The sequence below is a fragment of the Lithobates pipiens genome, unplaced genomic scaffold (genome assembly GCF_037356315.1).
Source record: "Lithobates pipiens isolate NorthernLeopardFrog02 unplaced genomic scaffold, aLitPip1_a1.2 Scaffold_16, whole genome shotgun sequence".
NCBI classification, from domain to species: domain Eukaryota; kingdom Metazoa; phylum Chordata; class Amphibia; order Anura; family Ranidae; genus Lithobates; species Lithobates pipiens.
The window spans coordinates 613,241,922-613,314,010 of record NW_027507748.1 but is presented as its reverse complement, the minus strand read 5'-3'; the positions used below and the strand labels follow the sequence as shown (position 1 = coordinate 613,314,010).

General features: G+C 45.4%; 1 protein-coding gene across 2 annotated transcripts; it reads right to left on the bottom strand.

Moving 5' to 3' along the window:
• Positions 1 to 17,754: 17,754 nt before the first annotated feature.
• Positions 17,755 to 33,136, bottom strand: GTF3A (general transcription factor IIIA). Of its 2 annotated transcripts, none has more exons than XM_077484066.1 (9): positions 32,907 to 33,136; positions 29,689 to 29,789; positions 27,490 to 27,586; positions 25,162 to 25,250; positions 24,519 to 24,592; positions 24,230 to 24,316; positions 22,812 to 23,053; positions 22,236 to 22,286; positions 17,755 to 18,137 (listed from the first exon to the last, which is right to left on the bottom strand). In XM_077484066.1, exons 1-9 carry the CDS (start codon positions 33,099 to 33,101, stop codon positions 17,979 to 17,981), a joined length of 1,095 nt encoding a protein of 364 aa, XP_077340192.1. In that variant the 5' UTR covers positions 33,102 to 33,136; the 3' UTR covers positions 17,755 to 17,978. The 2 variants fall into 2 exon arrangements, with proteins under 2 accessions (XP_077340192.1, XP_077340193.1); XM_077484067.1 differs by having other exon boundaries at positions 22,812 to 23,041; positions 32,907 to 33,135.
• Positions 33,137 to 72,089: the final 38,953 nt, after the last annotated feature.

Genomic DNA, 72,089 nt, shown 5'->3' with positions numbered 1-72,089 from the left:
GTTGCTGCCCCAATTCGTGGTGCTAAAGTTTTGCCCACTCAGTCAGTGTCTGCGACACAAGTGCGGATGCCAGTACAGATCACATAGCTGACCCCACAACTGTAAACAAGGAACAAGCCACCGCCTCGGCCTTCCTGTCTGTGGGATCCTAGAATGCAGGAGTCCCCTCAACCGGGATCGTGGTTACTTTATTTAACCTGGATACTGGGGGGTCCACGACCAGAGGAGCCGATCATTTTTTGAGAAGGCTTTCCTCAAAGGGGTAATGCACCGCCATGTATTTGAGGACCAAAAAGGTCCGTTGCGGGCGACCCCATTGCTTGTAAATTAACTTGTCAAAATAAGTCACATACGGGAACACCTTAGATGAATGTTCTGGCTTGAGGGACCCAAAAGGGACCGGTATATCAGCAGAGGGATCCGTTGGCTCCTGAATCTTCAGGGAATCACGCACAGCTGTGGTAAGTGCTCCAACAAGCGCTTTGTCACACCCGGATCCGGACGGGGACTCATCCTCACTATCCGAACGGTCCTGGTCAGTGCCGTCTGACAAGACAGAGCAGGGGTCACCAGCGTCAGCAGGACCAGAGTCTGTGTCAGAGCTCTCCCCAGAGGACGGGGGATGGGGGGGGAGGGCGTTTTTTAGCACCTTTCTTACCATGTATCACCTCTTATCTTGGCAACGAACAAATTGAGGACCGTCAATAGGGTGTCCATGGGAACTGCGCAGTCCGTAGGTGACCCGGTTGCAATTGCCTGGATTTCGGGGGAAGAAACACCAGTTTCTGAAGCCATGCTGACCCTACCCTGTCTGCCACCCGAAGGGGACTTAGGACAGTGACAGTCTCACCCTCCTTGCTGCCGCTGACTGAGGGGCTCTAACCCGCTGGATTCACCACCCGGAGGAGTTCTGCGCTGTTCACAAGTAGTGCCTGTAGACCCCTAGTGCTCCCAGGTGCAGAGGAAACCAAACCTGTGTCGGTGGCAGTTTGCCAGAATGACCGCTAAACGATCTGAAAAACGTGCTCAGGCTACAATAAAATGGCCGCCCAGCTTCAAGTAAACACACAGGAAACTGAGAGCACATGCAGCTGCTGCTGGAGAACGCTGAAAACGTGCTCAGGCTTCCAGAAAATGGCCGCCAGTGTCCTGAATAGGAGAGCACTGGGAAAATGGCCACTTGAAGCCCAGAATGACATGCTGCCTCGCCCACACCTAAAATGGCCGCCGGCCAGCTTCCATGAGGGACAGAGACAGAATGTGACAGAGACACAGTGCTGCACCGAAAACACAGCCAGACCCTCACAGGCACCCCCGGGAGCTTAACATCCAGGACACCACCAGCCAGCCAGTCCCCTATTCCAGGTGAGAGCCCTCAGGGATCTTACACACACACACCGCTCAGCACCACATGCAGCATCCCCCCCGTGAGGGGGAGGGGAGGGAAGATAGGGATGTGAGGGACCTCCGAATTGACCTCCCAGGGAATGCCCAGCTGCTCAGGCCCGCCGGGGCAGGGAGAGCTGTATACCAGTCCTGAAGAGTTAGGAGACATTCCATTGTAGATCTACTCCTGATCAGTACAGGGTAGCTACTGGCCTCAGCATACTGTGACGCAGACATCAGTAGCCCGGTCATATGTATGCCCCGGAGCATAAAAGCTCACGACCACCTCTGGAGCTGAGGTATGTCGTGGCCTGCTGAGCCGTAGCTGCGACCCGCACACGCTCGATGGCCGGACTGGGGAGACTACAAGGATAAGGGTGTCCAGCCTGTCACCCAGCCAGCTGTTGATAGTAGATCACAGGATCATTCATCTTGCGCAAAAACCCAAGCTTCTGCATAAAAAAAAAAGCACGGACTGATGGGCCCGCAGGGTTCCTAGGTCCTTCTCCTTTACTAGGCAAAATAAAACTGATGCTGCTTTGCAGGGTAGTAACCTGAGGGACCGCCCCCCCCTGGGCGGAACTAAGAGTTGTGAGTGTTGTGTTACAACTTTGCCTAGTATTCTCCTAGTGATAAGGCTAACAATCCATTTGTTACAGAGAGGAGATGTGTCGGTCGGTAAATATAAGAGAAAAAGGAATTTGTATAGATTCCTCATTCATTCATAAAATGAGTCTGGTACATAGAAACACTCACGGTTTACTATGTATCAGCTGCCTATGTCCACTGTACTACAGGGACAGGGCTGGTAAAACACATTAAATCAGGCCCCAACTTTATTCCCACCTGCACCGCTCCCCCCACACTCCCCAGCCAGACAGCTCGCCGGAGATCAATGCAGCCAACGGGAGGGGTAGGAGGAATGTTTATTTTTATTTTTTTTATAGTCTGGGTTTAATGACAGCTACTTTAAAGGCCAGTTTGGGAAAGTCTTTGTGCAAGTTTCCTGCACTTCCAAATACACTGCATTTTCACTCTGCTGTGGGTGCCATTACAATGTTTGTTCTGTGTTTTGTTTATTAGGTTTTTCATATCGAAAACCAAAGAAGAAAAGAAAAAAAGAAAAGAAAAAAAAAATGTAGAAAATTGTGTGCCTAATGATAAATAAACAGGATACAAGACATATATTGCCAGACAGTACCCCAAAACTACTCCACAGGTAGAGGGGAACTGTCAGATTAGTAAAACATATACAACTACAAGTACGAAACTGAGTCTGGCATCATCACGCTAAAGGCACCTTCTATCCACCTCACCTAGACTTTATCAAATTCTCTGATACATCTCCTATTAGCATAGGTGCCCTTATATAAAAGGCACACCAGTTTTTACCAGTTGTTGCCAAAATTGAACAGTAGGTGGAGATGTTTTTTTCCAACACAGAGTTATAACCTTTCTGGCTTAGTATAGTAGGAGCATGAGGAGTGTTCTCACTGCTGTGGTGGGGACTAGGTCCTCGAGACAAGTCTCAGTAAACATATTTTTGGGGAGGGAGGAAAAGAAGCAGGCAATCATGTTTAAATCAGAGGGGTGGCACCTCTCCAGTATTTCAAGATGGCAGAAGGGAGGGTGTCAATACATTGCAATCTGCATTTGGGAAGCTATTAACAAATGCAGTGCAATTTTCAAAGTAATGCATACACTACTTTGTGTGATCTGGTGCAATTTGTAGCCTATTCAATTTAATAAGCAAAAATTGCATTGCAGGGAAATGTACAGGAACACAGACAGTGGTCCTGTGCAATTCTGGTGTAAACCAGACCCTAGACCAGTGATGGCGAACCTTGGCACCCCAGATGTTTTGGAACTACATTTTCCATGATGCTTTACTACACTGCAGAGTGCATGAGTATCATGGGAAATGTAGTTCCAAAACATCTGGGGTGCCATGGTTCGCCATCACTGCCCTAGACTGACAATACCTCAATCTTAGCTATCCTAGTCACAAAGAGGGAAAAAAAATTACCAGTTACACTAACCGGTAATGGGTTTTCTGGGAAATCTTCCAGGATGGCACACCTGAGAGATGACTGGTCTTACCTGACAGGAAACACAATCAACAACAGAGTTTAAAGGTACCTGCCCCTCCCTCAGTTAGGACAAAGTATAGGCCCACACCAGTTTCAGAGAGAACATTCTGTGAAGAATGAAAACATCACCAACATTTAAGGGTAGGGATTTCCCAGAAAACCAGTTACCGGTAAGTGTAACTGGTAATTTTCTCCAGTCATCTTCCAGGACGGCACACCTGAGAGGATGAGCAAGTTCAGGCATATCTTAGGGTGAGACCACCGCCTGTAGGACCTTCCTGCCAAATGCCAAGTCCTGACGGGACAACAGCTCCACTCTGTAGTGCCTCAGAAACGTCTTATGGCTCGTCCATGTTGCTGCCTTGCAGATTTGATCAATTGAAGCTCCTGCTCTCTCTGCCCAGGAGGTCACCAGAGATCTAGTTGAGTGTGCCTTAAGGTGGACTGGGACCGGTTTACCCGAGTTTCTATAAGCTATCGCTATAGTCTGTTTGATCCACCAGGCTATTGTTGGTTTGGAGGCCTGTAAACATTTTCTTTGGCCACAAAAGGTGTTCAGTAGATGGTTTGATCTTCTAAATTCTCTCACTCTCTCTAGATAGGCTAGGAGACAGGGCCTAACGTCTAAGAGGTGTAACCTTACTTCCCTCTCATTTTTAGGACTTTGGCAAAAAAATGGAAGAATAATCTCCTGTGACCTATGAAACCCAGAAGTCACTTTTGGTAAATATAATGGATCCTGTGAGGATTACCCTATCCTCCAGGATTAGCAAACACAGCTCTTTAATAGTCAGAGCTTGTAGGTCGCCAATCCTTCTGGCTGTGGTGATGGCCGAAGGAAGGCCATCTTAAGTGGAAGAAATTTAAATGAAACTTGAGCCACCGGCTCAAAAGGCCCTTTTGTTAGGGCATCCAATACCAGGGCTAAATCCCACGGTGGGAACCTGATTATCCTTACCGGGGCTAGCCTCTCTCACAACAAAAATCTTTTTACAAGGGGGTCTCGAGCAAGACTACTGTTGAAAAATACCGACAGGGCCACTACCTCAACCCTATGGGTGCTAACCGCTAACCCCTGGTCCTCCCCATCCTGAAGAAAATCTAAAACGGTTGGAACCGTTTGGAGAGCTCCCTCCTTTTCTTGAACCCAGTGGGAGAAGACCTTGCAGACCTTAACGTATATCTGTCTGGTGACCTTCTTTCTACTAAGCAAAAGTGTATCAATCACTTTCTCCGAACATCCCCTATTCCTGAGGATTTCCCTCTCAAAAGCCAGGCCATCAGAGAGAGAAACCCTGGATCAGGATGTACAACTGGGGCCTGGCAAAGGAGATCCCGCTGAACCAGGAGACGCAGCGGAGGAGCACCTCTTCGGCCACGAGGGTGCAATCAGAATGAGGTCTCCCCTCGACTGCGATAACTTCTGTAACACCCGGGGTATGAGCATTAGTAGAGGGAATGCTTATGCCAGAGCGAAATCCCAGCTCTGAGCGAAGGCATTGACCCCCAAGGACCCCTGTTCCCTGGTGAGAGACAAGAACCTCCGAACTTTCGTGTTCTTCTGGCAGGCAAACAAATCTATCTCTGGCTTGCTGAAATGATGGCTTACCAGAGAGAAAACATCCTTGTTCAGCTCCCACTCTCCTTGATGAATGGGCTGTCTGCTGAGAAAGTCTGCCTGAAGTAGGCTAGTGCAATTCGTTTCGTAACGAATCGAAATTCGGCCGAATTTTGCATCTTTCCGACATTCGGATGCATCCGAATGTCCGAGTAGAAAAATAACGAATAACAATGAATACGAAAGAATTATAACGAATGGATTCGAATGAATTCGAATGGATTCGAATGGATTCGACATGATTTGGTAATTCTTTAAAGATCTAATGAAACAAAAGGTCAGCTTATCTTATAGTCCAATCAGCTAATTAATTTTGTGCCGGAGGATGGATTACTGGCAAAGTGAATTCCTGAGAACCGAGTTAGAAGGGTGTTGTATTGTATTTGAGCAGAGGAGAAAAGACGTTGTCATTGTGTGTGTTAAAAGATTCAATAAACAAACGACTTTACAAACTACGAATCATTATCACGAATGTCTATACATACATAAATAGCGAATTTCAATGAATACGAACGAATGAATTCGATACTCTATGAATAATAACGAATTAACTGAAAACTTATTAACGTAACATAACGAATATAACAGAACGAAATTATGTATTTTACGAATGACAACGAATCGAAACTAAACAAAATTTTCCGTTGTGCACAAGTCTAGCCTGAAGGTTGAGTGACCTTTTTATGTGGACTGCTGAAAGAGAGAGAATATTCTCTTCTGCTTCCCCGAGGATTTCCTGAGTCAGTCTCCATAGCCTGCCTGACCTTGTTCCCCCCGGTGTTTCAGGTAGGACACTGCTACCACGTTGTCTGAGAAGATTTGTACTTCCCTCCTTCGGACCTAGTCCTTGAAAAAAAAACTTAGCGCCTTCCCAACTGCCAGGAGTTCCCTGAAGTTGGAGAAAGTACTGCTCTAGCTGTGGTTCCATGGCCCCTGGGCGTAACGGTCTCCCAGGTGAGCACCCCAACCCCAGTTGCTTTTGTCCGTAGTTATGGCTATTGGATCCAATTGTGACCAAGTTCGGCCTTCCAAGCCGCACTTTTTCCTCCAGGGATTCTCTTCGCCTGCCCCAAGCGGAGAGAAGAAATGCCTGGAGCTCCCGCGAATAGAGCTGGGCCCAGGGAATGGCTGGGATACAAGTAGTCATGAGCCCCAGTACCCTCATGATGTTCCTTAACAAGGCTTCTCCAGTCTCAAGGAGAGCTGCCACTGCTCCCTGAACCTTTGAAATTTTTTCTGGAGGAAGAAATATTCTTTGGGCCACCAAATCTAACTGGTTCCCTAAGTACACCTTGGACTGTGATGGGTCCAGGGAGGACTTCTCCGGTTGACCATTTAACCCAATGAATCCAGGGTGTCCCGGTCTATCAGAAGCTGTTCTCGGGCCGGGCTTTAGATCAGCATATCGTCTAAGTATGGTATCAGTGCTATCCCCTGGAGATGTAGAAAAGATACCACTTCGGCGAGAACCTTGGTGAAGATCCTCGGACTGGCCACAAGGCCGAAGGGGAGAGCCTTGAACTGCCAATGCTGTAACCACCATTCTGTGCGTACTGCAAAACGCAGGTACTTCTGATGTTCCGGGGCAATGGACACATGTAAATACGCATCTCTCAGATCTAGCGTGATCATGAAGACACCCTTCTAGAGATGTTTTCTGACCGAATAAATACTCTCCATCTGGAACTTCTTGTATAGCAAGTACCGGTTCAGCTTCTGCAAATTTATAATTAACTGAAACTTGCCCGATGGCTTCTGGACCAAGAAAATGTGGGAATAAAACCCCAGAGCCATCTGACTCACTGGAACAGGCATAATTACCTCCTGCTCTGCGAGTTCTCGGACACTGCCCAAAAGGCCCCTCGCTTTGAGTGGGTCTTTGGAAAGACAGGTAACAAGAAAATTTTGAGGGGGGTTCGCCCGAAATTCCAACCTGTTACGAGCTTTAGGATATAGGGGCTCTGTGTGATCTTCTCCCATTGAGGGAGGAACCACAAGAGCCTTGCGCCAACCTTTATGTTGGCGTCATTTGGTTTCTTTGTTGGAAGGTCCAGAGCCGGAAAAAAGGATCCCACTTTTTTTTCTTGCCCTACCGAGCCCCCACTTTTTTCTCTGGTCACTCTTAGACTGACCTTTTGCCGAGGGGCCTCAAAAAACTTTTTTCCCTTTGGCTTTTTAGGGAATCTCTTACCCCTTTCTGTGGATCGGGAAAGCACTTGCTCAAGTCCTGAACCAAACAGCAGGGAGCCTTCAAAGGGAATACCACAGTCGGGACTTATGGGTAAAAACATGGGATTTTGATTTTACCTCTAAGGCCCTCCTAGCAGAGTTCAGTAGTGCCACTGACTTAGCAGTCGTTCTCACTGTTCCCACCCCCGCATCTGCCAAAAAGCCTACCGCTCTCCCAATTATTTCCAAGGAGTCAACCACTTCCTTGGATTCTTTTTTTACGTGAGATGTGTCCATCAACCTGTTGAGCCAAGCGTCTTCGTTTCTGGCCACACAGGCTGAGGCTAATGCTGGACCCATAGCTGCAGCATTGGCCTCACAGGCTCTACGCAACAAGGTCTCAGATTTTTTTTTTATCCATCTGATCATGAATGTAGCCCAAGTGCTCAAAAGGACAGGTCCGACCTCTTGGACACCTGCGCTAAAGATGCATCCAAGCGAGGGACCTTAAAGAGTTTCTCTTCCTCCTTAAAGGGGCATCTACGCTTCCAGGTCTTAAGTTTTAGAAGCTTACGCTCAGGCTCTTTCCATTCCCTTAAAATTATATCTTTAAGGGACTGGTGTACTAGGAAGGATCTAGCTTGCAGCTTACTCAACCCTCTATACACCCTATCCTGAGTAAATACCTGGACGGAGGGCATCTGAATGTCCTCCGACGTATAAATGGCTTTAAGAAGACCTTCCATGTCCTCAGCTGAAAAAGGTGACCCCAGGTCTAGCCTCCACCTGACTGTCATGATCGGAGTCTTCCCCCTCCTCTCGGGAGCTTATCGCTGAGGCCTGACCCTCCTCTTCATCTGAGTGGGAGGGGGCAGGTTCCTGGGACCCTCCCGTATAACTGGACACGTCCTCCTGTGGGGGGGGGCCTTTCTCTCCCTGATGGGTTATCAATCTGGCGTTTCTCAAACCTTGTCCTAAAGGACTGTAGGGTTGCTAGCATCTGACTGTAGCGCTCGGCCTTCCTTCACAACCTGTGCTGTCTCCTTGCCTGCAAGCTTAACCACTTGCTTACTGGGCACTTAAACCCCCCCTCCTGCCCAGACCAATTTTCAGCTTTCAGCGCTAACGCATTTTGAATCACAATTGTGCGGCCATACAACACTATACCCAAATTACATTTTTATCATTTTTTTTCTACCCACAAATGGAGCTTTGTTTTGGTGGTATTTAATTACAGCTGGGAGTTTTATTTTTTGCTAAACAAACAAAAAAAAGATGCAAAAAAAACAAAAAAAAACAAAAACAAATCATGTTTAATAGTTTGTTATAAAAAAAAAATAATAATTCTCCTACATTGAAATGCGCTGATGAGGCGGCACTGGTGGGCACTGATAGGCACAGTTAAGGTGGCACTGATGGGCAAAGATCAGATGGCACTAATAGGTACCACTGATAGATGGGACTGATGGGCACGGATATGTGGCACTGAGGTGCAGTACTGTTGAGGCAGATTGTGGGCACTGATGGGTGGCACTAATGGGTGGCACTTTTGCCTTTCCTTAGGTGGCACTGGCAGGTGGGCACTGATGAGCTGGCGCCAGCTCGCCGTGAGCGGGACTGAAGTCCCTCTCATGGCCGCCAGTAATCGGCTTTTTTTTTTCTCCTCGCGAGGAAAAATAGCCGATTGCTGGCTGTTGTCATCACATGATCAGCTGTCATTGGCTGACAGCTGATCATGTGGTAAGGGGTCAGGATCGACACCTTACTCTGATCTGTGATCAGGCGAGTCTCAGACTCGCTGATCACAGAGCGCGCCCCTCAGGGGGCGCACAGGCTGCTCATGCACGGGCCGACGTCAATAGACGTCGTCCCGGCAAAGCAGGTGCGCGCTGTAGCCGTCATTCGGCTATAGCGCAGATCTCTAGTGGTTAAAGATGCATTTGTCACAAAAAGGCCTGCTGTGGTTTTGTGAGAGCTTAGCGTTACAGTACCCACAGCGCCTATACTTAGAAGTGGCTTTGGGTTTTCAGTACCTATGAAAAACACAAAAGCCGTTAAGCTACCCTGTGTCCCATGGGGGGGAGAGGGAAATAACTTACCAGGCATTGAACCACAAGATTCTGCACATTGATTGGAATGGGAGCAATTTTGATGATAGGCATGACCTAGGGCACCAAAAGGTAGAATGCAGTTTCTGCAAGTACTCCACCAAGGTGTGATCAGTGACAGTATTCTACTTTCTCATTGTTATAGTCCACTTAGCTGTGGTCGGACAAGCAGAAATTGGAAGAAGCTGAGCCTTCAAGAATAAAGCAAGCCTTTCAAAGTGGCTCAAATGTTCTGTCTGCAGAATCATCTATAGTTAACCACCTCCCACCCGGCCAATGCACATATACGGCCGGGTGGGAGCCGCCTACTCCTGATATGACGTTCAGGAACGTCATTCAGGAGTAGCGGGATCGCGCGCGCGCGCCCGCGCAGCGGCGCGATCCCGATGCGCCCGTGTCACCCGGACACGGCGCATCTCAGATCGGCAGGAGGGCTCTGTGATTGGCCCTCCTGATCACATGACGGCCGTGTCCAATCACGGCCGTCATGTGATGTAAACAAACAGCCGGTTGCTAGGCAATCGGCTCCTCCTCTCCTCACACAGAAGTCATCGCTGTGGAGAGGAGAGCAGATCGCTGCAGCCGGCTGCTGATCAGTGAGTATGAGCTGCTTTTTACAGCTTTTTACTCACTGATCACCAGTCTAGTGTACACAGTAAACACACCACACAGTAAACACATCACACAGTATAAACACAATGTCCCCACACATGTCCCCAAAACATACATGTCCCCAAATAATAAAAACACATGTCCCTAATAATAAAAACATGTCCCCCACATATGTCCCACTAAAATCACATGTCCCAATGATTATCTGCACACATATGTACGTGATCACCTGCACACATATGTACATGATCATTTGCGTACATATGTCCGTGATCACACAAACCAATTATTATACACTTAACGGATTTTTTTTTACCAAAAACATGTAGCAGAATACATTTTGGCTTAAATTTATGACAAAATTTGATTTTATTGGATTTTTATTGAAGTAGAAAAAAGAAAATATTGTTATTTTTTTCCAAATTTCCGCTTTTTTGCGCTTATATCGCAAAAAATAAAAAACGGAGTCGTGAATAAATACCACCAAAATAAAGCTCTATTTGTGCGAACAAAATGATAAAAATTTCATTTGGGTACAGTGTAGCATGACCGCGCAATTGTCACTGAAAGCGCTAGAGCGCTGAAAGCTGAAAATTGGGCTGGGAAGGAAGGGGGCGAAAGTGCCCTGTATTGAAGTGGTTAAGGCTTACACTGGCGGACTCCACCAGTGGAGGGGATCTCTCCACTGAGCAGGTCAACTTTTCATGGACTTTTTGCACTGGATAGCATTTGGAAAGGATTTTTCCAGTGTTGAAAAATATGTCAAGTCAGTGAGCCATCTTCCAATCTCCTCTTTGATGTGCATCCTTTGCATTTCACTTTCCAACTACAGCAAACGCTTGGCACCTTTATGTCTCAACAGTGATGCCTTAAAGCCATTCTTTGTCCAGAAAGTCAGGGATAGGTGCAGAAAAATAGGATTTTTAAAACAGCTTACCTGTAAAAGCCTTTTCTTGGAGTACATCATAGGACAGAGTCTCAAGTAATTACTTGATGGGTTATAGGCCTACCTTCAGGTGTTGACACTGGTATAACCAATACAGGAAGTTGTCTCCCCTATATAACCCCTCCTCCTTCCAGGAGCACTCAGTTTTTGCAGCCAAGCAATATACTCTCACCCAATAAAACAGAGGGGCGGGAGCTCTGTGTCCTATGATACACTCCAAGAAAAGGATTTTACAGGTAAGCGGTTTTAAAAATCCTATTTTCTTTATTGTACATCATAGGACACAGTCTCAAGTAATTACTTGGTGGGATGTCCCATAGCAATGCTACTTGAGGGGAGAGAGACACAACCTGTAGGGTAAGCCCCAGACCTGAGGACTTATACTGCTGCCTGCCGCAAACTGCACCTGAAGGCGATATCCTCATTCCATCTTACATGCACTTGATACAATTTTGCAAATGTATGTACTGAAGGCCAAGTGGCGGCCTTGCAGATTTGAGACCTGGAGACGCACTGCCCAAGAAGCACCAACCGCTCTGGTAGAGTGCGCCTTAACTTGAAAAGGGGGAATCTTTCCCTTTAAAAGCATAGGTTTGAATTATAACTTGCCAAATGCACTTAGCGACAGTGGATTTTGACGCTGCCTGTCTCTTAGGACCCTCTGGCAGAAGAAATAAGACATCAGTCTTACGAATCGGAGCAGGTTTTCTTAAATACATTTTCAATGCTCTCACTACATCAAGACAATGTAGTGACCTTTCTTCCCTGGAACAAGGTCTTGGGGGGGGAAAAAAAAAAAAACCCCGGCGGGACAAATATCTTCATTCAGATGAAAGCCTGAAACCACTTTTGGCAAAAAGCCTGGACGAGGGAGTAACACCACTCTGTCCTCATGAATAATCAAATATGACTCCTTACAAGAAAGAGCAGCCAATTCTGAAATCCTCCTTGCTGAGGATACAGCAAACGAAAATATCAGCTTCCTAGTCAGAAGGACTAAGGGAACATGCTGCAACAGTTCGAATGGCTGTTTTTGTAACACTGACAAAACTAAATTTAAGTCCCAAGGGCTTAAGAGTGATTTAACTGGCGGATTAACCCACAGCACTCCTTGCATGAAACCCTGGACTAAAGAATGCATAGCAAGCAGTCTTTGAAATAAAAATGTATAAGGCTGAGACTTGGCCCTTAATAGTACTCAGGGCCAACTTAATCTCTACGCTTAATTGTAGAAAGGTAAGAATTCTGCCTACGATATATCTCTGAGGGTACCAACCCTTGGACTCACACCAGGAAACATAAGCTTTCCGGGCTCTACAATATATAGCTCTAGAAGCTGGCTTCCTAGCATTAATCAAAGTAGCGATAACTGACCTGGAAAGCCCACATTTATTCAGAATGTGGGTCTCAATAGCCAAGCCGTTAAATTTAGCGTCCGTAAAGTAGGATGGCATATCGGCCCCTAAGATAGCAGGTCTGGCCTTAGTGGAAAGAGCCCTGGGCCCTCCACTGCCATCCTTACAATCTCTGCGTAACATAACCTTCTGGGCCATGTTGGTGCTACCAGTATTACCGTTTTTTTTTCCAGCTTGAGCCTGCAAAGAACTTGAGGTAGCAACTGAATCAGGGAAAAAGTGCATAGATCAGTAAAAACTGATCCCACGGGGCCACCAACACATCTGTTCTGTATGCGAGTGGGTCCCCTGTCCTGGATGCAAAGTTGACTAGTTTAATGTTGACTCTGGACGCTAGAAGGTCTACGTCCGGAGTCCCCCATATTTGGCAAACAGCCTGAAACACCTTGGGGTGAAGAGACCATTCTCCTGGGAATAACTGCCGGCGACTTAGATAGTCCACCTGCCAATTCTCTACTCCCGGAACGAAAACTGCCAATAGCTCAGAGAGAGGTGAACCAGATTCTAACTTGAACAGAAGAGAATGTCCCATGCCTGAGAGACTCTTGGTGACCCCTTGTGATCGACAATGCCACGGCTGTGGCATACATCAAACTGGATCCTGGCAGAACACTTCTTTAACCTGGAGGTCCAGGTTTCTAGAGCCAGATACACTGCTGGAATCTCTAGGATGTCGATGGGCAATACTCCCCAGCCTGAAAAGGCTAGCATCTGTCGTTACTACCTTCCAGATAATTGATCTGAAGGACTTTCCCTTCAGCAGGTTCCAAGATAGTAACCACCAACTGAGGATTTGGGACACTCATGGGGACAGCCACATTGGCAAGTCCAAAGCTTGAATCGTTTTGTTCCAAGCAGACAGAATACTGCTTTCAGTTTCGAATGGAATTGAGCATAGGGAACTGCTTCGAATGAAGCTACCATCTTCCCCAACAACCTCATGCAAAAGGTGAATTGAGGGATTTCTCTTCAACCTGATCATCCTCACCAGCTCCTGTATGGAGCTGATCCTTGCAGAAGGCAAGAACACCCCTTTTCTGGGCTGTGTCTATGATCAGGCCCAGATACTCCAGCCTTCTTAGTGACTGAGGATTTCTTTAGGTTGAGAATCCAACCCAAACCTTCCAGGTAACTGCTTGTGATGGCTACACCTTGCTTCAAGCAAGCCACTGACTAGAGGTGGGGCCAATACCTTAGTGAATACCCGAGGTGCTGTAGCAAGCCCGAAGGGCAAGGCTATTAACTGAAAATGCTTCTGTTCTACTTTGAACCGCAGAAACCTCTGGTGGAGGAAGAAATATGGACATGCAGCTATGCATCGCCGATGTCGATGGACGCCAGAAGTTTTTCTCCTTGCAGGATGGAAAGGACTGACTTGATTGACTGCATGCAAATGGAGCGGATTTTCAGGAACAGATTTAGATTACGTAGATCTAGACTTGGTCTGATATCCCCATTTGGCACCGTAATTAGGTTTGAGTAAAACCTCAAACCTTGCTCTTGTTTGGGAATCTGTCTGATCACCCCTTGAGCCAATAATCAGTCTAATGCTTGCAACAGGGATGGCCTTTTCCCTGGATCCTTGGGAACATTTGATCTTAGAAAACGAGATGGTAGAAACTCTCAAAGCTCTAGCTTGTATCCTAGAGACACTGGAGAGAGTCCATTTGTCCTGAATCTCCCTTTACCAGACTTCTGAGTACATTAGAAGTCTTCCACCCCACCCCCACCTTAGTGAGGGGAGATGCCTCTTCATAAGGAGGTCTTGTATTCTGCTTTGCAGACTTGTAGCCCCAGGTCTTCCTTTATGCCTGGTCTGATGGCAGAGGCCAAACAGTTTAAATGAAAGACTTATATTTTCTTTTGACTGGCAAAAGAGTACAATTTCTGCTGGAAATTGTTTGAATGTATTTATCCAAACTATCAAATAATCGTTCCCCCTTAAAGGGGAAACTAGTTAGAAGGTTCTTACAAGGAGTCTCAGCTTACCAATCCTTTAACCAAAGGGTCCTTCGTGTATGTACAAGTACAAATGCAAGGTGTGATGCCTGGTGAATAGAATCCTTCATAGCATCTACAGCAAAGCATAATGCTAAGCTTAGGTAGCTGGGCCAGTTCCTGTGCTTGTTGTGCAGGAAGCTCATCTGAGAGCATCTGTGAACTGGTCCTTTAAGGACTGACAGATGCCTATAGCTGCAATTGCAGGCTGAGCAACAGTACCTGCTAAGTTAAAAAGGATTTTAACAGACCTGCCAACTTCTTATCTGTTGGATCTTTAAGCACAAGTGCATTGTCCACCGAAAAAAAAAAAAAAACATTTCCATTGGAAATCGCAGCGTCAACTGCTGGAACTTTCCATCTTTTAGTGAATCTTTCTTCCATAGGATAGAGCTTTGCGAGTCTCCTTGGAAGGGAAAAATGCTTATCTGGATGATCCCATTCGGTATAAATAAGCTTTTTAGTAATGCATGGATGGGAAACGCATGCAGAGGCTGTAAAGAACCCAAGGAAGAAATCGGCCCTTCAGCCAACTCTGTTAGGGGGTAGCATGCAAGTAGAGCAAACCATCTTTGCAAACCTCTGTACTTCAGATTGTGACGTAGGGATCCTTGGGAACTTCAAGTATGGTTTCCTCCGCACAGAAATAAATCATATGTCTTTCCTCCAATACCCCATCCTGTCCCCATAATTCTCTTGGACCCTCCACTGACTGTAAAGAGTCTAAGGTGGGGGAGGGGGGGGGGGGGGGGGGGATCTAGGACACTTCCTATACACTGGATGGAGGATGCAATTAAAGCCGCTAATCTTCCTTCTAAGCTTTGCAAGGCAGAGGAAAATGCAAATTCAGTCACCTCTACAGGTGCTGAAGTGTGTGAAGCAGTTGCACCACCGCTAGCTTCCAATGACTCACCCTGGCTTGCCATATCTGATCTCTCCGAAGAGGAAGACAGTATGGAGGCATAACTGGGATTCCCAGTGCCTTAGGTACCTTTACGGTAGGTCTGGAAGACATAGTGCAAAGCACAAGCAGAGGTACACACAAAACAGTTCTTTTGCTACCAACTAACAGTCTGGAAATGCCTGTTTACACCCTTACGTGCCCAGCGCTCTGGTGTCTTAGTGTGACAAACAGCCTCTTTTCAGTTAAAAAGTCTCTGACATGAGAGTGTCTGATATAAAGCCTCAGGTGAAACCCGATTGGCATCCTCAGCGCTTCCCCTCAGCCATGCGGCGAGTGCTGTGTGTGGACGTTACATCCATACACAGCCACGTGACCTTGCGGACATGCCCCTCTGCCTTCTCAGGCCCTGCTAGGGACCCGGATGGCCAACACAAAGTAAGGTGAGTGTACTATACACCTCTACAAGGGGGGGTTCCATCAGCAGATTTAGTCTTTTTAAAACCACAGAAGCATAGGGCGTTTCCCAATGTTACTAGGTGGAAGTGCTGGGTTGTAATTAAACTATGCAGCTGCAACTGCTGCATTAGCAACTGCTGCATTAGCAACTGCTGCATTAGCAACTGCTGCATTAGCAACTGCTGCATTAGCAACTGCTGCATTAGCAACTGCTGCATTAGCAACTGCTGCATTAGCAACTGCTGCATTAGCAACTGCTGCATTAGCAACTGCTGCATTAGCAACTGCTGCATTAGCAACTGCTGCATTAGCAACTGCTGCATTAGCAACTGCTGCATTAGCAACTGCTGCATTAGCAACTGCTGCATTAGCAACTGCTGCATTAGCAACTGCTGCATTAGCAACTGCTGCATTAGCAACTGCTGCATTAGCAACTGCTGCATTAGCAACTGCTGCATTAGCAACTGCTGCATTAGCAACTGCTGCATTAGCAACTGCTGCATTAGCAACTGCTGCATTAGCAACTGCTGCATTAGCAACTGCTGCATTAGCAACTGCTGCATTAGCAACTGCTGCATTAGCAACTGCTGCATTAGCAACTGCTGCATTAGCAACTGCTGCATTAGCAACTGCTGCATTAGCAACTGCTGCATTAGCAACTGCTGCATTAGCAACTGCTGCATTAGCAACTGCTGCATTAGCAACTGCTGCATTAGCAACTGCTGCATTAGCAACTGCTGCATTAGCAACTGCTGCATTAGCAACTGCTGCATTAGCAACTGCTGCATTTTTTTACCAAATCCCACAAGATCTATAGTAAGAACCCCCTCTGCTGCTGGGACCACATGTTCTGAGACAGAGGTGCACTAAGACACATCATAGGTAGTGCAAGTTACTCCTTATAGAGGAGACATTTATAAGGCATATAAAGGTATAGTGAAGGAAAAAGCTGGTCCTCGCTGCAGGATACTGCCGATTTGACAGATCCAACTTTCACCCATCACGGCGGGCTGCGTTTAAACATGCTCAAAGACTGGGGCCCTTTGAAAAGGGGTTCCTCTCCTTTGGGCCTTGTATAGCACACCTCAGGACAACTTTAGGAAATGTAGCAAGACCAAAAAGCGTCCTGGTTCCTAGGGTCCAGCTCTCAAAGCATTACAGGCAAAACCTCATTCTTGCAGCGAGGTCCAGGTACCATCCTATGGCCTCAGTGCGAGGATGGATCTGATTGTGGAGGTTTCTTTAAATCCAGCATGGATCCCTCCTGGAGTTCCGCAGAGCACATCTTCACTCGTGACCAACACCTTAGATACTGGCGGAAAAAAAAAAAAAAAAAAAAAAACTGAGTGCTCCTGGAAGGAGGGGGTTATATAGGGGAGTCAACTTCCTGTATTGGTTATACTAGTGTCAACACCTGAAGGTAGGCCTATAACCCACCAAGTAATTACTTGAGACTGTCCTATGATGTATGATAAAGAAATTTGCATTAGTCAGACTGCAACACAGAGACCAGTGTTAAATAAAGAGTCCTGTTCCAGTGCAAGGGACTCCCAATCACTGAAGAGTAGACATTTTGCAGGCTATCAGCAGAGTACATGTTTTGTTCAACTTTGCCAGTTACCTTTCAGCTGGTTTCTGCCACTGCTATCAAATGTGAGTATTCCTCTATGGAGGTACTGATGGAGCAGAGTGCGTCTGAAACGAATACACTGCAACCAGGGTATAGACAGTCTGGTAGAAGAGTCCTCAGTGCAAAAATAACTATAGGAAGTGGTGCAGTACCTTATAAAGGGCACTGGGTGGAACCTAGTCACAGCTGTACCTGCCATCTGATGCAATATTCAGTCATGCACCCAAGACTATGCTCTGAATTGTGGCATTTTAACAATTGTAAAGTTGAATACTACTGTGGGGTGGAGAAAAAAATAAAAATAAAAACCTCATGGAAGGGCCCAGCCTATAAATATCCAGCCTGTGTACTGTATGATTAAGAAATTCCTTTGAATTGCAACTTTTACACTTCTCAAAACAAATAGGATAACCAAGCCTGCGAACTGCTTTTCCTCCTTTAATTGTTGCAAAGACATTCAACATTTATAGTACCAAACAGGCAGGAACAGTACAATTATAAATGAAACAGATAAGAGAAAAATAAATACCCTGACTCAGGAACGGAAACCATTAGAAACCCTCACAGCAAAAACTCCCATAAAATGGGTTACTTCTCGAGGTAAATTTTAACATAAAATATAAACTGCTTTACAGGTGCTACCATGTTATTTAATGCTGAGATTCTGCATTGCTGTAGCAGTATCTGGAGGACCATCTGGAGGCAGTTTTCCCAATTCAGATGCAGACTTTGGTGTTTTAGACAATTTCTTTGGATTGTATCCAGAGAGGCGGGAGGCAAGACTTTTCTTTGGACGTGGCTTCTTCTGCAGGAGGGAGAAACAAGTCAGTAAATTATTATGCATGATTTATATAGCGTCAACAGTTTACACAGCACTTTACAATGTATAGGGGGACAACACAATTACAGTTCAATACAAAAGTTACAGGAGGGCCCTGCTTGTAGAGCTTACATTCTAAAGTGAGGGGGGGGGGGGTGGTACAAAAGGTAATCGCTGCAGAGAATGATTTGATGGTGGTGGCTCGGGGACAGTTGGGTCAGTGTGGGATAGACTTCCCTGAATAAATTAGTTTTCAGGGATCTCCTAAAGGTGGACAGGATAGGGGCTGATCAGATATATTAGGGCTGGGAGAGGCTCTGGAGAAGTCTTGAAGGCAAGCATGGGAGGATTTAACAAGGGAGCATAGAGAGCAGGAGGTTCTGGGAGGAGCGGAGGGGACAATTTGGGTGATATCTGCAGATGAGGTTGGCGATTTAGATGGGGGTGAGGTTGTGAATTGCCTTTTATGTTATGGTTAGCAATTTGAATTTTATACGGTGGGGTAGGGGAAGCCAGTGAAGGGATTGGAAGAGAGGAGCAGCAGTCACAGATCGGTTAGTGAGGTGTATTAGTCTAGCAGCAGAATTCATAATAGGCTGAAGGGACAAGCCTGCTTAAGGGTAGGCCATTAAGGAGAGAGTTGCAGTAGTCAAGGTGGGAAATTAAGGAGTGAATAAGTTGCTTTGTGGCGTCAGTCAGGAAGGGTCGAATTCTGGAGATGTTGGAGGTTAAGGCGGCAGGATTTAGCTTGTGATTGGATATGGGGGGCTGAAGGTCAGAGTCAAGGATTACACTCAGGACCCTGGCATGTGTGGAGGGAACAACGGTTGTGTCGTTGATATTAATGGTGAAGTCACAGGGGAGGTGCCTTGAAGGAGGAAAGATAAGCTCAGTTTTAGAAAGATTGAGTTTGAGGAAGTGGTGTGACATCCCTATAGCGATATGTCATTCAGTAAGCTTGAGATCCGTGAGGAGATCAAGGTGGTAAGTTGGAGTGGAGCAATAGATCTGGGTGTTGTTGGCATAGGTGACATACTGCAGATAAGCACCTATGAAGAACACACCACTGAGCATTAACATTACAGCATTAAGCACTCTTTAGAAAAACCAATGCTCTGGGACAGCGATTATGGGTGCACAGGCCATTTTTCCTATTTACCAGTTAAAATCCATGGCTTCCCCTCAAGTAATGCACAAATATGGGAGCAACAATTGCTGATTGGAACACTCCAGGAAAGGATTATACCTCCTTATACAAAAGGATGATCAGGCATTCAAAGCTGCATGTGGCAGGGCTGGAGGCAGCCAATCACTAGGCTAGAAATCTCCCTCCCCCCCCAATGTCCTCCATCCAGGTAAGCGCTGACACTAGAATGCACACATGCAGCAGGGAGACAGCAAGCCACCATGGTAGTGCACATGTACCCTGCTTGGGACCCCTGGTTCAGTTCACACCAGAACACGCAAACAGCCTAAAAGTTCAAGCAAACCCTATTAAAATCTATGGGAACCAAACTTGAAAAATCAAAAGTGCTAGTTTTAAAGGCTTGGATGCAAGTTAATGACATAAGTGTATGGGGACCCAGGTACATGCCATCAATGCAAAAAAATAAAAAAAATTTAACACAACCGCTTTCAGGAGCAGCGATTTTAATAATGCTTAAAGTGAAATAAAAAATTAAATTTTTAAATATCATGCCTGGGGGCCCCCTTAGTCTGCTGTAAAGCTGCGCATCTGTGATGTGTAGGACAGTACCAAAGCAAAATTACATTTCTAAAGAGAAAAAAAAATAAAATAAATGAAATATAAACTTGCAGCTGTAATGTATTGCTGGCTCCCAGCAATATAGATATATATAAAAAAAAAAAAAAAAAAAAAAAAAAAAAAAGAAGTGTGGGGTTCTCACCCTCTTACCAGGCCTGGTATGGATTTTAAGGGGAACTCCATGCCAAAATGAAACAAATTGGCATGGTTCCCCCCAAAATACATACCAGACCTTTATCTGAGTATGTAGCCTGGAGGACGGGATAAGTGGGCCCAGAGTGCTGGGATCTGGGCCCCCTTGTTAGAGGGGGGCTTCCAGATTCTGAAAAGCCCCCATCCGCAAAGGGAGAAAGGAAGTATCACTGCTCCAGGTGACAAAAGTAAACCTCCACCAGTTTAGAAGCCACAGTTGCTGGCAATTATAGCCATGGTTAAAGGGGTTGCAAAGGTAAATGTTTTTTCACCTTAATGCATTAAGGTGAAAAAACATCTCAAACTGCCTGCACCCCCAGCCCCCCAACCCCCATTTTACTTTCCTGACCCCTCAAGTCCCACGCTCGCCCCCGCCGTCCTCTTCGCCACTCAGCCTGACCGCTGATTGGCTGGAGTGGATGGCTTGAAAGCAGCGCAGCCATTGGCTCACGCTGCTGTCAATCACATCCAATGACGTGGTGCGCCGGGGGGCGGGGTCGTGCTACAGCGAGCAGCTATAGCCGCCGGCTGCATCACGGGAGCACGCCTGTAGGCGTTTCTCACCATGCGAGGGAGCTCGCATGAACATGAGAAGTACCTGCGGGAGGAAGCAGAGACAGCCGCTCAGGGACCCCAGAAGAGCAGGTTCGGGGCCACTGTGCAAAACGAGCTGCACAGTGGAAGTAGAACATGTTTTACTTTACAATCCCTTTAAGCACTGTTAGTGTGAAATGAGTCAGCTCTTCTGTCTGTTCTGCTATGGCATGCATCTTTGATCCTGTATTTTGAATAAAAGGCAATTTTTTCAGCGTGTGGCTGTCCAGAACTACTTCCCATCTAAGCCCCCGTTCGCAGACACCAATGGCCAGGGTTGTCAGAAGCAGCTCTTGTCCAACATGGGACAAGGTGCTGGGGGACCCCAAAGCACCCTCTATGTTGAGGGCAAGTGGCCTGGTATGATGATTCGGGGGGGGGGGGGGCACTCGCTCATCCCCCCTTTCCTGGCCTGCCAGCTCGGATAAGGGTCTGGCATGGATTTTGGGGGGACCCCCATGACAGACATCTTTATCAACACATACTAAACTGGCTGCAGAATGTATATAGGTACATTCACATACTTAACTGCCTGCACACCACTAACTAATCTAGCCCAAGGTATCTCAAAGTCCTCCACATATCACACATATGGCCGCTGTATAAGCAGCCTTATATTATGTGGGGTGTGGACTTAGCCCCCTGAGCCTCTGGCCAATCATGGCTCACAGCAGATTGTGCTGTATTTGGCCAAAACATGCAGTTTAGGTGCATGCTTTGGCCAATCAGCAGCTGTCAATGCACTGCAATCTCACAGTGCATTATGAGGTGCTCTGCAGCTCAAATTTGCTGCAAACACCCCATACGTTCAGTTCGTTTTTTGTGAACAAACATCAGGACCATGCCTACTTGAAAGCTGGCCATCAGGAGTCAGGCAGGCAGTAGTGTGTACACAGGTTTACATCAACAAGGAATTGCCGTTTCAGTTATGCTGGTCGGAAATTTAAGTCGACTAGGTAGTAAAGTTATCAGGATGACAGCTCCAAAAAACCCACTCTAAATATGCCAGTTAGCAGCTCACCAAGCTTTCACAAAGTAAAAAATATCCAATGCAAATATATACAATTTCATTTAAATTCAAGATTGTAACTTTTGGCTAGACTACCAAGTTTTCAGTTTAATCTGAAGAACAACCCAGCAACTGTCAAGGTAGTCTAGTGGTTAAAGATCGCACTGCTCATTCAGTACCATTTGGTCAACCTAAAACCTATTCACCAAAAATACCAAGAATTCCAGTACAGTAAGCAAACTCATGGGCTCTTTAACTTTAGGTGTTACCATAAAGCAGCCCAATGTGTGGAAACAGACCCATCTCGATACCCCCAACACACCATGACACAGAAAACATGTTAGTGCACAGAGAAGGGAGTTGCAACACTAGTGTGGATCACTGCAAGCTGACAGTGTGAAGGTGTTAAGATCCATTACTTGATAAACTAGAATTCACATTACTAAAACCAAACAAGTACAAGAATGCTGGTTGGTTGTTATGACTACTGCACTTATTAAAAATGGGAAGAGGAATGGCTCACCATCTTTTTCTTCTCTGGGTCATGGGTATTTGCATGTCTATCAAGACTTTGCTGTAAACAGAAAAGAATGATGTTTGAGCATTTTTTTGACAGACTTTAGAAAAATTATTTTCAAAGTATAAAGACATTAGCAAAAATTGTTAGTTAAAACATTGCTGTACAACAAAATGGACTAAAGTGAGATTATGAAAATATGCGGCAGCTATAAAAACATGAAATTACATTTAGGCAGTTATAAACTAATTATTCCAAAAACACTGGTTTCTCTTTGGCTGTCTAGAGTATTGATCAGTGTTTCACATTTTATTTAAATTCAAAATGACAGGTGCAATTTACTACCTTCCCCACTAGCATTTTGCATTAGTCCCTACTTACAAGTAAACCTACTCCTACAGGATCAATGTACAGCTTGCCTAGCCTCTATCCTAAATTGAAGGCTGCACTGTTTACTGAAACAATAGGATAAATTAGGACCAACTCTTAGGAGAGGGAAGGGGGAATTTATACTAAAACTGCACCTCATAACAATTGAAGACCATATGAAAACACACTGGTGCATGAAGTGCTTTTACTTACCTTCATTGCAAAGGTCTTGCCACATCCAGGATGCCCACAAGCAAATGGACGTGAATCCTCATGGAAGGAGAGGATATGACTCTGGAGCCCAAACTTTTTGGTATACGTGCGATCACATCCATCCCTGGGGCATTTGTATACCACCCGCTCTACTTCGTGGGTTCTCTTATGGTCCTTCAGGTGAGTTTTATTCTTAAACTTGCGATTACATACATCGCAGATTGTTGGCTCTGTACAGCAAACTAAAATTGTATTAGAAAAAAGGTCCTTTGATTACACAAGTCTGTCTTGTTACTGCCAATTTAATGAAACATTTTAGTTATCTTGAATGTTTTAAGGATGTAGTCACATTCAGTATGTCAATACTAAAAGCCTTGCATCCCACAATGCCTACAGCTAGCACGCATTTACAATATAATCTAAACCTATGCTGCCGATGACTTGAAATCACTGCCATGACCACACACACACACACACACACACACACACACACACACACACACACTTCCCCTTGCAAGCCAAGAGCATAACGTGCTAGTATTGTTCACATACTAGCTCATCATGAAAGACATCCCAAAAACAAAGCCCTCCAAGCGGAACACTGTCACAGCTCCCCTGGGGCTTGCATCTTCACCCATTCTGCCAAGCAGCAGCTTGATTGAACGAGCTGCAATGAAGTCACTATATTCAGAGTTCACTGTCCTCCAGTCACCAGATCTCAATCCAATAGAGCATCTTGGGATGTGGTGAAATGGGAGAGTCACATGTATGTGTAGCCAACAAATCTGCAGCTACTATGTTATGCCATGTCAAAACAGACCAAAATCTGAGGAACGTTTCCAGCACCTGGTTGAATCTATGCCACAAAGAAATAAAGTGGTGCTCCAGCACACCCCATGGAAAAAACTAATCAGCTACGCATACTGTAGCTGCTGACTTATCAGGACACATCTGTCCTGGAATCCAGCAATGTCAGCACCCCAGCTGTTTCTATCAGCTCTTAGGTGCCGACATAGCCCGTAAGGGAGACCAGCAGTAAAGTGTTGCAGCTTCACAGCAGATTCCCTACTGCACATGCTCACTGCCCTTTCTGAACATGACGCTGGGGAAGGAGGGGGGCCAAACTGACGTACTTCAGCGAGGTTTGACGGAAGTGGGGACAGGTATCTGTCAAACAAGCACCCACAAAAAGTGCCAAATGTGGCACTGGAGGTAGGAGGAGACAATAAGTGGTGGTTCAAAAGGCGCATTCAACCAAAGTTAGTGTTAACCGCATGATTCTGGTGCACAAGCTGTGAACAAACAGGCTCCAAATGTCATTCTAATGTTCAAACAATCCAAACCCCTTCACATCAGCCACATGCAAAGTCACAGGGGGCAGGACTCACCCATTGAACTCTTTGGAACTACAGCATTACCTGAATGACTAGCTGCCAAGTGTTTCATGTACTCTGTCCAGGTTTTTCCCACAAATGAGCAAGAGCTGTCCTTTTGGCATGGATATCCTAGAAAACAAATTACAGAACATTAATATTGCAAGTTTAATGGAAGGTATTTGCCTGCATTCCAATGGAACACAGCAACTCTAGAAGTAGCTCCTGTCAGCTTTGATGAGAGATAGTTATAAGGGCATTTCATTTTGATGAAAAAGATGCACACACTAGAAAATATACATAGAATCGGATTTCAGGCAGATCAGTCAAGTACCTGCATGAACTTTTTCATGGCGTTTAAGTCTAGAAGGTGAGGAAAAGCTTTTGTCACATCCTTCATGATTACATCTAAAAAAAAAAAAAAAAAAAAAAAAAATGAATACCAAGTCAAAACAAAAGTAAAGTCCATGAACAGTTATCTAGCTACAATGCCTTCCAAAGGCCAACTAAGTAACCTGCCTTTTATTGCCAAAGTGCAACTAAAATATAAATAAAACTACTGAAAAGTTAGTATAAGGGACATAACTTAGTGAGTAGGATGTGTCCCTTGTGCTGATGCCTACTCTGTTGGTTGCTATCTCACTCCCTGACAAGCATCCAGTGCAGCAGGGTTAATAGACATAACAGGCCGCCACAGGCACTCATCAAGAGACCAAATATGCCCTCACTTTGTCAGCTCCTCCATTCATTGTAGCAATGCTATAGTTTCCAGGAATGGAAAGAAGTCTTTTTGGGGGTTTTAGTGAAAAGGGGGGGGGGGAAAAAAAAACCCCTCATTTGTGTTTACCTGCACTTTTAGCATGGTTTTTCCAGTTACTTTCCAGGATAGCCAAGCAAAAAGTTCACAGGAAACTAGTGGTGAGCCTACCAGCCAGGTAAAAAATAAATAAACAAAATCTAGGCAATCATGAACTTACTTGAATGGCTGCTGATTGGTATGGATGTACTGATGAAGTTTTAGTTGATTGTGTTTCTTGAAGGTTTGCCCACAATCTGCAAAGTAACACTGAGAAGGAAAAAAGTTTCATTAGAACGTAAAGATACAAAGCTGCAAGGTCAAAAACTACACATACACTGTTCACATTGCACAGTCTGAATAAGCATGGAAGGGCTTTATGTACACGTGCATGCTCAACCTGTGGCAGAACTACAAGTCCCATCATGCTTGTAACTGTCAACATTGCAATGCCTCAGGGAACTTTTAGTTTAACAGCTGGAGGGCCACAGGTTGGGCACCCATGATTTAGCGGAGACCAGACAAACTTCATCCATCTATGGCCATTTGTGAGAAGTCGATCCAAAGATAAAACTTGAGGAGTTGACATGCTGGAAACTTTGATCAGTGTATTCTGACTGCAGGGGGATTCCGCTACACCACCTCGCTTGGGTGGATTGGAATTCTCTTGATCGGCCCACCAAGTGATCTAAAACTGATCCCATCTATGGCCAGTCTAAGGAACACCAGTACTGTGTGAGCCTATGCATTTACCAGTTTTGTTTTTTTAGCATTTCAATCCCTGGCAGAAGTGTTTAGGATGGCTTCCATGAGTAGTATGAAGAAATCATTTTTGTTTGTGGGAAAAAAAATAAAGTACTTTGGCATGGCTTCCCAATTATGTGATTGCTGCAACTGTCACAGCAGTCACATGATCAGAAGTGATCATTCTGCCAGCTCTTAACAAGAAGTAGCGATTGGTAGCTGGCAGTACAAAACCTCAAGACTGCCATGGATATACATGTACCACCTGGGTATTGACATCTATGTGGTCAGAAAAAGGTTAAGGGGCCAATAGGTTAAATTTAAAGTTACTCTGGTCTATCAGGGGTATACAGGGTGAGAGTTGTATTTTGAGTAAAGAGTTAGTTGACCATTACCAATAAACTGCTATTAGCTAGGTTGAAAGTGCCCGCCTAGCGGACCAATAAAGGGTTAAAAGTGCCGCTGCCAAAGCGCTTCACCACTCAAAAGATGTTGCTTGCAGGACTTTGAAAATCCTGCAAGAGCACCACCCAAATGTGAAAACACTTGGGCTTTTACACTGGTGCTGCAGGGGAGACATTTTGCAGGCCCTTTACAGATGCTGTTTTTATCCCAAAAGCACCTGAACACCCTAGTGTGAAAGGGGTCTTACTAAAATAATTGCATTTGCATGTCCTGTGTACTGTGAGACCAGATAGTGCTATGCAGGGTCCTAGGTTTAGCAACACCTCAAGTTAAAGCTGCAGTTTATCTACAGATGCCCCTTATTGGCATAGTACATTTTTTGAAAAAGGGGTACTGACACTTTAAACATTAAATTAAAGCCTTCTGTATAGTCTGGTTCTTTGTTCTAAGGGGGGGGGGGGGGGATCACCTGGTATTTGGAAACTAGCACAGATATTTAAACATCAGCACTTTAAGTCAGGTCCTACTTGGCACACCTTTATCACACCCGTGATGGGAATACATATAGGCCAGAGTCACCAGTCCAGACCAGAAAAAGCACGCATCTCAAAAAGGGATCCAGCTATGGCACTGCTCCATGCAAGCTGATAGTTAGAGCCCGACAGTCCATAAAAATCTTCATAAACCTGAACAGTAAAATCAGTCCGGTAGGTTGCAGACTAATATATATATATATATATATATATATATCTCAGCACCTCCAACACCTTCTGGCTACTTCCCACTGAGGCGGTTCTCAGGCGCTTAAGCCTCTGAAAAGCGCCTCCCATTCATTGCAGTGCATCTTCACACTGGGGCTGTGCACTTGCAGGACGTTACAAAAAGTCCTGCAAGCAGAATCTTTGGGGAGTTGTGAGCGCTGTAAATAGCGCTCCATAATGCCCCTGCCCATTGCAATGAATGGGTAACTCTTCCAAAGCGCCTGAAAAGTGTGCCGCAAAATGAGCCTTTACCTTGCTAAAAAAAAAAAAAATAAAAGCCTGTTTTTGGCCAAAAAGTGCTGCAAAAATGAGCCAACAGCCAGACACTGCCAGTGTGAATGAGGCCTCAAGTTGCTGCTTCAAAACCCTGGTCTAACAGCACTTCCAGGGGCTACATTCTTTTCTGTGGTCACCTTAAAAATGTGTGGCTGGCCTATGGAAGCTTGTCAGAAAAGACAAAGTAGACGCTACAGATCAGCATCTGACATACTGTAGTTTCTACAGTTTGTTAATCATGTCTAAGTTGCTATTAGTCTGATGGCCATGTGTCTAAAGTAAATGACATGTACACCAAGGGCTGCTTGGCATCTCAACCTTACCTCATAAATAAGGCTTGGAGAAAGATGAGCTCGTTGATAATGTTTCCTCAGATTGGTCATTGTGGTAAATGACAGGTCACAATCTGGAGCATCACATCTGAAAAAGTAAACAATTCTAGTAGTTTAGCAGTTGAACTTACAAAGTCTTACATCTCTGCCTCACATTCTATATATAAAGTATTCAGAACCACCATTTGGTTATAGTCTGCTTTGCCGACACCAGGTTAGTCGTGCAATTGTTAGACCTCCAAGGCCAAGGTTTCAATTAAAATACAGCAAACAAAATAGACTCCCCCATATACAGATTGCTTAATCTAGGCGGGGATGCATAGATTACAAACTTTACATAGTCCATCCCACAGGCGCCATCATGCTGGCTTACTAGCCCACTGAACTTGCCCATAAAATCCCACCTACACGGCAGATCAGTGGTCCTGCATTGCATGTGATCAGGATTGAGGGCTTATACATTTTCTGCCAACCAGAGAAGACAAAAGAGCAGGCAGCAGTGCGATTAACCACTTAAGGACCAAGCCTTAGGATTTGTTTACAAGTTAACAGGTTTTGCTAAAAAATAACTACTTCAAACCACTTTTTTTTCCCCCCCTAAAGAATAAAATGGCAGTTGTTGCAATACTCTGTCACACCATATTTGCACATCGGCCTTACAAGCTTACTTTTTTTGGAAAAACACCTTTGAATGAAACAAAAATACTTTTATATTGTGAAGGATAGTTATGCCAAGTAAAATTGATACAACAGGTCACGCTTGTGGAATGGTAACAAACTTTTACCCTTAAAAATCTCCATAGGCGACATTCTACAGGCTGTATGTTTTGAGTTAGAGTCCTAGGGCTAGAATAATTGCGCTCTGATAGCAGAGATACCTCATGTGTGGTTTGAACACTGGTTTCATATGCGGGCACTACTCACGTATGCGTTCACTTCTCACGAGCATGAATGAATGAATGAAAACCTCCCTTATAATTAAGTCCTGACATGCATTTTTTATTTTTTATTTTTTAAAATATGAGATTGGGGTCAAAAAGACCTCAGATCTCATTTACACTAAAATGCAATAAAAGAATGGCCCTTTAAGAGCTATGCACGGAAATGACACATCCACGCCGCTTCCACCCTGCAATGGTATAGAGACAGATGGGGGCCATCTTCCCCTCATTTGTCTCCATACCCAGGAAGGACAAGCATCCAATCGCCTCTGACACTACAGACAGCTCCAGTAAGCGGCGGAGGACTCCGGAGCAAGGTGGGAGGGGGCCCTCTCCCGCCACCTATAAGACCCCTTTCACACTGGGGCGTTTCAGGCATTTTTCAGGTGCTTTAGAGTTAAAAAGCGCCTGTAAAGCGCTTGAAAGAAGCCTCATCTGCAGTCCCAATGTGAAAGCCCTAGTGCTTTAAGAGCTATAATAAATATCCCACATTTATCAAAAAAATTTCCTCAGTTTAGACAGATATGTATTTTTTTATCAAAGAAAATTGCAATAAGCGTATACTGAATAGTTTGCTCAAAAGTTATAACGTCTACAAGATAGGGGATAGATCTCTGCCATTACTAGTAAAAAATTAAAATGCTATAAATCTGCATTTATCGGGACTGCGATATTGTGGCAGACAGACACTTGACACATTTTTGGGACCATTATACAGCGATCAGTGCTATAAAAATGCACTGATTACTGTATAAATGTCAGTAGCAGGGAAGAAGGTTAACTCTAGGGGGCGATCAAGGAGTCAACTGTGTTCCCTCACTGTTCTAACTGCAAGGGGGAGGGAACTGTCTAGGAGAGATGACAGATCAGTGTTCATAATCAGTATGAACACACGATCAGTCTACTCTCCCCCGTGAGAACCACACAGACCCCAGTTCTTGCTTTGTCATGAGCAAACGCAGGGGCCTGCCGGGCACTCACATCGGCTCCCGGGCAGCACGCCCCTAGTGGCCAAAAGACAGTCGTTTCGCCCAGCCATTCCATTCTGCCACAGTAAAGCTGGTCACCAAGAGGTTAAGAGCATGATCTGTGCATGAAGCCTATTCAGCAGAAGTGTAAGCTTTGGCTGCAGAGCTCCAGCAGTCATTCAGCTGGCATGTCAGACCACTGCCCAGATTGCAGCCATTGTAGTTCTTAAAAACTTTTCTGGCACTACTGCCAACCCCCGGAGGTTTATCTAAGTACTTACTTGCAGGGCTTCTCCCCAGTATGTGTCATAGAATGACGGGTCAGGTGAAACAAAGTCACAAAGCCTTTACCGCATCCTTCAACTGTGCAGGGGAAAGGTCTCTACGCAGGAAAGAAGGGAGACACACCAGTTAACAACATCTAGACAAAATAATGCACTGTTTCACAAAACCCATCAAGGTCAACTTCCTTAGGAGATTTAAAAAGTCAAAGCGTTGCCATTTTGGATGGAGTTGGTTAACCTTACCTCCCATTCAGGAAACAAAGCAAACTGGACTTTCATCAAAGGGAGATCCTCTCAGAACAGGAATTTCCATGGGAATATTTGGCCTGCTTTTATGTAGGCCAATGTTTGATTATTTCCTCCTTCCTGGTCCAATATTCCATTGGTAACTGTCATAAAACCCACAAAAGAAAAGCACTTGCTGGATCTAGCCAAAAATTCAGGAGCGGTCCTTCACAGAGACCCCCATTAGTTCTTACCTTGGAGTACAGATTAGCCTTTATGTAGTAGCCAACTGAGCATGAGTGATTAGGTAGTTTAACAAAGAAGACGCTAGACAGGACTGACCACTCAATCCACAAAAAAATATGCAAGGTGGCATTAGCCTTACCAGTAACTTGTTTTCCATGAGTCTTTTAGAACAGCATTTGAGAGATTGTGACTCCTCCCAACAAAACCATAGGAAACCCCTCTTCCTCCAAATCTTTGCTACTACCCATCACTTGCTAGTTGTAGAAGAGAACCCTCTGGCCCCGGCTTGAACACAAACATACGTCGCAGTACTAGGGATTCACCAAAATTTTGGCCGCCGAAACATATCGGACAAAAAGGGCTCTTTCGCCAAAAAGCTGAAATTCCTGCCGATACTGGTGCCGAAAAGTGGGCGGGGTGGGCCCCACACCGCCCCACGGGGGCTTCCTAGATTGTAGAAAAGAGGAGAGTCCCTGGCGCTATAATGAAACAGGCAGTGGCTTTCCTCTCGGGACACTGGCTGGCTGCACTATTGGGGCTGTATTGATCTCTTGTATCATGTCCACAGTTTGACCACCTCCTGTACCATGTCCCCAGTCGTTAACCATCTCCTGTATAAAAATATTTTTAAAAACAGTCCCTTTCGGGATCAAGGAAGATTTTCGGTATCTGCACCAAAAACCCATTCGGTGCATCCCTCTACACAGTACAGAAAAAAAAAAAAAGTGGGTCATTGCTGTCCTGAAGGACTCATGGAAAACAAGTCACCGGTAAGTCCAATTTGGATTTTAGGACAGCATCTAATTAGGGTGGGGCAAGTGCCTGCAAGACCTCCCTGCCAAATGCAAGGTCCAGCCGGTAATGTCACACAAGGTGCGCAACAAGTGCTCTGGTTGGATGCACAAATATCAGTTGGCGGGGACCACCCCGCATGCAAGTAGGCTTCCAGGATAGACCATTTCATCCATCTAGCTATTAACCCCCTAGAAACTTGGCAACCTTTGATGCTCAAGAAGAAAAAAAAAAAAAAAAAAAAAAAAAAAAAAAAAAGAGAAGTGTATGAACATCTAAAGTGTAATTTCCAGATTACACACTTTAACATCCAACATATGAAAGCGATATGGGGGGGGGGGGGGGGAGAGAAAGAAGCACAGCAATGACAGTGATGGGGAGGGGGGAGAAGCACAGCAATGACAGTGATGGGGGGGGGGGGAGAAGCACAGCAATGACAGTGATGGGGGGGGGGGGGGGGAGAAGCACAGCAATGACAGTGATGGGGGGGGGGGGGAAGCACAGCAATGACAGTGATGGGGGGGGGGGGGGGAAGCACAGCAATGACAGTGATGGGGGGGGGGGGGGGGAGAAGCACAGCAATGACAGTGATGGGGGGGGGGGGGAGAAGCACAGCAATGACAGTGATGGGGGGGGGGGGGGGGGGGGAGAAGCACAGCAATGACAGTGATGGGGGGGGGGGGGAAGCACAGCAATGACAGTGATGGGGGGGGGGGGGAGAAGCACAGCAATGACAGTGATGGGGGGGGGGGGGAGAAGCACAGCAATGACAGTGATGGGGGGGGGGGGGGAGAAGCACAGCAATGACAGTGATGGGGGGGGGGGGGGAGAAGCACAGCAATGACAGTGATGGGGGGGGGGGGGGAGAAGCACAGCAATGACAGTGATGGGGGGGGGGGGGGGGAAGCACAGCAATGACAGTGATGGGGGGGGGGGGGGGAAGCACAGCAATGACAGTGATGGGGGGGGGGGGAGAAGCACAGCAATGACAGTGATGGGGGGGGGGGGAGAAGCACAGCAATGACAGTGATGGGGGGGGGGGGGAGAAGCACAGCAATGACAGTGATGGGGGGGGGGGGAGAAGCACAGCAATGACAGTGATGGGGGGGGGGGAGAAGCACAGCAATGACAGTGATGGGGGGGGGGGGGAGAGAAGCACAGCAATGACAGTGATGGGGGGGGGGGGGGGGAGGAGAAGCACAGCAATGACAGTGATGGGGGGGGGGGGGGGGGGGGAGGAGAAGCACAGCAATGACAGTGATGGGGGGGGGGGGGGGAGAGGAGAAGCACAGCAATGACAGTGATGGGGGGGGGGGGGGGAGAGGAGAAGCACAGCAATGACAGTGATGGGGGGGGGAGAAGCACAGCAATGACAGTGATGGGGGGGGGGGGGGGGGAGAAGCACAGCAATGACAGTGATGGGGGGGGGGGGGAGAAGCACAGCAATGACAGTGATGGGGGGGGGGGGGGAGAGGAGAAGCACAGCAATGACAGTGATGGGGGGGGAGAGAAGCACAGCAATGACAGTGATGGGGGGGGGGGGGTGAAGCACAGCAATGACAGTGATGGGGGGGGGGGAAGAAGCACAGCAATGACAGTGATGGGGGGGGGGGGGAAGAAGCACAGCAATGACAGTGATGGGGGGGGGGGGGAAGAAGCACAGCAATGACAGTGATGGGGGGGGGGGGAAGAAGCACAGCAATGACAGTGATGGGGGGGAGAGAAGCACAGCAATGACAGTGATGGGGGGGGGGGGAGAAGCACAGCAATGACAGTGATGGGGGGGGGGGGGGGAGAGAAGCACAGCAATGACAGTGATGGGGGGAGAAGCACAGCAATGACAGTGATTGGGGGGGGGGCACAGCAATGACAGTGATATTGGGGGGCGCGCAGCACGGACAGTCATGGGGGGGTGGTGAACGGACAGTGATCGGGGTACCGGCCGGTCTCACCTCCCCGGTGTGTTTGCAGAGGTGAGCCTGCAGCTTCCAGTTCTTGTTGTAGGAGGCACTGCAATCCGCAAAGGAGCAGATATAACGTTTATACACGGCCGGTGTCGCCTTCTCACCCATCTTCCCCACCCTGCCGCACCGTCCCGGGTTCCCAATACTTAAAGTACCACGTCTGGGAACTACTGACACCGCCATGTCCAGGCTTTCTACACCCAGGACTCAACCACCGCCTGTCTCCTCAGAGGGGGTGGGGGCGGACCGGATACAAAAAAAAACTACAAAGCCTGCCTGGGATGAGCGATGTACTGAATTTATTATTATACGATTATAATAGGGAGTATAATGTACGTTTCAGTGGTTTCCTTTTTGTGGCCACTGTATTACACAGCATCCCCCCCCCCGGGACTTTCCTTGGTACAATCCCGGTCGGGTCACGTGCACAGCTTTGAAGTTAGAGCGCGCCATGTTGGTGACGGGTGACGCTCCGGAGAGACGTGTTCCGGTGTTCTGTAGCTGGGGGCTCTTCGTGTACAGTATAGCGCTAACACAATAGAACATGGAGGAGGTTATAGGAAGCTGTAAGCGAGGGAAATGTTATAACGTGCAGGCTGAGCTTCTAGAAGAGCACAGTGTACAGGAAGAGGGCCCCCTGTATATAGTGAGGAACACGTGTCCTATCCTTGGTACAGCCTACTTACATAGTTATGTTGAAAAAATACACAAGTCCATCCAGTTCAAAACAAAAAAGAACACAATCCCATATACACAATCCTGTACCCATAGTTGATCCAGAGGAGAGTGAAAACCCCAATAGAGCATGATCCGATTTTTTACAGCAGAGAAAATGTTCTTCCTGATCCCCAAGAAGCAATTGGAATTTCCTTGCATCAACTTTACTTGGCCCTGTTATATTCTGTACATTTAGGAAATACTCCAGGCCTTTCTTAAAGTGGTTGTGAACCCTTACAACACGCTTTGACCTACAGGTAAGCCTAGATTAAGGCTTACCTGTAGGTCCAAGAAATATCTCCTAAACCTATACGGTTTAGGAGATATTTGTCCGAAGACAGGCACCACTGTCTACGGCGCATGCGCCGTAGACAGCGGTGCACTGAGCGCGGCACCGTCAACGACGAAGATGCCATGCGTGTCTGCGATGCATAGTAGCCCATTATGCTTTGCCTTTGCAGGGAATGAAAGAGGAAGTAAACTCATCAGGGTTTACTTCCTCTTTAAAGCGGGAGTCCGCCGTTTTATTTTTTTTTTTAAAGCCAGCAGCTACAAATACTGCAGCTGCTGACTTTTAAAATAGTGACACTTACCCGCCCAGCGCGCCCGCGATGTCGGCACCCGAAGCCAATCTCTCGATCGTCTCTTGGGTGCTGCCGCCGCCATCTTGGGTATGGGAATCAGGAAGTGGAGCCTTTCGGCTTCATTTCCCGGTTCCCTACTGCGCATGCACGAGTCGCGCTGCGCAATAAGGATGGTCCCCGCTGTCTCTGGGATCCGTGTGTTTCCCAGCAGGCAGTGGGGGACTTTCGGAAAGGGGCGTAGATTCTGCGGAAAGGGGCGTACCTTCTGCAGAATCTACGCCGGAAGTGGGTGCAGATACCTGTACTGTACAGGTACCTGCACCCCCCTCCCCCCTGAAAGGTGCCAATTGTGGCGCCGGAGGGGGGGAGGGTTCCAATGAGCGGAAGGTCCACTTTAGGGTGGACCTCCGCTTTAAAGCAATCTATTGAGCTGGCCAGAACCACCTCTGGAGGGAGTCTATTCCACATTTTCACAGTTCTTACTGTGAAGAAACCTTTCCGTATTTAAAGATGAAATCTCTTTTCCTCTAGATGTAAAGCGTGCCTCCTTGTCCTCTGTGATGACCTTAAAATGATTAACTCAACACCACGTTCACTATATGGACCCCTTATATATTTGTACATTGATCATATCCCGCTTAACCTCCTCTTCTCCAGAGAGAATAAATTCAGTTCCTGTAACCCAGCATTTCTCAACCTTTTACAGTGAAGAGTGAGTGTGTGCAATGTCAGTATGTGTTTGTAATGGTTTCTGTTTAATGGCAATGAGAGTGTATATGATTTCTTGTTGTGTACTTAAATATTATGATATTTGGGTCATATTCCTCTTGACTAATCTTCTCGGATGGCTTACTGTATACTTGGCCCAAACTCAATTCACAGAAATGCAGCCACAAACCTGCAGGCAATCTTAACACTGCATGCAGAAATGTATTCATGTACTATTTTGCAGCCATTTAGAAAAATTCCATCACTAAGAGCCAGATATTTCACATTTTGACCCAGTAGCTCAGAGCATCTGCTGCCGTTTTTTCATCCCCGTCCCCATTTGGCTTATTGTAACAACTTGTCTGGGAAGACATTCTCAGATAAGGCTTCTAGGCACTGTAGATGGGTGTACCAAGCTCCCAGTGGTTTCTGCCATTTCTATGCTGATAACTGCTTTGGACATTTTTTGTTTCAATACATTTTTATTAAATAAATTATGTAAAACGTCTACAAACGATGTAAAATGTGTACAATGTTTAATATTTGTGATTAACTTACAGTGCAGTTCAAGAAGATAAGGAAAATTGTTACAAAAAGTACTCACAAATTTACCAAATGCATGTCATCATGGACAAAAACCCCCAAAGGAGTACTTCGCCAACAAGTGAGGTGGAAACATTAAAGAAGAAGTATGGCCAAAGCTTCTTTTTTTTTGCCATACTTCTCTTCTGGGTGCACTTAGTTTTGCACTCCTGTGACCAAGATTTACAAAGCTGGTCCAGGATCTACAGGGATCCCGACAATAATGTCACCGCTTACTGTTCAGTGAAGACAGAGAACTGAGCGATAAGCAGTCAGGTAATCACTTTATTTTAGAGCCAGTGGGGTCAGCTGCAGCACCGAAACAATGCTACAACCATCTAGGTGAGTATGTATGTTTGTGCAAAACATTCTCCGTGCTGTGGAGGATCCAAAATCCTAAAGAAACAATCAATTTTATTATATCTATCTAAAACCATTCACAAATCAAGAAATCAATAGGCGTGCATATGTGCAGTAATGCTCCTCACTGCTGCCATTGTAAAGCTGTTAAAATACAAATGCTTGAAGTGTAAAAATAAATTTTCACTCCAAAAGTGGTTCTGTGACTTAAACTCTATTATAGGTTTCCACCAATAACAACCTCATTGTTAGGCTGCTTTCACACTGAGGCGCTTTGCAGGCGCTAAAGTGCTAAAAAATAGCGCCTGCAAAGCGCCCTGAAACAGCCGCTGCCGTGTCTCCATTATGAAAGCCCTGAGGGCTTTCACACTGGAGCGGTGCACTTGCAGGACAGTCAAAAAAGTCCTGCAAGCCGCATCTTTGGAGCGCTGTAGGAGTGGTGTATTTACCGCTACTAAAGTGCCCTTTCCCATTGAAAACAATGGGGCAGCGCTGCAAAGCGCCGCTGCAGTGGCACTTTATTCCCTGCAAAGGTAAAGCATAATGGACTACTATGCATCGCATAGTAGCCCATTATGTGTCACTTACCTGACACAGGAGCCAGCGATGTCACCGCTGTCCCCTGTAGTCTGACGCATCCATCTTCTTGGTGGGTCTCGCTGCTCTGCCGCTGTCATTCGGCAAAGCCGCGATGACGTCACTCCCGCGCATGTGCACGGGAGCCGCCATTATATATTATATATATATATTCGCCATTGACGGTGCCGCGCTCAGTGCGCCTGTGCGCATGCGCCGTAGACAGCGGTGCCTGTCTTTCGGCAAATATCTCCTAAACCGTGTAGGTTTAGGAGATATTTCTTGGACCTACAGGTAAGCCTTAATCTAGGCTTACCTGTAGGTCAAAGTGTGTTGTAAGGGTTTACAACCACTTTAACCCTTGCGGGCAATTTTAACCCTTTTTCGCCCGCTAACGGCCGCATAGCACCGCTAAAGCGACGGTACAGCGCCGCTAAATATAGCGCCACTTTACCGCCAGTGGCCGCAATGCCCCAGTGTGAAAGTAGTCTTACAATAACCAAATAAGCTAAAATTTCTTGAAAAACACTAGAAAGGCATTCATGTATTAAAAGCAAAAAGATCACATTTTGGTATATTAAGACCCCTTTCACACTGAGGCGCTTTTCAGGCACTTTCACGCAAAAAAAAAGCGACTGAAAAGCTCACAAAAACCTATTTTTATTAAAACCAATGGATGCTTTCACACTTGGGCAGTGCGCTGGCAGGGTGGTGAAAAAACGCCCCTCTCCATTGAAATGAATGGAAAGCGGTTTAAAATCGCCTGAAAAGCTTTTCAAAATCGCCTGAAAAGCTTTTCAAAATCGCCTGAAAAGCTTTTCAAAATCGCCTGAAAAGCTCTTCAAAAGTGCTCAGTGTTTTACTGGCAGTTTACAAGCGCCTCAGTGTGAAAGGGGTCTAAAGTAGACGTGCTAAAAATAGCGCCTGCCAAGCGACTTGAAAGAGCCGCTGCTGTGTCTCGGGCTTTCACACTGGAGCGGTGCATTGGCAGGATGCTAAAAAAAGTCCTGCTAGCAGCATCTTTGGAGCGGTGAAGGAGCGGTGTATACAACACTCCTAAACCGCTCCTGCCCATTGAAATCAACGTGGTAGTGCGGCTATACCACTGGCATAGTGCGTCGCATTTTAGATCGAACAACCAATTTTTTCAGGAGGGGGATTGGGGGGACGTTTGTGGGGATGGCTAGTGACGGGATAGCAGGTGACTACATGCTTGCTAATATGAAAATACTTTGTGTGCAGATCTCCAGCTCTTAGCACTGCATTCAGATCTGTAAAAAAATTAATTAAATAATTCCTGGTCTGTATTTTCCATGGGTACTCCTGATAACTCATACACACAAAAGGACACCCCCCTTGAAAAAAAAATGCAAGAAAAGTCAAGATTATCAATTAGAATATTAATTGAAGATTTTCATACAAAAGAGCCACATGACATGGGAGGTGGAGAAATTGGATACATTAATACTCACATGGATGTCTACACATCGGAGGGAAAAAAAGGCACTATACGGATCATACCTTTTCTTCCAGAAAGATGTGCGCCGGGAGCCTTAGGCCTTGCTCACAGGGGCATACTAAAGTCTGTGCCCATGGAGGGCTGTGGTTACCTGCACAGGGGACACACAGGTGTGCCATGCATCCATGTCAAGTCTGACTCCCCCCTCCCGCCCCATCTACCCAAGACTGACCCTCCACCCCCTTCCACTTAAGACTGCCCCCCCGCCCCATCCACCCCAGACTGACCATCCATCCCCATCTACCACAGACTGACTCTCTACCCCAGATTGACCCCCATCTACACCAAACTGACCCCCCACCCCATCTACCCCAGACTGGCACAAGCAGACAGCTGGGAATACATTGTTACACGCGGCTAGTGCCCATCCTTCGGCACTTATTTGCAGTATTCCATATGCTCAGTATTTAAGGTTATGTCGTAACTGTACACATCCTGAGGATTTCAAGATACAGGCCAACCTCCTTCGAACTCGACTTCTTTCGAGGGGATACATGAAATCATTTTTGAGTAGTACTTACAACAAAGCACTGCGTCAAACCCGCAATACACTCCTTTTTCAAACTAGGGCAGTTAGATCTTACCCCACAGTAAAATATATTACAAGTTATTCTGACCAACATCTTGATTTACGTAATATACTTACCAATCATTGGCCTTTGCTACAAGAGGAACCTATCCTCAGAAAATATATTAGCCAACATCCGGAAATTATATTTAGACGGGCAAGATCACTGAGTGATAAATTAGTCTAGCCATTATTCTCCCAAGTCTACATCTATACAATCTCGACAAGGTATTTACAAATGTGGTAGATGTTCCTTTTGTCCATGGATCAATGTGGGCACTAGGTTTACGCTTCCCAATGGAGAAGTCTTCACACCTACCTTCTTTGCAGATTGAGAGACATAGAAGGTAATTGACCTTATGCTCTGCAAATGTAGAGCCTTCTATGTGGGGAAAACATCCATACAATTCCTTTAACCACTTCAACCTCAGAAGATTAGGCTGCTCAATGACCAGAGCACTTTTTACAATTTGGCACTACGCTGCTTTACCTGGTAATTGCGCGGTCATGCAATGTTGTACCCAAACAAAAAAAATAGAGCTTTTTTTTTGATGGAATTTGATTGCCTCTGTGATTTTAATTTTTTGCGAAATAAATGGAAAAATGTGAAAAAAAATTATATTTTCTAATTTTTGTTCTAAGAAAAATCGAATAATCTCAATTTTAGTCATACATTTAGACCAAAATGTATTCAGCCACGTGTCTTTGGTAAAAATGTCAATAATTATATATTTATTGATTTGCGCAAAAGTTATAGCATATACAAACAATGGTAATTTTCTGGAATTTACGCAGCTTTATCTAATTTCTTGAGCAGTACAACCCCCCCGCCAAATGACCCAATTTTGGAAAGTAGACACCTCAAGCAAATTGCCGAAAGGCATGTTGAGCCCATTGAATATTTTTTGTCACAAGTGATTGAAAAATGACAAAAAATAAATAAAAATTACACAAAGTTGTCACTAAATGATATATTGCTCACACATGCCATGGGCATATGTAGAATTACACCCCAAACTACATTCTGCTGTTTCTCCTGAGTACGGGGATACCACATGTGTGAGACTTTTTGGGAGCCTAGCCGTGTACAGGACCCCAAAAACCAGTCATCGCCTTCAGGCTTTCTAAGGGCATAAAATGGTGATTTTACTCCTCACTAGGGATGAGCCGAACACCCCCTGGTTCGGTTCATGGCAGAACATGCGAACAGGCAAAACATTTGTGCAAACATGCGAACACCATTAAAGTCTATGGGACTCGAACATGAAAAATCTAAAGTGCTAATTTTAAAGGCTAAGGCCGCGTACACACGGGCGGATTGTCTGTCCGACTTAGTCCGCTGAACCGTGTGTGGGCTTCAGCGGACTTTTTCAGCAGACTGTCTGACGAACAAAGTCTTACGGAATTTCCGTAATTTTGTCCGTTCAAACTTGGTTTTGTCCGTCCAAACTTGGTTTCAGCGGACAGTCCGCTCGTGTGTAGGCAAGTTGGACGGACTAAGTATGGCGCATGCTCAGAAAGGATTTACACGGCCGAAGGTTGCATTGCAGTGTATAGGACGTCATTTTTCTAGTCCCGTCGTACGTGCTGTACACGTCATCACGCACGCTTTCAGCGGACTGTCTGCTCATCATGTGTGGTCAAGTCCGTTCATTCAAATTTTGAACGGACTGTCTGTCGGATTGTCTGACGAACTTAGTTGGGCAGACAATCCGCCCGTGTGTACGCGGCCTTATATGCAAGTTATTGTCATAAAAAGTGTTTGGGGACCTGGGTCCTGCCCCCGGTTACATGTATCCATGCAAAAGAAAAAAATTTTAAACGCCCGTTTTTTTGGGAGCAGTGATTTTAATAATGCTTAAAATGAAACAATAAAAGTGAAATATTCCTTTAAATATTGTGCCTGGGGGTGACAGTCCCTGCACAAAATGACATTTCTAAAGGAATAAAAGTTCCCCCCAGCCCATTATGGGCCCTTTTGGTCTGGTCTAAATATTAAGGAGAACTCCACACCCAAATTAAAAACAAAAAGGCGTGGGGCCCTATATACTCTGAACAGCAGTATACAGGTGGTCCCCGGGTTACAAACAAGATAGGGACTGTAGGTTTGTTCTTAAGTTGAATCTGTTTGTAATTTGGAACAGGTACATTTTGTAAGTGTAGCTCCAGCCAAAAAATCTATTTTTAAGCTTTTTAGATAACATAAGGAAGGGTCATCATCACCCCTGTAACATTTGTTTTGCTGTTTGTGCCCAGAAGAATCAGAAGATTTCACCTCACTTTCTGTCCCAATGACAATTGGATTTAGAAAATTTTGGGTTATTAGGGAAGCATGGATTGGTGATTAAGCATCAGTGGAGAAACATGTTTCCCATATTAACTCTTACAGGAGAGATATTCCCTTCCTATGCGTAGATTTCCTCTCACTTCCTGTTGTCTCCCTCCGTTTGTAAGTAGGAGTTGTTTGTAAGTCGGATGTTTGAAAATAGGGTAACACCTATATATACTATATGGTCTGCCCTATACACTCTGTGGAAAATTGGGTCTTAGGTGCTGGTGGAACCAGAACACTGTAAGCCCTCACAGATACTTTTGTTGAGTGCAGAAACAGGCCCTGCTGTGAAATATTAGATTAAAAATTTTAATTACGCTCCCCTGTTAAACAGGGGCAGAAAAATTGGGCAGTGGTGGTGGTGCCCTGAATCGAAAATATTCCTAGAAGCTATCATAATGAAGATTGAGGAGAAATAGGATAGTCACTCAGCATATGCAGTCTTCAAGGGATCCCATATCCATAGAAAAAGCAATCGGTTACATCAGAATCAGGTGCTTGGTAGCTGGTGTTCCAAGACTGATTAATTTTTATGAATGTGAGCCGATCAACAGAGTCTGTGGACAGTTACAAAACCTCCAGCAGCACTGAATGTGCGTTCAGAAAGAACGCTGGATGCAGGACAGGCCAGTAGCTCAATTGCACATTGAGCAAGCTCTGGCCAGTGGTCCATCCTCAAGACCCAGTAACCCAGTGGGTGGGTTACTGGGTCTTAAGGTACAACAGTACAAGAATTATAACACAAATAAACACAATAAATATGCTGCTGACCACTCTGCCCGATGCTCATCGGCCACCCAACAAAGATGTTTTACCTGCGGCTTGATGTTGAGCCAAATGAAAAAGATGTAGTGTTAAAGGCCTTTGCACTATTTAGGAGTAAATAAAAAGGAGGACTAAATATGTGTATACAATGTGTGTTCACAAGTTCTGCAAAATGAAAGTGTTCACTATAACACCACAGGAAGTAATATGTATAACATTTCATGCATAAGTGAAATGGCTTAAATAATGGAATGCCTAGGAAGATGAGAGCTCTCAGTGGGAGAAAAAAAGTAATAATAATTAAATTGAAAATAAAAATAAAAAATATGATTAAAATAAAAATTAGAATGAAAATGGAAAATATATATAAATGGAAGAAAAAAATGAATAAGTGAAATCACCCTTAAATCATGTATACATCCAAAAATTAAACTAATAGATAAGCGACTTGTAAATAAATACCACAAAAAATTAATGAATCGTGATATAGGGAAAAAAGTGTACAATAGGGTGGCATAAAATAAATAAATTAAATAAATGGTGAATATCTATTTAAATCAATAATAAAGTCCATAATGGATTACATTTCATAGGTGCAGTTCATTAAAAGTGTAGATGAATAGCCTTCCAGTACTGTGGTCTCTCTAAACTCTCACCTTCATATTCTGTATTAAAATCATATAGTCATCTATTAGGTGGACACTTTTTTATGCTGCTGCATAGTGTTTTTAAGGTGGAATCAATTCCTGGGTAACACTCCTCTCTCTGTTCCTCCACACCAAAAGTCTCCGTCATTCCACAGTGTATCAAGGAAGGAAAAGAGAAAGAAAGCCTCCACTAGGGTAGTATGTTAAAATCAGCTAGGTAGATTTATTAAGTGAATACGAGTGGTCTCTTACAATGTAACAACTTGGAAACAGCAAAGTAAAAAAATCACAACAGGTCAGCATCAGAAACGCCATCTCACTTGTCCTGTGACAAATGTCCGTCTCAGCCCATCCCTTGGGGACTTTTAATGAACTGCACCTATGAACTTTAATCTATTATGGACTTTATTATTGATTTAAATAGATATTCACCGTTTATTCACCGATTTATTTATTTATTTATTTATTTATTTATTTATTTATTTATTTTATTTATTTATTTTATTTCATTCATTTATTTATTTTATGTCACCCTATCCTATACTTTTTGTCACGATTCATACATTTTTTGTGGTATTTATTTACAAGTCGCTTATCTATTAGTTCATCGAGCAATTTTTGGATGTATACATGATTTAAGGGTGATTTCACTTATTCATTTTTTTTCTTCCATTTATATATATTTTTTATTTTACTTTTTATTTCTACTTCTACCCTTATGTTCATTTTTATTTCTTTATCTCTAGTTTTCAGTTCTATTTTTTATGTTTTATTTTCCATTTTCATTCTAATTGTATTTTTATTTTAATCATAATTTTTTTTTTCAATTTAATTATTATTATTATTTTTTTCTCGCATTGAGAGCTCTCATGTTCCTAGGCATTCCATTATTTAAGCCAGTTCACATCTGCATGAAATTTATACATATTACTTCCTAAATGAAAAAGATGGACACAAGCGGCACACAAAGACACCAACCGAGAAGAGCCCAGGGACAGAGCCAGAAGACTGGTCTCTGTCTAGTGAGGAAAAAGTGTGAATACAAGACCATATGTATATATAATATGGGAGAAGGAAGGGGGAGGGGGAGTGGGAAATTGGAGTGAGAAGGAAGGTGAGAGGAAGTGGGGGGGGGAGAAATGGAGGGAGAAGGGTGAGCTGGTTTTGAAAGGGGAGGAAGGGGGGGGGAAGTAGAGGAAAGATAAAGAGGGAAGAGGAAGGGAAGGAGAAGGGAAGGGGGGAAGGAATGAATAGGGGGAGGGGAGAGGGAGGGAGAAAGGAAGGGGGGAGCAGAAAAAGGAAAGGGGGGGGGGAAGCAGAGGGTGGAGAATAACAAGATAGGAAGGAATTGAGGTGTGAGGGGAAGGAAAGAGAAGGGGGGGTGGGGAAGGGAAGAGGGGAGGATAAGGTGAGGTGGAAAAGGGACACAATTAAATGGTGGGGGGGAGGGAAGGAAGGGTAAGAAGCAAGGATAAGGGGAAAGAAAATGGGGTGGGGGAGTGGAAGTGAGGGGATGATGAAGGAATATAGATTGGAAATCCCTATAGGGGTTAGAGAAGGGAAGGTGCATGGAAGCCAGTGAACAAAAACACACATACACACATACACACACACACACATATATATATATATATATATATATATATATATATATATATATGTAAGAAGGCCAGTGTGGTGGCCTGAATTTATGGGAGGAGCCCGGAGGGTATTTAACCAGCCCGCTCGCCTGTGGTCTTTGTCGGTTTCCGGTGCGCGGCACTACGTCACTAGGCCGACGGCTCGTGTTTCGTTTCCATTCAGGCAAAACATCTCTCTCGTGGTTTTCTTTCCCGTTCGTTTTGTACAACGTCGCCGGCTCTGTACAACGTCGCCAGTTCGACTGCCGCAGGTAAGGGTCTCGTTTGACCTTCCTGTACTATTTTTAGTGTCGTTAAAACCTGAAATATCGAATCGTTCGTTATGATACCGGTTGTTATCACTCAATACGCTCCAATTTCGCAGCGCCCTTCATTTCACGGGCGTCATTTCGGTAGATATTGCTGGTAGGAAAAAACTGCACTGTTTTAGTACTTGTTATATAGTCTCGTTACCGTGTTCCACAGTCAAAATCGTTGCCAGTCGTGTCTCACGGCACAACGACTCCTACCTCTGCCATAGCTGGCTCACGTGGGTCATTTCATCATTTCACTCATTTTTGTTACGCACGGCGCTCCGATTCAAATCCAGTCGCATCCGCTAAATACGCCGATTCATTCCGGTGTGCCCCTAACTGCTTGGCCGCATTTCAGTACATGCTCCAGAGCTCGTTCGTGGCTAAATCGATCAGGTCTCTGTCATGGGAATTCATTTCACTGTCACCTAGTACGTTCGAATCGAAACCAGTCGCAGTTCTCGAACGCACAGGTTCGATCGACGTGTCCCAGTTACGTTGGCCTCATTTCGGTACATGCTCCAGAGCTCGCTCGTGGCTAATCGATCGGGTCTCTGTCATGGGAATCATTTCACTGTCACCTAGTACGTTCGAGTCGAAACCAGTCACATTTCTCAAGAAAACGCACAGGTTCGATCGACGTGTCCCAGTTACGTTGGCCTCATTTCGGTACATGCTCCAGAGCTCGCTCGTGGCTAATCGATCGGGTCTCTGTCATGGGAATCATTTCACTGTCACCTAGTACGTTCGAGTCGAAACCAGTCACATTTCTCAAGAAAACGCACAGGTTCGATCGACGTGTCCCAGTCACGTTGGCCTCATTTCGGTACATGCTCCAGAGCTCGCTTGTGGCTAATCGATCGGGTCTCTGTCATGGGAATCATTTCACTGTCACCTAGTACGTTCGAGTCGAAACCAGTCGCATTTCTCAAGAAAACGCACAGGTTCGATCAACGTGTCCCAGTTGTGTTGGCCTCATTTCGGTACATGCTCCAGAGCCCGCTCGTTGCTAAGCGATCGGGTCTCTGTCATGGGATCATTTCACTGTCACATATCACGTTCCGATACGAATCCAGTCGCGTCTACGATGCACCAATTCGTCCCGGCGTGCCCCAGGTATTTTCGGCCTCATTTCAGTACATGCTCCGGAGTCCCGTTCGTTGTCAGTCGCAATCGCGGCACGACCGATTCGGGCCTCTGTCATGGCAAACTTTGTCACTCATTTTACTGTCACTCACCGCGCTCCGATTCGAATCTAGTCGCATCCGTGATGCACCAATTCGTTTCGGTGTGCCCCAGTTGGTTACGGCCTCATTTCAGTACATGCTCCAGAGTCAGGATTCATTATTGGTTGCAGGTTTCGGTTCTCTGATTCATGACTCTGTCATGGGAAATCAATTTCACTGTCACGCAGGACGTCCGATACGAATCCAGTCGCATCTACGATGCACCGATTCGTCCCGGCGCGCCCCAGGTATTTCAGCCACATTCCAGTACTTGCTTTAGAGCATGCACGATTAACGGATAGTCGCATCAGCGACACGACCGACTCATGCCTCTGTCATGGCAATCAAATAAATTTCACCCCCACGTACCGCGTTCCGTTTCGAATCCAGTTGCGTATATGCACCGATTCGTTACGGTGTGCCCCAGTGCTTTAGCCTCATTTCAGTGCATGCTCCAGAGTCCGGTTCATCATCAGTCACAGTCACGGCATGACCGGCTTATGCCTCTGTCATAACAGGTTTTCATTAAATAGACCGTAGTATACAGCGCCCCGTTTCGAGTCGGTCGCATCTGACATGCAAACACATCCCCAGGCACAGACTTCTGGCAATCGTTGCAAGCACGCATTCAAGCATAGACTTCTTGCAATCTTTGCATACACGCATCCAATCATGGACGCACACAAGCATAGACTTCTTGCGATCGTTGCAAACACGCATCCAGGCGTAGACTTCTGGCAATCGTTGCAAGCACGCATCCTAGCATGGACCTCTGGCAATCGTTGCTAGTACGCAGTCAAGCATGGATGTCTTGCAGTTGGTGCGAGTGCGCATACAAGCCTGGACTTCTCGCAATCGTTGCAAGCTCGCATTCAAGTGTAGACTTCTTGCAACCGTTGCGAGCACGCATTCAAGCATGGACGTCGTACAGTCGTTGCAAGTTCGCATACAAGCGTAGACTTTTGCAATCGTTGCAAGCACGAATCCAAGCATAGACTTCTTGCAAATCATTGCAAGCACGCATCAAGCATAATCTTCGTGCAATCGTTGCAAGCACGCGTTCAAGCATGGAAGTCTGGCAGTCGTTGCAAGCACGCATACAAGAATAGACTTCTTGCAATCATTGCAAACACGCATCCATGCGTAGACTTCTTGCAGTCATTGCAAGCATGCATCCAAGCGTAGATTTCTTGCAATCGTTGCAGGCACGCATCCAAACATAGACTTCTTGCAATCATTGCAAGCACACATTCAGGCATAGACCTCTGGCAATCATTGCTAGCACGCATTCGAGCATAAGACCTCTTGCAATCATTGCGAGCAGATGTCCAGGCACAAACTGGTTGCAATCATTGCTAGCAGGCAGTTCCGGCTGGCTCAATAGATTGCTTTGGGAAAAACCTGGATACTTTCCTAAATGTACGTTGTAACGGGGTATTTATTTTATAGGTAAAGTTGATCCAGGGAAAATCCGATTGCCTCTCGGGGGATCAGGAAGGAATTTTTTTCCTGCTGTAGCAAATTGGGCCATGCTCTGCTGGGGTTTTTTGCCTTCCTCTGGATCAGCTGTGGGTGTAGAATTGGGTGTGTCAGGTTGTGCAATATTTATTTGTTTGATTTGTGGTTAGGACTGGAGGGACTTCTGTCTTTTCCGACCTGGCTACCCATGTATCTTACCATAACTTCTTGCAATCGTTGCAGGCACGCATCCTGACATAACTCCTTGAAATCATTGCAGGCACGCATCCTGGCATAACTTCTAGGAATCATTGCACACACGCATCCTAGCATAACATCTTGCAGTCATAGCAAGCACGCATCCTGGTGTAACTCCTTGCAATCGTTGCAGGCACGCATCCTAGCATAACATCTTGCAATCATGGCAAGCACGCATCCTGGTGTAACTCCTTGCAATCGTTGCAGGCACGCATCCTAGCATAACATCTTGCAATCGTTGCAAGCACGCATCTTGGCATAACATCTTGCAATCGTTGCAAGCACGCATCCAAACACATGTTCAAGCACAACTCCTGCAGTCTTCGCAAAGCACATGCGATAACACGAATTTCTCACAGTCACTATGAACACATTTCCAGTGACAAACTCCCACGCAATTGTCGCAAGCACACGTTTAAACACTACTTTTGCAATCGTGCCAAGGCTCGCGACTTAGCATAACGTCTTGCAATCATTCTTTTGCAAGCACACATTCTCAGTGGCACACAAACTGGCTACACGTCGTTTTCAGCAGCACTTAGTTGGCCACTTGTCTCCTGTGGCTTTTCTTACAAGCCACTCACCGTTTCCTGTCTGTTGGTCTCTCTCTTAGGATAGTTGAGTTCAACTTCCATCCAGCACCTGGATCGTGTCGACACACGCAACTGGCTTCTTCCTGTAACACGCTCAGGCTATACCTAGCCAGCGTTCAGCATTTTTCATCCTTACAGGGCCCGGAGAGCCACCTGTCTTTATGGCTCATACAGCAAGATCCCCACTTCGAGGCATCCAGAGGCATCACCCATAGCCAACGGAAAACGCTCGCCCATCACAACTGCCATCTTTAGGGACATGAAATCCTCGCATATTCCCCAGTCTAGTCATCCAAGCGGCCATCTACCTGGCCCTTTGTGATTTTACATGGCCTAGCCAATTTATTGTTGATAGCACTGGCAGCCAGGTTCTACACAGACACTACCTGACGAATGTTCAAATCTGCAATACGGGCCATTCCCCAGGATCGATCTTTATGTCACGCCTCCTGGTCCTCCTCTCACGGACACAGGACCCTTCTCAGATCCGTAATTTAGATGCCGTGGCAATAGCAGACCTGTCTATGTCGGAAGGTTCCTTACTGCATGGATTGATGTATCGGTGTTTAAACCATCTACGATGCCCCTGTCGCCCCTGGTAGTGACAGATGCCACAGCCTCCACAGGCTTCGCGGGAATTTTTGGCCACCACTGGTTTACAGGACCATGGCATCAGGGATACTCCTAAACCCCGGATTACCTGGACTTCCTCCCTCTTCAGGCTATACCCGGTCATGACAGCCTCTCGTATCTGGGGTCATGTCAGGACAGGACAGGCTGTGGCTTTCACCACCGACAACTGGGCCGAGGCTCATCTTGTCATTGTAGCCAGGTCTGGACCGCTCTCGGTTGTGTCCTTCCTGCGCAGACTGCTGCAGTTAGCCCGGTGGCACCAGTTTAATGTCCATTGTATGTTCATTCCAGGCCTTCAGCAATCCCGCAGGCCAAGTTCTGCATAGTCGTTACTTGGCTCGCTACCAACTTCATTTCATCCTCCTCCTTGCAGTGTCTAAAACCCAGCAATCTGACTCCAGGATGGACGTCCATTTCTATAGAGAAGCAGGGCTTGGTATCAAGTAACCGTACTCGACTACCTACTGTCACTCCTACCGGAACGCGTAGACTCTAGTTCCCTATTGCTTGCGTGCCAACACTTGTGTACCGGCCAGTTTCCCAAACACATGGGGTTCTTCCACAGCCTACACCTCGACCCCGGTCCATACCATGGACACTCTTTAGTATCTGAGCACCCTTGGTAGCATGTTGGCGTGGGTCCCAAGTCACGTCATTGAAAGGCTAAGCAGTTGGGACCCTGCCTACCTCGCCCGGTACATTCCCAATCCTCGGGTGGAAATGGCACAAGCGTTCACCGAACTTGCTCAACTAATTAAGCTAAAACTAATAAAACTGCACCCCTACCTGAATGTTTTGCCCCCTTATTTTGGTATACCGACCATCAGACCAGGGCACACTTCAGGTCCATTTCATGTGGTTAATCTTATGGTAGAGGCTACTTGTTCATATCCGTATCGGCCATAGGGCTTTGACCATAAGTAAGAAGGCCAGTGTGGTGGCCTGAATTTATGGGAGGAGCCCGGAGGGTATTTAACCAGCCCGCTCGCCTGTGGTCTTTGTCGGTTTCCGGTGCGCGGCACCCACCCTCCCTTCCCCTTTTCAGGGCATTTCTCAAATTCATTTCTCTTCACTTATGTTAAATTCTAATCTAGGGTATGCCCCCTTATTTTGGTATACCGACCATCAGACCAGGGCACACTTCAGGTCCATTTCATGTGGTTAATCTTATGGTAGAGGCTACTTGTTCATATCCGTATCGGCCATAGGGCTTTGACCATAAATATATATATATATATAAATGTATTGCAGATAGAGCATGACTGAATAGGTGCAGCAGCATTAGGAACGTTCACAACCAAATAAATGGGAGAGAGCACTCAGTTTTACAGTTGACCTCGTAATAGATGTCACAGCATGGAAAACCCTTTTAGTGTCTCATAATATGGTGAGAGGGGAGTGTTTTTATGCATGCACACGCCGTGCACTTGATATCCAGCATCACATGATGCGAAAAAGGTAGACGGCGTGATACACACATAGTGCTAGTGAGCACTGGAAAATATACTACAGTACCCATAAGGACCCGCGGCACCTGAGAGTGGATACAGAGGAGGTGCAGGAGCAGCTGACATGCCCACCGCTCAGAGGGCAGTGGGTGATATATAAAGTGAAAGGGACAGAGTTTATATTTTTATGGTAGTAAATGTGTGTGCAGCGCAGATGCCCTGCATTTCAGTCAAGAAGGAGATTGAAAACAAGCAAGTGACTGGGTGCTTAGGGGCCAAAGAATTGGTTAATGGTAAAAGAGATAAGACAGCGGTACGGCGGGCAGCAGACATAATGGACACAAAAAACATGAAATAAAAATTAAACGCACAAAGTTATACAATAAAGATCATAGATATACTATGCAATGAATACAGTCATTACATTCAGGTACACATAGTGCCTAAGCAGTACATTAGAGTACACGCCATTAGATAGTTATACAATTACAAATTAATACATAGGGATCAATAATGGAATGAGAGGGGAGAATTTGGATAAGGAGTAAAAAAGTGTGTGGGGGGGGGGGGGGGGGGAGAGAAAACAAAAAACGAAAAGCTAAAAAACTGAAAAAACTGTCAACAAAAGTGTCAGAGAGGGTCAGGGACAGGTAATCCAGCCGTGGAGAATGTTAATAAACCGCAGGATTACAGAAAGGGTTTGAAACTAACAGTTTCATTGAGGCCAGGGTATATCATGGCCCGGAGGCCATGTATCCATCTGGTCTCAAGCTGTAGTAGGGCATGGTCCACACTACCTCCTCTGGCATTCAGAGGTAGATGGTCAAGGGTGGAGAAGGAAATCATTCGGGGGTCAAAATCATGATATAGACCCACATGTGTGCTTACGGCCAGGGGCGGACTGACCATTTGGGCACTCGGGCATGCCACCAAGGGGCCCCATCAGGGTTGCCAGCCTCAATAAAACCAGGGACAGTATGTAAAAATCTGTGTTTTTTTAAAGATCCCAAGATTATAGCTGCCCCATCTCTCCAGTATCTTTTCAGTGTGTGTATGTGTATTCTGTGTGTTTATATTGTGTGTCTGTGTGTGTATACTGTGTGGCCATAATCTATTGCCTGGGGGCCCCATAATCTCCTATTGCCCGGGGGCCCAGTGAGTTGTCAGTTAACCCCTGCTTACGGCTATTACCATTTTTCTTTTGACAATGAGGCCTACATGGTCACGGATTCTTTTGAAAAATGCACGTTTCGTTTTATCGATGTAGTAGCAACCACATTGGCATTGCATGATATAAACCACTCCAGGGGTTTGACAGGTCACCTTTTATCCGATGGAGTGCGTTTGAACGTTGGGAAGAAGTATGTCACTACTATTTCTGATAATTTGCATCCACCACATGAAAAAGTCCCTGTTTTATCGGGGGACTGTGGTTGACACTATGTTATGATGACTATGCACTACGTGATCTTTCAAAGATTTCACTCTCTTATAGGTGATAACTGGATGTGGTTTAACCTCCCTGGTGGTATGATTATGTCAGGAATTTGGTACCAAAAACGTTACAATTTTTTGCATGGAAATTTGGTGTTATGTATTGTAGGCCTGCAATTCTTACTTAAACCTGACCAAACAAGACTCTAGTAGACATCCCAGATGTGATAAAGTTTGAAACACAAAATCATGAATTATAATCAAATAAATAATATAATTTTATTCAATAATGTAATACAAAATAATTAAATTTGTCAAAGAAAATTCAATAAACATTGTAAATGTGATACATTTTGAAACAAGGTACAGCACAAAGTCCGACATCACAATCAGGACAATGGAGCCTGCTTTCTTTTCGGACTTTCTTTCTCTCTTTGAACAGCAAACCACGCACATCCTGGTAGGTGCTGCCTTTTTTGTAGTTGGCAGTATGTAGTCCATAAAGTGATGACCAGTCAAGCGTTCTGGGTTGGCAACGTTAACAGCATGTCGTCCAGGTCTGTTCACAGCTACCGATGGCGCCTGGTGGTTGACAAAAATCTGCTCAGCCACCTTCCAGATGAAATCAGAATGAACAAGAGGCTTTGCTCTGTACAGGATATATGCATTCCAAAGGCATTGTTCCAGAAGATGCCTGAAAATCTTCTTATAATATTTTTTTTGCTGTTTGAGCATAGCTGGATAAAATGTCATTGCCTGATCGGCTCTGTCGACACCTCCCATGGTGTTATTATAGTCTAACATGACTTGTGGCTTCAGCACATCTTTCCCACCTTTTGTGTAGACCATGACAGCGCAGGTATTGTGCACAGTACTCATGAAACACGTCCTTCTTGTCTCACCATCGCATTGCCATCATCTTACCCTTCTGCCAGGTAACCATTTCTCTTTTTTTTTGTTTTTTCTTGGCAAACATAGATGGCAGGTCATGTCGGTTAGGCCTAATGGTACCATACGCATCAGTCTTGTTTTGCAGCAAAACCTCATACAGTTCCGGAGATGTGTAGAAATTGTCCATGGTCACACAATATCCCTGGTTCAGCAATGTCTCCAGCAGTGTAAGGGTAGATGATGTGGCCATCCCATAGCCGCTTTAACTGGGGTTGAACTTCGTGCCTTTACCGGTGTAAATGACCGAATTCCAGATGTACCCAATGGATGACTCGCAGAGCATGTGGGATTTGATGCCAAACCGCGCTCTTTTGGATGCAATAAACTGTATCCAGCTTAGGCGTCCCTTGTAGGCCATCAAATTTTCATCCACGCCGTCGTCCCTTTTTGGCACATAGGTCCGCTGGAAATTGGTCACTATAATTTGGCATACCTCCCAGATTTTTTTTAGTTTGGGCGCAGGATGCAAGGCCTTATCAAATTCTTCATTGTTTGTTAAGTGGAAATACTTCATGATGAGGGAAAACTGGTATTCTGACATCACGGTGCCAAAAAACAGAGTGGCCAGTAACTTATTGGTGGTCCAGTACCATTTCTGGTACCATTTTCCCCACCCCCCCTGAAGAATGATGAGTCCCAGAAACTGCTAGATGTCCTCTTTGGTCACCGGTTCCCACTTTCTGCTTCTGGAAAACCTGGCATGCAGCGTAGCGGATTGCTGCTGTTGGTAGCGATTTGTCTCTGTGACAATTTTTTCAATTACCTCTTCAGTGAGGAATAATTGCAGGTATGCCAGAGGGTTGTCACGCTCAACATCTACCTTCATCCCAGGTGATCCAGTGAAGGGGAATCTTGGGGGCTTACCTGGTCTGTATCGCAATCAATAGGGCACCAAGTGTGCACATCACTGAGGTCAGGTGCAGGATCATCACCATTGTCACTTGCCAGATCAGTGTCAGTGTCAGACGACAAATGTCCCCACGACTCAGTTCTGCGAGCAACTCTGTGTCGCTGTCACTCAAATGGTCCAAAAGCGCTTTTGTAGTAAAGTGACCCTTTTTTGATGCCATGTTATGGGCACATAAAATGGCAGGCCCAGTTCCACTCCCATGCACCGCTGGTGCTTGCAGGGAACGGAACCAGGAAGTCACATGCCAGTTGGCGCTCTTGCCGGTGATTTCGCCGGCAATCACATCGGAGGACATCGCTGGATCGCCAGAAGAAGGTAAGGGGACTCCGCTGACAGCTCTGCAATGTTACCCCGAGCGTGACTCTGGGTTACCGATCATAGCAGAGAAAATCAACCCCGAGTCACGCTCGGGAATACCGCCAGAGAGGTTAATATATTTGCTGATCACAGGATCTGCTGAAAGTAATGGCCAGAATTTCTTAAGAATTGCACAGATTTGTTGATGCTGCTTGCATTATGGGGTAATAATTCTAATGCATTCACTAGCTTCCCTTTTGTTGTTTAAATTAATTCAGAGACCTTCTCTCTTGTTTTTGGGTTTTGTTAAAGGCCTTTTTCAGACAGCTATGGCTATAGCCTCTACTACGCAGTCTGGCATATAAATCATGTGCTGCTCTATGAAAGTCCCCATCGTTAGAGCAATTTCTTCGTATATGTAGGTATTGGCTGTATGGTATGCTATTTTTTAATGGAACTGGATCGGAGCTAGCTGCATGTAATATATACCAATACAGAGACCAGGTTGGTCAGGACAGGAGGGATAATAAAAGCGTGTGTCATGCCTAAATCCGCGTTTTCTGCAGACACGACATCTTCTTTGGGGTGTTCTTTGGGTGGGGGTACCAGGGAGGAAATACGGAAAAAGCCTCTCATGCAGCCAGCTTACTGTACTTGCTTTTGGAAGGTGGGCCATAACACCTGAAAATTTGAGGAAGGATCCAGTCCACTCTGAAGCTTTGTATAGCACAAAAGTATTCAGCAGAGCTAATTTAAATAAGTATACAGACACTTTTTTGTACCAGCGTCTGGCTTTATGGGCAATTGGCACCAACAACTGGTCATTGAGGTCCACCCTCCCCATATTAACCATTTGCCAACCGACCATGAGTATATATAGGAGGCCTGCCCCCTGCAAATCCTAGTTGGGGATTGGTCAGGGCTCCCAAATACACCCCATGTCACTCCAGCCCTCTGCCCTGCCTCTTTCCCAAAACCTTCTGGAAACAGAGGAGGCGCCAGAGAGATGAAGTACATGTTAGTCACCTGCTGCTACACTAAACCACTCCCCTGCCCCCAGATCAAAAAGCTCACAGCTAGGCCTGCCTAAATTTACTTGCACTGGCAGTTCACATAAAAAACAATACTCTAGCAACCTACCTACCTAAGGTAGAGGGTGCTACACTTATGCTAAAGATTTATGGTGTTTATATGTTTCTTTTTTCATGCATAATTGTTTGCCTAACCTCCTGAAGAAGCACTCAGCACGTAACATGTAGAGCAAGAGCAAGTTTATGATACTACTCTACATCATAACCAGCATTCCGGGATCAACTGTACCATAAAAATCTTTCTTTATTCTGTGTAGTTCAGCAGGTTTATGTTAGAGGTGTATACGCTATGCACAAATTACTAGCGTGAATTTTAAAAATCATTGTTCTTTTTTTTTCTTTTTATTTATATTAAAGATATTATATTTTACTATATTGTGTACTGTTACAAGCTCTATGTTCTTTCTGTATAGCTTCGTGATGTGGTGGTGATCAGGATGCTGGTATGGTGTATGATGGTGATCAGGATTCTGGTATGGGGTATGGTGGTGATCAGGACTCTGGCATGGGGTATCGTGGTGATCAGGACTCTGGCATGGGGTATGGTGGTGATCAGGACTCTGGTATGGGGTATGGTGGTGATCAGGACTCTGGTATGGAGTATGACGATGATCAGGATGCTAGTATGGCATATGATCGTGATCAGGCTACTGGTGGGGGGTATGGCAACAGCGCCGGGACAAAAACATCTTGAGCCGAGGGCGAACATGTCAAACAGTGTGCCCCCCCCCCATTATGCATGAGCATTACGTGTCAGTAAAAATCCCCCAAAAATACTGAGCATTTACTTGCTTTATTACCCCCTAAGCATAAATTCCCCTTCCTCTCAGTACAAATCTGCCCCTGCTGAAATCCCCCCTCCCAGTGGTGATTTGTCCTCATAAATGAATTACCACTTCTAGAACACCCTCCAAATTTCAACCCTTAGAACAATCCTTACCCCTTACCACCCCCCAAATCCCCCCTTCCAAAACAAATCATCTTCCCTCAATCTCCTCACAGCGCTCTCCCACCTGATACCACAATGCCCAAGACAGCCCCGCCCGCCCTCCCCTTGTCCCAGCCCTATATGGCGGTGATCATGGCACTGGTATGGCATAGTGTGGTGATCAGAAGGCTGATATGAGGTATGTCGGTGATCAGGGTGCTGGTATGGCAAATGACGGTGATCATGGTGCTGGTATGGTGTATGCTGGTGATCGGGCCTCAGGTATGGGGTATGGTGGTAATCAGGATGCTGGTATAGCGGTGATCAGGACATTGGTATGGTGTATGATGTGAGCACTGGTGACACTGGAACAGGTGACATAGGTTGGCTGCACACTTTAATATTGTTACATCGGGGCAGTGATCAGTGACACTGGGGCAGGCTGGCACTGTGAGTGTACATGCATCTCACCCTTCTCACCACCTATCAGACACGGCTGAACTGCCCCCCGGAAGCAGGAGTATCTGATGAAAGGGTGTAGCCCCCTGCTCCCCATTCCCCTATTCCTTGCCCTCCCATAAGACACTTCTGCTCCCTGCTCCTTACCCCCAGTCAAATGCTGTTGCCCCCCAATGGCATCAGATGGGGAGGGGCCAGCAGTGCCTCATGAGGGCAAGGACTAGGGGGCATCCCCGGCTCTGCGCCCCTCTGTTCCTCACCTTCTCATCGGACACTACTGCCCCCCTCTCCTCAACCCCCTCAGATGCCACAGCCCCTGTGGGTTCAGCAGTGTCTGACTGGGAATGAGAAGTAAGGGTGCAGCTGCTGCCCCCCACTCCTCGCTCCCTTATCAGATCCTGCTGTTCCCCCCACTCCTCACCCCCATCAGACACTGCTCTTCTCCCCACTCCTCACCTCCCATCAAACACTGCTGTTCCCCCCACTCTTCACCTCCATCAGACACTACTGGCCCCCCCATTTCTCACCCCCCATCAGACACTGCTGTTCCTCCCACTCTTCACCCCCATCAGACACTGCTGGTCCCTTCACTCCTCATCCCCCCATCAGACACTCCTGTTCCTAACACACTCTTCACCCCCCATCAGACACTGCTGTTCCCCCCACTCCTCACCCCCCCACCAGCAGACACTGCTGTTCCCCCCACTCCTCACCCCCAACAGACACTGCTGTTCCTCCGACTCTTCACCCCCATCAGACACTGCTCATTTGGTGGAGGGGGGATTATGGTGTGGGGTTGTTTTTCAGGGGTTGGGCTTGACCCCTTAGTTCCAGTGAAGGGAACACTTAAGGTGTCAGCGTACCAAAAGATTTTGGACAATTTCTTGATCCCAACTTTGTAGGAAGATCTGTTTGGGGATGACCCCTTCCTGTTCCAACATGACTGCGCACTAGTGTAATATCTCCAATCCCCAACCACACCTGTAGCATTTCCACAGATTCTGACCATCTCCTGACAACCCTTTGGTGATGTTAGGGCCACAGTTGAGGGCCCCTATAATTTATAAGTTGACCACAACTGTTCTAGTGGATTCCTTAGAGGTATATAGCCAACACAAGCCAGTACCAATAGTAGCTTGGCTGAAAAATCTGAACTCAGCACTGGCCAGAGATGGCCCATCAGGGTCCTTGATGGCAGGACCAAGCTCTGATTTAGACAGAATTGTACTTTGACATGATATATAGACAGTTTTCTCACAGCGAAAGGGGTGTTTGTCCTGCCATTATCAAAGCACATAAAATCTGGAAGGTAGCCAAAGGTATATTTGTAAAGTGTAAAGCCTATGTCATAGTGGCAGGGCCGTAGTAATATTTTTTCCTGGGGGGGGGGGTGTTCTGGTCTTTCAAATTTAAAGGCATCATTTACACTTTAATGTTGGGGAAGGTATGGTAAAAACACGTAACAGAAGAGTGGAGCCATAAGACTTTCCAATGCAGCGCAGCAAAAATGATCCCCATTCAACTGAATAAAACGCAATGCATGCAGTTGTGGTGTGGTAGTGCACTCATTAGTGCAGCAAGCTCCTCCTAAGCTCTCTAGTTTTTTTTCGTTCAGCCCGCTGGGTTGAACTAAAAAAAACTTACTGTGTGAACCAGGTTTTAGATCTCATTCATATGTTCTAAATGGCCATGGAATGGCAAATATACCATGAATACCTACAGCCAGGACCCCAGATGCTCCAATTTTTGCTTGTTCACCTGAGTGATGGGCTGAAAAGAGCCACTGCTGTTAACATGTATCTGCACATCAAGTGGTCCCTATGTTTAAGGGGGGGACAAAACAAAACATATTGGGGTGTGGCCTGGCGGGAACCCGGGCTGAGGTAGTCTCTCCCATCACTACTACATTACCATAGGACTCTGTGGATGTGCGGCAACAGGGATTTTTTTTCACTCTTTCCTTTAGTGACTACAGGAGCTGAGATGAGCTCCATCCCTTGCCGACACTCCTGCAGCACATTTGGTATCATCTACATTACTCCCCACATTGATTGAGCCTGAGCGACACACTAACAAACCATGGGGCACAGTGGTTACCTGCTGTTAGGGACACATTTCTGACCCTGGATGAAGAGAGATTTTATCCAAGGGCAAAAATGTATCCCTACCTGCAGGTAACCACTGGATGTGCAGATAAAGGTGGATACATGTTTACAGCAGCAGACATCCTTGGCTCTTTTCAGCCCATCACTCAGGTGTACAGGCTGAGCAGAGATTTGAACATCTGATCCCGGGTGCAGGTATTTGCAGTATACTTGCTGCACCATGGTCACGTAGGATGTATGAATGAGACCCAAGACTGGATTTTAGCTAACCTTACTGTGCAAGCTGAGCAGGTGCAAGGGGCACCATATTGTGGTGGGCAGTAAATTCAGTGATTTATTTAAACCTTAAAATACTGTATCCTAAGAAATTTAATGAAATGTTTTAAGACATGAAAAAAAAATCTTGTGCGCTGCCTACCACAGGATGGGGCCCTTTGCACCTGATCAATATGGTTGGCTCTTATTCAGTCTTAAACTAGTAAACCCAGCTTTTGAACCTGTACCTACAAGTAAGCTTATAATAATGCTTACCTGTCGGTACAGTGAATATCTCCAAAACTTGTGGTGTTTAGGAGATATTCACATGGAAAGTAGCCATGATGCCCCCGGTGCATGCACTCTGAAGGTACGTCATACCATTTGGTTGTACTTCTTCTGAAGGGAAGTGCAGTTCGTTCTGCACTTTTGTGACCCATTTTTAGCCGACAGCCAGCTATAGCCTGCTGTCAGCTGACATCAATGAGCAGGTCCAGGCTGTGGAAAGATCCTAACTTTGAAGTCAGGATTCAACCAGATGCCTGTACCAGCAGCTAGCTAGCCGCTCCTGCCCCCTCCACAGCTTGGGGGGGGGGGGGGGGGCAGAGCCAGGGACTGACAACCACCACTCTTTGCTCTCTGAAGGCTGAGAACTGAGTGATCAATGGTCTTTGATTGCTCTGTTGTTTTCTGTTTTCTTAGAAGCAGCTGGGGACAGATGCAACATTGGATCAATGCTCCATCCAGCTGGGTAAATATAATAAAAAAAAAAAATCTCTTTTAAAGGGAAAAAAAACCCTCTTCCTTTCCAAGCAAAGATTCCCACTGTAAAATATCTTCCTCCCTAAAATATCGCCCCCAAAAAATAAACCCTCCTGTCTCTAAACCAACCCCCCCCCAAAGCAAAAATATCTCCCACAATCAACACCCTCCCCCCAGCAAATATTCCTAATTATGAAGAAAATCTCCCTTCATCCAAACTCCCTCCCAGAAGAAAATGCCTGCCATTAGCCACCCCCTATAAACTTCTCTACAAGAAACCCCCCCCCCCTTCTCCAAAAACAAACCCATCCCCTTTCCTTAACTCCCCCAACAAAGGAATCTCCCCCAGGCTGGAACTCTCCCTTCTTCCTTCCCATAACAGAAAATTGATGCCTCCCCACATACCAGACCTCAGATTCAGCACAGCACAGAAATAGGAAAACTTCTGCATCACCAGTCTCCCTTCAGCTGTGTAAAATGATACATTGAGGAGGAGTCTAGGAGTTCCCTCAACCATGCACTGTCAATTGCCAGAATCTGAATCCTCGCAGTAATTTCATGCTTTTCAGGGGAACCCCTTATTAAACTGAGGGGGTGGGGTACAATAGAAGGGGGGCTGGCTGCTGCACTCCAAAACTCTAGTGGCTTCTACTGTGCCGATGCTGAGGCTAAACAGCAGAGCCACTGTCTGAGCATTTTGCCAGGATGCTCTGGGGGGCTTTGAACGCCCCTGACCCCCCCTTATCTACGTACCTGGTTCCGAGGATGACATATCTCAATCTCACGGTAAAATCACCTCTCACTTAGCATGTCATATATTTCATTGGACCATAAAAATACAAAAATCTTTCTGTAACAGTAAGATTTATTTGAAAGGTACAACACTAAAAACGCCTGTCACAATATCCAGGAGGAGATAGACATCTAGAACTCAATGGCCTGAATAGCACTGAAATCTGACACATTTCGTCTGCTAAGACATCATCTGGTGTATCATTCAAAACAACTTATCAGGTAAAAAATGTTTTTTTAAATAAATATTTCTCTGTTTAACCACTTGCCTACCAGCTGCCGCAGATATACTGCAGCAGAGTGGCTCTATTGCACAAATCGCCATACCGGTATGGCGCTTTGTGTAATAGCTATAGCAGACACACGTCCCGCGTCACTGGAGCCGATGATGTCCGCTGGCTACCCGCGAGTGTCATTTATATAGTGATCAGTGGATATTTTTAGCTCTGATCACTGTAATAATATCACTGGTCCCAAAAAACTGTCTGATCTGTCCGCCACAATGTTGCAGTGCTGCTAAAATTCGCAGATCATTACTAGTAAAAAGAAAATAATAATAAAAATGCTATAAATCTATTCCCTATTTTAGTGGTCATCAACCCTGTCCTCAGGGCCCACTAACAGGCCAGGTTTGCAAGATAACTGAAATACATCATAAGTGATATTATTTGCTGCTTAGTGATTGCAGTATTCTAGTCTGCATCTGCCCAAGGTACTACAAAAAACCTGGCCTGTTAGTGGGCCCTGAGGACAGGGTTGATGACCACTGCCCTATTTTGTAGACGCTATAACTTTGCACAAACCAATCAATATACGCTTATTGGGATATTTTCAATCAAAAATATGTAGCAGAATACATATTGGCCTAAACTGATGAATAAATTAGTTTTTTTAATATACATATATATATTTCTTGGATATGTATTATAGCAAAAAGTAAAAAATATTTAATTTTTTTCAAAATTGTTGATTTTTTTGTTTATAGCGCAAAAAATAATAAACGTAAAGGTGATTAAATACCACCAAAAGAAATCTCTATTTGTGGGGAAGAAAAGGACATCAATGTTATTTGGTTACAGTGTAGCAAGTCTGTGCAATTGTCGGTTAAAATAACGCAGTGCTGTATAGCAAAAAATTGCCTGGTCATTAAGGGGGTAAATCCTTCCGGAACTGAAGTGGTTAACCCTTTATTAACCTTTAATTTACCCAAATCAGCCCTATTTAACTCCTTATTCTCCTTGTCCATTTAATTATTATTTTCCTGCTGATTTTTCTTCCTTTACTTCTATTTTATAAACGAAATTATTCATAATTAAAAGTTTTTTGTTTAGCTTTCGTTTGCTTTGTTCTTTAATATTTTTACACCTTTAACATATTTATTTGTTTCACATTAAAAAAAGCACAAAATTAAATAAATTGTAAATAACATTTCAATGCTTTGTACCATTGCTGACAGCTGAAGTAAAGACAAAACAGTTGCAGGCAGGTATCGGTAATTGGTATTGGCGAGTACTAAAATAAAAGTATTGCTATTCATACTTGTAAAAAAAATGGCAAGAATACATAGAAGAACTATACAAGACAGATCTGAATGTCCCATATAATCAGGATGATGCAGGCACTGATCTTGCATCAGATTTCCTAGAGTGTGAGGTCAAGTGGGCCTTAGAAAGCATTGCTAATAACAAAGCTAGCGGAAGTGTCCCAGCTGAGTTTTTTAAAATCCTAAAAGATGATGCTGTTAAAGTGCTGCACTCAATATGCCAACAAATTTGGAAAACTCAACAACAGCCACGGGACTGGAAGAGGTCAGTTTACATCCCAATACCAAAGAAGGGCAGTGCCAAAGAATGCTCAAAGATACCATATACAAGACTGTAAAAAAGAAAGCGGTAAAAGACTCCAACTGAGCTACGCAAGGTTCTCCCGAAGATCTGCCATTCCACCATAACACCTACAGTATTACCTTTATTAGCCAGAAAAGCTTCTTCTGTAACCCTCTCCGATAATTTAATTTTGTTACTGAGGATTATGTTTTTCTGACTTCCTGATTACACTCTTTCAACTGCCATTTCCCTGTTCTGTCATACTGCTTTAGTGACCAATAAGGATGATCTTAGGAAGGTGGAGAGCAACTGATCAAACCTAGCCAACAAAACAAGCCCCAGCAATACTGGGAAACTAGTTTAGATTTGGGCATAGAGGATTCTCTTCTAGCTAATAAAGTTAAGAGCATGAAGAGCATGTCATCTTGTGGTGTCTAGTGTTTGGACCAGAACTAATAGAGAAGTGTAGGGTTACTTGAAACTTGTGTTTCAAAGTAAGGAGGGATGAGGAAGGTAGCAAAGAGATAGGAAGGAAGATTCTTCAAAGGAGAGCAGGGCAGGCCAGGTGTTTCAATGGTTTCAATAGTTATTGACAGCTAAAGTGTTTAAGAAAAATTGTAGGTTTAGCCAAAGTTTTGGTTAGAGTGATGTATTGAAATTCCAATCAGGTTTCTTTTCTCGTTGAGAGATTCAACCTTTAAATTTTTACTTGTGATCATTCTACATGAAGAGAAGGGGTTTGTCTCAGAAACCACGAATCAGACTGAGACAGAAGTACAGTTAAATCACATTTGTTTAATAATAATAAAAAAAGGTAAACAGAGTAAATGTAGTCAAAACATAGCCAGAGTTCAGGAACCGGAACGGATAGTCAGACAAGCCAAAACATCAGAGAGCCAGAAGGAATGTCAGGCAAGCAAGTCTTTAACAGGAACACAGGAGAGTGTCTTTAGAGATGTGACCAAGGCAAAGGCAGAGATCATCTGGACTGGATGGCTTAAGTAGGCTGGACAGACGAGCAGGATCATCAACAGGTGAGTCACTGTGAAGAGATAGGAGCTAGCAAATGGCTAACAGCTGAGCAGCCAGCTCATAGAAGGAAGGGCTGGGCCCAGTCCTGACAGTACCCCCTCTTCAATGACCCCTCCCCTCAGAGGACCACCAGGCTTGAGGGGAAAACCTATATGGAAATCACGGAGTAGGACAGGGGCATGTATGTCTGAGGATGGGACCCAAGGGCGTTCCTCCGGACCGTACCCTTTCCAATGCACCAGGTACTGTATGTGCCCACGGACCCTACAGGAGTCAACAATGGACTGTACTTCATACTCCTCATGGTTCTTAACCTGAACAGGGTGATGACATGGCACTGAGGTGGTAAAGTGGTTGCAATAAGTGGTTTTAATAAGGAAACATGAAATAAATTTGAGATACACATATTCGAAGGAAGGTCTAATGCATAAGCCACTGGGTTAATCATGTGAAGAATACAGAAAGGCCTAATAAACGGAGCTGCGAACTTCAGAGAGGGAACACAAAGTCGGAGGTTTCGAGATGACAGCCAGACCCTGTCCCTAATGTGGTAGGAAGGTGCAGGCAGGCGTCTGCTGTCAGCATGGAGTCTGTACCTATCAGCATGTCGCAAAGCCTTCTGGACTTGTGCCCATGTGAGACAATCGGGAAGCAGAATTCAAGCCATTATTGTGAGCAAACTCTGCCCACGGTAAAAGGTCTGACCAGTTGTTATGATAGCAACGTGGAAATTGCTCCAAGGACTGACTGGCTCGTTCTGCCGCCCCATTAGACTGCAGATAATACGCAGAGGAGAAAGCAAGCTGAATTCCCAGTTGTGCAAAAAAGGCTCGCCAGAACAGGACACAAATTGACTACCCCTGTCTGAGACAATCACCTTGGGTAGCCCATGTAAGCAAAAGATCTCCCGAGCATAGACTAGGCCACTAGAATTGTTGGGAAATGGTCCAAAAGCGTTCATTCTTCCCAGGCTGGCCAGCAGCTTTGGGAGACTGGTAAGTCTGGAGCACGGCAGTACGGGGACTCTCTGAGACAAAGCAGCGGTCACAAGGTTTCTCAGGAGGAGCATTGACCTGAGCAGCAAGAATTTTGTCATCCAAAGGAGAAATGAGACTGGTGCGAACCGTAGCCAGCATACGATCAGGAGGAATCACAGGAACCGGAACCGACTCCATCCTGAAAGTGGAGGAAAATTGTTGTGACAAAGCATCATCCCCTACATTCTTAGTACCGGGTAAGAATGAGACAATGTAATTGAAACTTGACAAAAAAAAGCCCATCGTGCCCTTCTGGGAGAGAGGCGTTTAGCCTTTAGACAAGAATGTAAGATTTTTATGGTCAGTAAGAATGAGAACTGGCACAGTGGTACCTTTGAGGAGATGTCTCTGTTCTTTCAGGGCTAAAATGATCGCTAACAGCTCTCTGCCACCAATCTCGTAATTGCATTCCGCAGGTGACAATTTCTTGGAAGAATAGCCACAAGGATGCATAGCCCTCTCAGAGATAGGACGTTGAGATAGAAGGGAGTCAACTCCAGTTTCAGAAGCATCAACCACAAGGATAAAAGGTAACGTAGGATCAGGATGTGCCAAAACAGGAGCAGAAACAAATGCAGCCTTGAGACTCTCAAAGGCCTTAATGGACTCCGGAGACCAACTATGTGGGTTACCATACTTTCTGGTCATATTAGTCAGAGGCTTGACCACAGACGAGAAGTTATGAATAAACTTCCGATAATAGTTGGCAAAGCCAAGAAAACACTGCAGAGGACGCAAAGCCACGGGTCGGGGCCACTGTAGGACTGCTGAAAGTTTCTCTGGGTCTATCGGAAAAAAACAGCAGTGGAAATTACATAACCTAGGAATTTAACCTGTTCACCATGGAATTTGCACTTTTGCAATTTACAATAGAGATTGTTCTCTCTTAGTTTCTGAAGCACATGACAGATATCTATGTGGTGGCTCTCCGGGGACTTGGAAACTATAAGGATATTGTCGAGATAAACCACCACGCATAACTGCAACAAATCTCAGAGAACATTGTTTATAAATTCCTGGAAAACTGCCGGGGCGTTACAAAGGCCAAAAGGCATTACCAGGTACTCATAATGGCCTGTTCTGGTATTAAAAGCAGTTTTCCACTCGTCGCCCTCCTTAATCCTCTCAAGATTGTATGCTCCTCTCAAATCAAGCTTTGTGAAAACCATTGCTCCCTTGAGGCCGTCAAATAACTCCAAAATCAACGAAATCGGATAGGCTTTCTTAATCAGGAAATGATTGAGACCCCTATAATCAATATAAGGTCTCAGTTAACCACTCTCCTTCTTCAAAAAGAAGAAACCAGCAGGAGACAAGGATTTGTGGATGAAACCTTGAGAAAGTGCATCTGCAACATACTGCTCCATGGCCTTATCCTCTGAGACCGACAAAGGGTAAACCCGGCCATGAGGGGGTATGGCACCAGGTTGAAGGTCAATTGCGCAACCATATGACCAGCGAGGCTACAGGCTTTACCTCTGTCAAAGACATCCCTAAAATCGCTGTACTTCTCTGGCAGGGAGGAGAGTGAAGAGGTGCACATGACCTTGGCTACCTTCTGGAAGCATGTCTTACTGCATTGTGGTGACCAGGAGGGAACCTCAGCACGGATCCCATCAAAAGAGGGGCTATGCCTCTGTAGCAAAGGATAACCAATAACCAATGGAAACTTAGGTGAGGAAATAACTTGGAATTGGATTATCTCATGGTGAAGAGCCCCTACAGCCATGGACAACGGAACAGTCTCATGAGTCACATGGGCGGGCTGTAGAGGTCTCCCGTCAAGAGCCTCAGTGGCAAGTTGAGTGTCATGCAGCTGCAGTGGAATCGAGTGCTTCGATAAAAAAGCAAAATCAATGAACAAGCCTGCAGCCCCAGAGTCGATTAGAGCCTGTATATCGATGGATGACTCAGTCCAAGAAAGGGTAACCAAAACCAGAGGCTTATCCTTCTGGATAACTGGGGACAAAACAATGTCACCTAAGGTCTGTCCATGACAGGACCTCACGGTTCAGACCTCACGGTGACAAGACTTCAAAAAGTGACCTGCCTGGCCACAATAAAGGCACAATCCCTCCCTCCTCCTAAAGGTTCTCTCATCTGCATAGAGACGCGTGAAAGCGAAATGCATGGGTTCACCTTCACTGACTGACTCGGTACCAGGAGGCATGGGAGGTGAGGGAGGCAAGGGTGAGACTGCAAAGCTCAGAGACAAATGCACAGGAGGCTTCTGAAAGTGCTCCTTAAAAGAGAGTCTTTCTCTGAGTCTGGAGTCAATGAGGATGGCAAACGTGATCAACTTCTCCAGTTCAGTGGGTATATCTTGGGCTGCTATCTCATCCTTGATGGTATCCGAGAGACCATGAGAAAAAGCAGCCATGAGGGCCTCATTGTTCCAAGCAACCTCTGCTGCCAGACTCTGCAGTACTCTGCTTGATGGACATGAGGCAGTTGGCAGCAGAAGCGGAGCATGCAGGAACATCAAAAACACTTTTAAAAGAAGCCACAAAATCAGGGTAACTCAAGACAACAGGTTTTTGCATCTCGAAGAAGAGAGTTTGCCCAGGCCAAGGCTCTCTCAAAGCAAAGATATCACAAAACCTACTTTGCTTCTGTCCATGGGAAACGCTTGGGGGAGCATCACAAAGTATATCCCAACCTGGTTGAGAAACCCTCTGTATTGGACTGGATCACCCCCAAATTGCTGGGGAAGCAAAGCAGAACCAGACATACCTCTTATAGAGGTAATACTTGAGGCAGCAGCAGGGAGGGCCTGCAACACAGGTTATCATGACTGGGAAGACTACCCAGCAGTAGAGCAATCTGAAAGCGAGGCTTGAACCGCTCGTGGAGTCTGCTCTCTCGCAGCTCAGCACTCAGCGAGGATAAAAGACAGCAGACTGCACTTGCATGGGGACACTGTAATGCTTGGGGTTATTTTTGGCCAAAGTCAGCAAAGGTGAACTAATGTGTGATGGACCACTTCGCCAAACAGTGCCTCCTGCCATCCAAACCCTTCCAGCAGACCAATAGCTAGTACCAGTCCTTTACCACAAGCAGCATAAACAGCAATCCAATTAAACGCTAACAGTGCTCTAAATAACCAGTAATCTAATTAACAGTTAGACACCTAGACAAGTCTTATAAGTATGACTAGCAGTCACAGGAATTCTCCACTCCAAACAGTCCAGCAACAGTTCCCTAGCATTCAAGAAGACCCAAATCTCATTACCTGCTTTCTTTTCACATCAATCTTCTCACTGAGTTTCAAGTTGGCAGAGACCATCATGGCTTCCTTGACAGTTAAATGTGGTAATAACATTTTTTGCTTGCATTATATAACAAGACATCTTCCTGAATGCTCGTAGCTCCCTCCAATGCCAGGGCCCATGGTCTGTAGGTAAGAGGCTACCTGCAGTCCCCTACAAAAGCCCATGTCCTAGTTGGGTCTGTCACATAATATTTGAAAGCTTTAGTATTAGAAAGTGACAATTCATATCCAGAATCAGTGTAGTAAAAGCTACACTTTTTTAAAATACACGTTTCTTTCTGTAAAATATATTGCTGCTTTAATCCTAGGAACTATTAATAACAGGTTTTGAAATAAATGGTCCAAAAATGCACATTTTAAAGGCCCTAGAGATTGCAGTCTGTGCAGGTAAACACGAAAGTGTTTATTTATGCAGAGTTAATTCATTTATTAGGAACTAATAAGAGGCTGTACACATGTAGGATCCAGTCGTGTGAACACGTAAGTATGCCTTTGGCCCCTTTCACACTGCCTCATTGCGGTTTGACAGCAGCGTGAGTGCAGCACAGTTTACCCACGGTTTTCGTGTGGGTTAGCTGCGGTTTCCTACAGACTTTCTATTATATCCCACCTTTTTGATGCATTTTCTAAAAGAGCACCAAAGATGCAGCATGCAGGACTTTTGATGTACTTTCAGAAAACACACCAAAAACATGGGACGTTAGCAAAAAGGACTTTGGTTAGCCTCCTTCTCCTATATGCCAGGAAGGACATTACTATGACATGGAAAAACACCACTCCGTTCTCCCTCTCCTTTTGGAAGCATTTAGTGAATACCAGTTTACCTTTGTAAAAAGGCACTTACATTAACCGAGATTGCCCAAAGGAATACGAAAGGGAATGATCCAAATGGTTGGCAGAGCCATCTATTGTTTCCACTTTTTCTACTGATTAAGGTCGATAATTAATCTCCTAGTAGGGAATTGGCCCGATATAGGGACATCTATTGCTAGTGCATCGCTGTGTCTGTTATCTATGCTGATATAAACCACACCATGTTTTTTCAAATAATACATCCTTTTTTTTCACCAGCCACTCCCTATTAGATTGTAAACTCAAAAGAGCAGGGCTCTCCTAACCCTCTTGTTTTGAATTGTATTGTTGCTGTATTATCTCTCTTTATATTGTAAAGCACTGGCAAACTGTTGGCGCTAAAAAAACATATATTATAATAATACCCTTGCCTGTCATTCAGCCTTTTACATGATATGCATTTACAACCCCTGCGATGGTGAATTACTTGACTGTTTGTGTTATTTTCGGTTTCTTTGTTTTGTGTTTACAAATGTATCAATAAACAGATCGTTTTATATATATATATATATATATATATATATATATATATATATATATAATGTGGGACATAATGGATAGTCGGCGCAATGGGTTTTACTTTCTGGCAGGTGGTCAGCTATGGTATTGTGTTTGTTCTCTCTGGAAAGTTTAATCCTTTATTACTCATTATGTACACTATTTTTAGTTAAGGTCTCAAGATCTGTAAGGTTTTGGACCTCTTGTACACACTATGCTTGAATGTACTTGATGAACCTTGTTCCCTCAATTGTGTCTGAACTGCCTTGAGCTTATTATTGTGACTATTGAGACTGTTGACTCATGCCTAAATAAAGAACTTTAAAAAAAAACATTTTGTTTTGCCTGTTCAAATATATATAAAAAGTTTATTTCAATTGGGTGTACTTCTTTTTCTACATGACTGTGTATCCATTTTGAAATGCCAATGGTGGAATTCTGGCTAATAATGGTGTTTTTTCTTTTTTTCTTTATTTTTTCTAAAATGATTTGCTTTATTATGGGCAGTAATCCAGATTTTTGATCGGGAGTGAAATGCTTTGTGAGGTCCCCAGTATGCTGACAACACACAATGAGCAGATATCACATTAATAAACTAATTAACCTAAAATTGCAACCTTGCAGAGCTGCTCAGCGGGTTAATAATATTTTTTGTTCCAAACTAATTATCCCAGTGACCTTACAAACCATTAAACACATTTTGTCATTTTCTTCCTGCCCGTGTAATTTGGAATCGGCATCTGATAAAAGTACATCAATGAAACAAACTGAAGTAGTTTTTAATTTAATGTGGGTGTTAATTATTCATGTTATGAAAATAGTATTTGATTTAGGAGAAAATAGCATCTCTTTAGTAAAGGAATATAATAATAACATTACAAGTAGCCTCTGGCTTAGAAAATGTTTGCAATATTTCAAATATGGTTAACACACCATATTTTAACCATCATCTCTCTAGCCATCCATCCAAAGTTAGACTTCTGCCTTTTTTTTTTTCATTTTTGTTAAATCTGTAATTTACTACTTCTCTATACTCACCAATAGAGATGGACCGAACACCCCCTGTTTGGTTTGCACCAGAATTTTCAAACATTGCAAAAGTTCGGACACGAACCGCAAACCCCATTGAAGTCTATGGGTCTTGAACTTGAAAAATCAATAGTCCCCATTGTGAAGGCTTATATGCAAGTTAAAGGGTATGTGGGCCCAGGTACTTCCCTGGGGGACATGTAGCAATGAATTAAAACTTTTAAAAAAGATTTTTACCACAATTCAAGGTCCCCATTCATATACTAGGGCCAATTTTGGACAGAAGCCAATTAACCTACCTGCATGTCTTTGGAGTGTGGAAGGAAACCGGAGTACCCGGAGGAAACGCACGCAGGCACAGGGAGAACATGCAAACTCCAGGCAGGTAGTGTCATGGTTGGTATACAAACCAGCGACCCTTGTTACTGCTAGGCAAGAGGGCTAACCACTACACCACTGTGCCGCCCTGGGTCCTCTTAGTCTGCCTATAAAGTGGCAAATCTGAACCTTGTATAGAACCTGCTGCAGCAAAACTGACATTTTATAAAGAAAAAAATTACATTTAAATTGATTTTCCATGCTTTCTTTTTTTTGTAAATAACAGCTTGGGGAGCCAATCTGTATGATGAGGCCACATTTTAGTGCACACAGAAAAAGATTAGAGATTTTTTGGATAAATTCTGGTGTCTCTTTGGTAAGCTTTGGAAGGAAATAACACATTTTTACACCAAAGTGAGCAAGCCGTATGTGGAGAAGCCAAATTATAGTTACACTCAGGATAAGATTAACAATTTTTCTTTGATAAAGTCTGGTGTCTCTTTTGCAGACTTTGGATAGAAGTAACAGGTGCGGAAAAATTGGGCTTTGAGTGTTGGTGGTGCCTTCACACCGTAACCCTATCAAGGTACTTCATAAAAGCAAGATTTGGCCTTGCTGTAAGAAATTTAAATTTTTACGCCCCTGTTAATCGGTTGTGGAAAAATTGGTCTTTGGGTGTTGTTGGTGCCCTCACCCCATAACCCTCTAAAGTAATATTGATGAGAGCAAGAATTGGCCTTCCTTTAAAACATTTTAATTTGATGCCCCGGTCAAACAGCTGCAGAAAAATTGGTCTTTTGGTGTTGGTGGTACCTTCACCATGTAACCTTCTAGAGCAGCTTTTCTCAACCTTTTCAACACAGAGGAACCCTTGAAATAGTTCTCCGATCTTGGGGAACTCCTGCTAAAGGGGAACCCCTGCTAAAAATTAGAATCTCTAAAACTCATGATACAATAGTGTGATGGTCAGTGGGAAGAATGGTCCTTACACTTGTGGTCATTTGGAAGAATTACCTCCTTACATATAGCTAAAAAAAGATCAATGGTGTCAGTGGGAACTTATCTGAGAGGCAGAAATTGCCCAATGCTGAAGGAACCCCTAGCAACCTTTGGAGGAACCCTGGTTGAGAATCAGGCCGCGTACACACGCGGGGACTGTTCGCTGAAACTTTGTTCGTCAAACAGTTGCCGCAACAGTCCGCTCAAAATTTGCATGAGCGGACTTGCCCACACACGGCACTTTTTGAGCGGACTGTTTCAGCGAACTGTTTGCCAAACAGTTCGCTCAACTTTTGAAATGAACGGACTCGCCCACGTAAGGCGGAGGCAAGTCCGCCCATTTCGAGCGCGTGTACAGGTAGGCGGGGCCCGCGAAGGAGACGTCGCGGGCACCGCCGCCTGGAATGGACTTAAAGGGACACCCAACGCCGAAAAAAAATCGGCGTGGGGGTTCCCCTAAAGTCCACAACAGACCCTTGTCCGAGCACGCTACCCGGCCGGCCAGGAAAGGGGGGGCGAGCGAGCGCGCCCCCCCCCTGAGCCGTACCAGGCCGCGTGCCCTCAACATGGGGGGTGCCTTGGGGAAGGGGGGGCCGCGCGGCCCCCCCACCCCAAAGCACCTTGTCCCCATGTTGATGAGGACAAGGGCCTCTTCCCGACAACCCTGGCCGTTGGTTGTCGGGGTCTGCGGGCGGGGGGCTTATCGGAATCCGGGAGCCCCCGTTAAGAAGGGGGCCCCCGGATACCGGCCCCCCACCCTATGTGAATGAGTATGGGGTACAATGTACCCCTACCCATTCACCTGTAAAATAAAAGTACCCAAAAAAAAAACACAACACACGAGAAAAAATATTTTATTGCACAGCTCCGGGGGTCTTCCGTCTTCGGGGGTCTTCTCGCCGGACTCCTCCGCTATCTTCGTGTAGCTGTTTTGCTAGCGGAGGAGTCCGGCTTTCTTCCTCCCCGCCGCCGGCCTCTTCTCCCGACTTCGGGGGTCTTGTCCCCCTCTTCGGTTCTTCTGCCGGGCCACCGCGCCTTCTTGTAGCTCTTTTGCAGGCGGTGGCCCGGTCTTCTGTCGCCGCCGCCTTCCGTTCTTCTGCCGGGCCACCGCGCCTTCTTATAGCTCTTTTGCAGGCGGTGGCCCGGTCTTCTGTCGCCGCTGTCGCCGTCGCCGCCTTCCGTTCTTCTTCTTCTTCTTGTTCTTCTTCTTCTTCTCCAGGAGATGTTGACACGACGCTCTCTCCGGCCGGAATGCCAGAGCCGCCCTGCGCTGCCACTTATATAGTGACAATGGGGCGGTGTCACATGGTATATGTCACATGGGTTGGTCACATGGGTTGATGTCACATGGGGACTATGACATCGTAAGGGGGCGGGGTCACCATGTGACATCAACCCATGTGACCAACCCATGTGAC

Coding starts and splice junctions, on each gene's coding strand:
- GTF3A (XM_077484066.1), bottom strand. CDS start 33,101: ATGGCGGTGTCAGTAGTTCCCAGACGTGGTACTTTAAGTATTGGGAAC. Junction 23,054..24,229: donor CTTGGCAGCTAGTCATTCAG/GTAATGCTGTAG, acceptor ATACAATTTTAG/TTTGCTGTACAGAGCCAACA. Junction 22,287..22,811: donor GCAAGACCTTTGCAATGAAG/GTAAGTAAAAGC, acceptor TTCTGTTTACAG/CAAAGTCTTGATAGACATGC.